The 72,089-nt window shown below is 39.9% G+C and overlaps 2 pseudogenes; one reads left to right on the top strand and one right to left on the bottom strand.

Moving 5' to 3' along the window:
* Window positions 1–21,887: 21,887 nt before the first annotated feature.
* On the bottom strand, window positions 21,888–40,335 carry LOC142426582 (EKC/KEOPS complex subunit TPRKB pseudogene; annotated as a pseudogene).
* A 14,545-nt stretch (window positions 40,336–54,880) lies between these two features.
* LOC142426581 (Y-box-binding protein 3-like) lies at window positions 54,881–55,697 on the top strand (annotated as a pseudogene).
* The last annotated feature ends 16,392 nt before the right edge of the window (window positions 55,698–72,089 follow it).

Raw genomic sequence — 72,089 nt, 5'->3', positions numbered from 1 at the left:
ATGTTAATTGGAGATTTTGCCTTACTCACATAGCAGCTGGAGCTAATGAACCAGAAAGCAGGAAGGCCACAGACTAGTTGAGGCAGAGGTGTAGTTGCAGAATTGAATGAAGCCAAGATCCGTAGGCAATATGAAAGACCTATGGTTGACCAGGGTTGGCGAGTCTATGAGTCAGAGGCAAGATTTGGGTCAGCAGGAAGTAGTGAGCTAGCTTCCCCATGGTGTCAGCTTACATCGGCGTAGGCCATAACCTTGATGAAACTCCCTTTCGATTGTATCAAGCCTGTGGCACGATTAATAGGATAGCACACCACTCGATTCTTTCTACAACTGATTGGTGACTCACAGAAGATCCCATCATAGAATTAATTGCACTATATTAGATAGTATCACAAGAGAATCTTGACCCAGCCAAGTAGACACAACCTAACTTTCACAGTTCACCCCTAGTCAAATAGACACTTGTACACAGCTCTTTAAACCATATATAATCTCCCCAAAAAGGAGACAATAATAGTCATCTGTGCACCTAACATGACACAAATACCATGCATACAACTGAAAATGCACAAACATTATTTACATCCCATGTTTAAAAGTGTACAAAACAAAAATACTAGGTGTATACACAAAGAGGAAACAATGGTTACTCTCCTTGTTTCTGCAACTGGTCACTGAAGAGCACAGTGTCTCAGGGACAGGAAACAAAAATGCTGCAGGTGAGACCTTACAAGTAATAGTGAATGATGTTACTCCCATTTCCATACCTGGGTTCCTGGACCTGTGAATCTTGGCTCTTGGAGAAACAAAACCAAATATTGGACACTGGTTTACACCATATTAAGATTCCTGGAGAACATTTATCCAACCATAATTAGGTTTTTGGATGCCCATTTCATCCTTATAGCAAACCGTCTGCCTCAGGATGATGGGAAACATGGTAAAACCAATGGATTTCATGAGCATGGCCCTACTGTGCCATACTGTTTTTTCCTATGAAATGAGTCCCTTATTTGAGGTGATTCTGTACAAGATAACATGCTGTTGGATAAGACATTCTGTAAGACCATGGATGGTAGTTTTGACAGGAGCACTATGTGCAGCGACATGGTATGCATGACCACAAATCTGAAGGAACTCATTTAAATGGTCTCGAAGTCCCATTCTTCACACTGCTATCCAGAATTTGTTGTGATTCACACAGTTAACTACCTAAGCAAAGCTGCTAAGCACAGGTTAACATCTTTCTGGTATTCTCTGCTTTAAGTTATGGGGTATTTTACATTAGCTATAATATTCCTTATTCTGTGTCCTCTTCAGAATCTGTCCTGAATGTATGGCACAACTGATCTGTCAGTTTGTCATACCGTGGTGTCTTGTGTGCTGTTGTGATACTTTAAGCTGTGTCACTGGAATTTCAAATGATGTCAGCATCACTCAAAGTGAACAGGTTTCCGCGGAGCTTCCAGACTAAGAAGAGACAGTGAAAAACGACGTGTCTCCCCATTTCAGAGAAAGGAGTCATTGAAAATCTTGTGCAGAGCTTTAAAACGCTGCCAGATACGTAATGACTAATGAATGGAAGAACATTGTCAGAGATAGAAGGTGAGCCCTTCAGGTCAGTGAGCATTCAAAATCTGAATGAGGAGGAGGTGATTACTCAGGGGATGGGGGATGGGGAGTGGGGTTGGTGGAGACCTGAGTCAGATAAAGCTTGTAGAAATGAAACCATCAGGGTCTTCATTTACTGATGGGTCACAGCTCAAGGTCAGGAGAAACAGTGGCAAAAATCTGCTAATGATTAGGACATGGAATGTGCAAAGTGCAAATCTATGAAAATGAAAAGTCATCAAAAATGAAATGGGACACATAAAAAATAGATAGTCTAGGCCAGTGAACTGAAATAGACTACATCACTGGCTATTTTGAATCATAAAATCATGATTTAATATGCTGAGAATAACATAATCAAGAGAAATGGCATGGCACTATTGTCAAAAAGGACACTAGAAAATCTGTCATGAAGTACAATGCTGTCTGTGATGCGATTACATCTCTCTGCTTTTAAGGAAATCAGTCAATAGAGCCATTATTCAAATTTAGGCACCAACCACAAAAACTCAAGATTAAAAAATTGAAGAATTCAATGTATTGATATTATTGGTGATGGGAATGAAAAAGTTGGAAACGAAGAAGGAAGAGTGGTTGGGAAATGTGGACTTGGTGATAAGAAATGAACCGGAGATCACATGATAGAATTTTGAAAAACCAACAACTTGTTCATAGCAAATACCCTTTTCAAGAACACAAACTGACTATATACATGGATTCTGCAGATGGAATATAAAATTCTATAATTTTATAAATTCTATAAAATTGATCAAATCTGTGGGAAGAGATGACGTAGAAGGTCAAGATCAGCAGTTAAAGCCAGGTCAAGGGCTAACTGTAGAACAGACCCTCAATTACTCACATGTAAGTTTAAGATAAAGCCCAAGAAAATGAAAAGGAAAAAAGTCCATGAGAGCCAAAACACAGCCTTGGGTCTATCCCAACTAAATTTCAAGAATAGATTTGACTCATTAAACACTAATGACAGGAGATCTGATAGTTTCTGACATCACAAACATCGTTCATAAGAAATAAAAGGTCTTTAAAAAGATAGGGAAGAAAGGAAAGATCAAAGGGTGCCTTAGAAGAAACTCTGAAACTGGTTTTTAATTGTAGAGAACCCAAAGCAAGTGGAAGAAATTATATGGCCCAAGAGCTAACCAGAATATTTCAAAGGGCAGCTCAAGAAGGCAAAGTCAACTACGCTAATGAACTGTGCAGGAACCTAACGCTAGAGAACAAATAGGGAAGAATATGCTCAGTATATCTTAAACTAAAGGAACTCAAGAAAAACATTCAAACCTCAAGTTGCAATGTTGAAAGATTAAATGGGCGAAACGTTGAAGGATGCAGGAAGCATCAAACGAAGATTTAAAGAACACACAGTCACGGTACCAGAATGAACCGGTGGCACTTCACGATTTCTCACGCACGGCCATCTAGTCAAGGCTGACCAAAGCGACCTCCTCTGGGTTTCTGAGACCATAACTGCTTATGGGAGTAGAAAGCCTAGTCTTTCTCTTGTGGAACTTCTGGTGGTTTCAAACTACTGACCATGTGGATTTCAGCTCAACCCATAACCATTATACAACCAGGGTTCCTATCCACCACTTCAGGAGGTAACACATGACCAGGAACCAATGGTACTGAAGGAAGAAATTGAAGCTTCACTGAAAGTATTAGCCATCAATTCCTGGAATACCACTGAAATGCTTCAGCAAGTTGATGAAGCACTGGAAGCACCCACACGGCTATGACAGTAAATTTGGAAAACACTGACGTAACAAACTAACTGGAAGAGATCCATATTTGTACCCATTCCAAAGAAAGGTGGCCCAACAGATCATTAAAGAATGTCAAATTATATTAAATTAAACTATGCTCAAGTTATAGAACAGTAGCACTGATAACACATGCCAGGAAACTTTTGCTGATGTTCATCCGAAAATGATTACAGCAATATATTGACAAGGAGCTGCCAGAGATTAAGGCTGGATTCAGAAGAGAACATAGAACAAGAGACATCATGCCCGATGTCAGATGAACCTTGGCTGAAAGCTGAGAATACCAGAAAGATATCTATTTGTGTTTTATTGAACTGCTTAAGGGACAAACAGATCTGTCTTAGGAGTACATCCAGAGTGCCCTTATTGGCAATGATGACCAGACTTTGTCTTACTTATTTTGGACACGTTGTTAGGAGAGACCCGTCCCCGCAGAAGGACATCGCGTTGATCAAACAGAGGGACGGAGAAAGGGAGGAAATCCCTCAAGGATACAGAATGATGTCGTGGTTGCACCAGTGGTCTCAAGCAGAGTAATAATTGTGAGGCTGGTGCAGGACTCAGCAATGTTTCATTCTGATGCGCATAAGGTCTTTATGGCACAGATAACTTGGTGGTACCTAACAACATGAACAAGTTGACATATAGCTGCAACGTTTTTTCTAAAAATTATCTACAGCACAATTTTGATCCTGCGTGATATTATTGTTATTATTCGATTATTTCTGCAATCTTTTGAATCGTCACTCTTGGAAGTAGTCACAAGTGTAAATCTTTTTCATTTGGTTGGCCAGGTAGCTGAATATCTTAGTTCTATCGCAGACAAGTTAGTGCTTCCAGAGTTTTGTTGGTATTTGGTCATTTCCTGGAGCTTAGTTTATTGGAAATACCTTCAGTGAAGTATTGGACTTATTCTTTCATTTCTTCATCTTACCCTACCTCCTAAAAGGGTTGAATATTGTCCAGGGGATTTTTTGTACAGTGACTGTGTGTTCCTTGCATCTTAATTTGATGCTTCTGTGTCATTCAACATTTTGCCTGTAGAATCCTTCAAAATGGCAAGTTAAAGTTTGATTTTTTTCTCCGGTTCTTATAACTTAAAAAAATGGGGAGTGTATTCTTCCCTTTTGGATTTATTACCTGAGTCTTTTGACATTTCATGATAGTGTTTTACTTTGTATTCTCAAGCCTGCCTTTAAAATCTTCAGGTTGGTTGTTTTCCTTCATAGATCATCAGGCCCTCCTTACTAGTCTGTTCTGTTCAAGAAATTCCACTGACATCTGTCCATTATACACAAATCTGGTGGCATTTGAAATATGAGTGGCATAGCTTCTTGTATCAGAGAAATCTGCAAGCCACCAAAGTATGACAAAATGACAAACAAGTAGTGGCTAGCTAGGCATAAATAAAAAAATTAAAATATGACTGCACTTGAGATAAATAACAATTAACTCAGGTCTTAATGGTATAGAAACTGCTTTGTAGAGGAAGTTATATCTGAAATGAGTCCTTTAAGGCAAATAAGAGTTAAAATGGTGAAATGCATTGAGGGAGTTGTTGAGTAGAGGCCCAATGTGCATCTGCTATCTTAATACTAAACCTATACATATATGGATATGGATCTATTTCCACATTCTCATATATAAATATATTTACATCTGTACATACCTTTATTTAGACCTCTATATTTTCCCTTTGCCTCCTTGCTCTTTCCTCTATTTCCTTTGACTTTCCCCTTGTCCCATATCATGTTCAGCCTTCATTTGGGTTTCAGTAATTTCGCTCAATTACATAACCCTTTGTCATGCCCTACCGGTCTCCTACACCCTCCTCACCACCAATTTGGATCACTTGTTGTTCCCTTGTCCCTGGGTTTGTTAACACCACTTCCTTTCCCCCCACCTTCCCCTCTCCCATGTCCTCCGGAATTGTCAGTCCCATTGTTTTCTCCTTCAGATTGTTCATCCACACTATCTTATTTAGGCAGACCTGTGGTGACAATAACATGCACAAAAACAAGACAGAACAAAACCAAGCAACAAAAGAAAACAAAACAGCAACACCAACAAGCCAATGACAAAAAAAACACAACAAAAAAGAAAAGCTTGTAGTTATTTCAGGGACTGTTTGTTGGCCTTTAGGAGTGTTTTCTGGTCAAGTCTGATGGGGTGCCAAGCCCTGTCCCCAAAGTCTATTTTTGGTATTCCCCGGGGACTTTGTTGCTCTGTTCCCCTTCCTGTTCTGTTCCACGCCCTTAGTGTTTTGCCTCAGTGTTTTGGGATCAAATTGGCCTCCACTCAATACTCCCTCAATGCAAGAATACTTTGTTCGATTAAACTGGCATTCCATGATGCTCACCTTCCCAACACAATCACTGAAGACAAAGTGGGTGCATAGGCAAATTTGGTGAAGAAAGCTGATGGTGGCCAACTGAGGGGACCAGTCCTGCCACGTGACGTCAAAGACAGAGTCCAATGATGCCTGGCCTGGCTTCAAAGATGCTGGACAGTGGGAGTTGGCTGCCCAAACCTGCTCTCGACATGTATTTGGACTTGTTTGATAGGCCTTGCCATAATTATTTGAAGTGCTTTTGTGCAAGATTCTAAAAAAGTTTATCATCCTCTTCCCACAGTTTTTCCTTTTCCTTATCTTGGTTACCGCATAGGGGGCAGAATACAGCATCCCCTTCCAGGAAATAACCCAAAGAGAAATAGAGTTCCTGGCCCTGATTTACCTTATATGAGGGCTTACAATGAAAATGGCATAAGAATAGTTAACAAAGAAAGGTGTACAAGTTCCTTTTAGTAGTTTAAGTTTTATGGAACGGTTAGCAAGAAGAGGGCTTCCATGATGTTTGAAGTCCACTGAAGCAAAGCTACCTATTGTGAGGCAAGTTGAAGTCCACTGAAGCAAAGCTACCTATTGTGAGGCAACTCATTCCTTGGTACAGAAAGACTTTTGGGAGTTTAATTTATGGGAACTTAGTTGGAAAGTAAGAACAGGAAATGAAAGTCCTAGAGGAACAGCCTAAGAAAGAACAGAAAGAACAGCCAAAGCCTGTCAAGTAATTTTTGATAATGAAATGTATTAATGCTTTATTGATTTCATAGAACAATGCACCCTAGTTGGGTAAGGTGTGCTCAGTTATTGTTAGAAGGTTTATGTCTATCACCCTTGTAGGTGAGAAACTTTTAGTTTCAAGATGTACTAATTTTTAACCAAGAATCATGATGTGATTGATGTAACTTGTTACGGTCTTGTGGCCTGAGAATTTCCTAATGTATGATCTCAGGCCATAAGCTTTAAGCCAAGAAAAAGAATATATAAGTTGAAGCTTTGCATGAATAAAATTGGAACAGTCACCGCAACCTTTGAGTCATGTGGTTTCTGTCTCCCACTCGTCGACGCCTTACCCACCTAGCTGGGGACCCAAACCCGCTGCGGCTGGACCGCAGCAGCCAACTATCAAAAGATATAGCATATGGGGTCTTAAAGGCCTGAAGGTAAACAAGCAGCTATCTAGCTCAGAAGTAAAAAAGCCCACATGGAAGAAGCACACCAGCCAGTATCATCAGGAAGTGCCAAAGGGATCAGTTATCAGGCATCAAAGAACAAAAACTCACATCATTGTGTGCTCATCTCTCCTATACCATCACTGAAGTAAATGGTTGCATAAGCAAATGTGATGAAGAAAGCTGATGGTGCCTGGCTATTAAAAACATAGTGTCTGGGATCTTAAAGGCTTGAAGGTAAACAAGCAGCCATCTAGCTCAGAAATAACAAAGCTCACAAGGAAGAAGCACACCAGCCTGTGTGATCACAAGGTGTTAGGACAAAAATCATATCATTGTGAATGAAGGGTAGTGCAGAGTGGAGACCCAAAGCCCTTCTGTAGGCAATTGTACATACCCTGGCCTAATGGAAGGGTCACAGGGAAGAGACAAGCCAATCAGGGTACAGTGTAGCAATGATTAAACATACAACTTTCCTCTAGTTCCTAAATGCTTCCTCCCCACCACTACTATGATCCCAAGTCTACCTTACAAATCTGGCTAGACCAGAAGATGTACATGGTACAGATAGGAACTGGAAACACAGGGGATCCAGGGTAGATGATCTCTTCAGGACCAGTGGTGAGAGTGGTGATACCAGGATGGTGGAGGGAGGGTGGGGTGGAAAGGGGGAACTGATTATAAGGATCTACATATAACCTCGTCCGTGGGGGACGGACAAAAGAAGAGTGGGTGAAGGGAGATGTCAGACAGTGTAAGATATGACAAAATAATAATTATAAATTATCAAGGGTTCATGAGGGAGGGGGAAGCGGGGAGGGAGGGAATGAGGAGCTGATGCCAGGGGTTTAATTGGAGAGCAAATGTTTTTGAGGATGATGAGGGCAATGAATGTACGAATGGCTTTTCACAATTGATGCTTGTGTAGATTGTGATAAGAGTTGAATGAGCCCCTAACAAAATGATTTTTTTTAAAAAGGGAAATGCAAAGGGAAAACAATAGGAAATATCTATTGGCTCTAGTCTACAGACCAGAGAGAGTGTTGCTACAAGAACATTCTGAGGAGTTTGTAATAGTTATATTTTATGTCAACTTGAACCTATCTATGTGAAAGTAGGTGAGCCCTACTCAATTAAATTGGTCCTTCCAGTTTTATGTGATATATTATAATCCATAATTAGATAAGCCTGGGGTCTTCATCCAATATTGGAGAGTATTATCTACTAATAAACAGGAATAAGATGAGATTAATAGATGACTTTAACAGATGGCATGTATGGGATCACACTCCTTAATGGTTATCTTGGTTGAATTTTCCTTATAAGGATGTAAGGAACGACATGCTACAGCTGAGAGGAGAAAAGCTCCTTTGGAGTGTCATAGGAAGAAGCATTGATGATTAAGATTAGTAGGTGGTCAATATCTACTGGAAACATCCTCTGGAGGACCCAGGTGATATGTGCATAAATAAGAAACAGTCTAGGGGTGGCGAATATATTATTATATTATGGTGAAGGGTTATATGTTCATTTGATTACACCACTGATACTCAATGCCACTCCCACCTAATAACTTTTCCCTTCGGGTCTGATAAGAAGGTGCGTAAAGATACTTCTAAGATTTTCCTGTGATGAGCAGGATTCCCTGCAATCCCACTGTGCTGCAAGTAACATGAGCCCTCTGAGTAGTAAGGGGAATATTTGCTGCCTGACCTTCAGATTTTGGACTAAACAACACCCACTTCCCAGTGAGACATTTCTTCAAACTTTCATGTGTTTCTGTGGGACCTACTGCAGCAATTGAAGAACCCAGAATATGTAGGAATATAAGAGGGAGCAGTTGGGGCCGGGTGGCGGGGAATAGAGTTGGCTAGCATCTTATAAAAGTTGGACATCTGGGACATCTCCACCTCCTTGGGACTAGTTTGGTATTAATCCTTCCAAAAGAACTTATTACCACAGTAGGGGTGGATGCCTCCTTGGGGTTAAGACCTTTGTCCTTCATGTCCTTCTTGCTTGGATTCTGTGTCCGCCTCCAGGGGAAGCTTCTTGTGGGCTGCCAGTCCTGGGAGGGAGGTGTTGACACCCTGCCATGTTCCCCCTACCTTGGATGTACTCATTCTGCAGGCAGCCTGGGAACTCCTCGCTTCCCACTTCTGCTTCCTATTTCATTGTCTACAGCTATTTGAGCCTCAAGAGGGCTCCAGCTAGTATCAGATCCATGGACTTGAGTTGGATTGGGCTAGAATGGGTCCTTCATATATTTTTTGATATAAAGTTGTTTCTTATTCATATAGGAGTTTCACTGGTTTTATTTCTCTAGACACCCCAGCCTAACAGAGTTAAAAATGAGGGAAAATTTGTAAAGAGAAAATTCTAAGGAAGAAAGCAGGGGCAGGTTAAAAAATGGCTTTATACTCCGTGTTACACATTTTGAAGTTCATCCTAAGAGTAAATATTAAATCATTGAGAAGTGCTACATAATCAGGATGGAGCTGTACAAAAAGCTTTTTTTCTTACTTTTCTTAGCTTCTTTACTTTAAGTCACTAGAGAGATGAGAAAAAGCTGTTAAATATCATCATGACCATTTCTACTCACTTGAAAGTGGTTATGAAATAGAATATATAATTTTTCACTCACAAACATGCATGCTAGGAAAAGTTAAGTGGAGACGTATGGTCCCCTAATTTACATCCTTTCACCACTTTAACAGGTGTATCCTCCTTAACCTGTATCCAACCCACCAGATTTTTTGAGCCTATTTAAAATGCAAAAGTAAAAGCCAGACTTTAAAAATAATCAGCAAGTATGTGTTCACTGTTAAGGCTACCAGATTATAATTCTCTTCTTAATTAAATTTCTCTGCTTTGCTTTTAGATATAACCCTGTATTACTGGTTCATTTATAGTTTGTATTTTGTAACAATCCCTAAATATTTTTTGTGCTATACTTAGGTTTAGAAAGGCTTAAGTTACTTTGGGGTTATTCTGCCTCAGAGCATTTCCTACCATAATCTTGGTTTCAATGGATCATTTCTCTAATGCATAGAGATCACATTCAATGATGCCCATCTTTGAGTTGTTAGGCACAGAATTATCAACTATCAGGTCATAGAAGACAGGAACCTAGACATAGTAAGTTACATATCTAAGAACTTTCTAGATGGCAGAATTAAATTATGCTATTTATATTGTTATTTCTCTCAATTCTGAAATGATACTGTTACCACAACATATCTAAGAAGAAAATGAGAAAATGGAACTTAGCCAAATATCAGAAATATTTATTTGTCCTCAAAGGTTGGTTCATTATCAGTAATTAGATGAAGCTGATAATTGAAATTATTATTTCTGTTTTCTTAATATGAAATACTATTGTTAAAATATATTCACAATTGTTAAAAATTCATTTAAAACACTAAGTCGAAAACCCAATTTTCCTCTTCCTCGCTTCCTTCCTTCCTTCCTACCTTCCTTCCTTCCTTCCTTCCTCCCTTCAATGACGGGACAGAGCTGAACAGACTTTCATACATTTACTGGCCCCTCTACAAATGTTATCTTCCCATTTCCTGCTGGTATCATCCGTTTGGTTTTCATTTTTCTTATTCATTGTCTTTATTTGACTGTTGTTGCTGGACACCATCAAGCAGTTCCAACGCATAGAAACCTCATGTCCAACTCTACTCAGCACATACTAAGCCTACAAGGAGGTTCCCAAACATTCGTGAGCGAAATGAAATTCAAAGAGAATGGACTTTTTTCCATAAAAATTTTAAAGCACCATAGTAGCTACATAATCTGGGGTCAACCCAAGGCCATTAAGAGTGAAGGGGCGGAGCTCAGCCTCTCAATGAGGTTCCGTCTTGATGACCGGGAGGCACAACTGGAGGCCAGACCCAGACTCTCTGTTCCATCTTCCCGCTGACAAGACACATGGAGCTACACTGATGGAGCTAGAGCCCTGGAGCTGGAGGAGCTGCACAGAGACCCCTGCCAGCCAGCACTGAGATGCCTCCACTGCCACCAGATCCACAAGACCCTCCACCCACCAGTCTGCAATCCTCCTGCACTCGGCACCACTGCACGTTTTGCATGAATCTGAAAAGGAACCCACAGCCTGACACTGGAAAAATGGGCCAACATCAAACCTATGGACCTGATCTGGAACGTTCTCCCAATATACAATTCCTCTTGATACCACGGGCTCAAGTAGGAAGAAATGTTTTAAGAATGATAATGGCAACAAATGCACAAATGTATTTGACACAATGGATGTATGTATAGATTGTGATAAGAGTTGTACGAACCCCCAATAAAAAGATTTAAAACAAACAAATATATATGCAATTACTCTTTATATAAAGCTCTTTCTTATACACATGAGTTTCCATGAATTTGTTTCTCTAGTCAACCCAGACTAACACAAGCACACTCACACAATGGTGAATTAGACAAAGCTCCTCTGTGAAGTAGCCTGTAGTCTAGTTCTGGAGACAGAAAATGACCAAACAAAGTAAAGATCAACTAATTCCATGTCCTGACAAGAAGAAACCCAAGAGGATGTAGAACACAAGAGTAAACCACAGTAGGGAGAAGGGGGTGAGGACCTGTCTTGGAATGTGGTGGAAGGTGCATTTGAGGAAATAAAATATAAAGCATAGGCCATGCTTCAGGCAGAAGGAGCCACCACATACAAGAACTCGAAGCCGGTCAAGAGTTCAGCCTCCTCCAGAGAGGAGGTCCTTGTGGCTAGAGCATCCTGGGGAGAGAAAGAGAGCCACTGGGGGATATTGACGAGGTAAGCAGATGCCACACAAATAACTTTTGTATTGGGAATTGGGTGAAGGTTTACAGAGCTGATCATCAGTTTGATACTCTTCAGTTCATGCGTATTTTGTTGAAATTCATCCACCGCAGTCCCCTGAATAGACTGTGGTCAATCCCACTGTGTTAGACCGGGGTGACTACAGAAACAAATCCAAGGACACTCAAATGTGCATAAGAGAGAGCTTTATATACAAGAGCAATTGAATATTGAGAAAACACCCCAGCCCAGTCCAGACCAAGTTCACAAGTCCGATACCAGCCCAAATATCCGATACTCTGTAAAGCCCTCTTCAGACTCATGAAACACATGCAATGACACTGAATGCAGGAAGAACACAGGCCAGTGGGTGGGAAGTCCTGCAGACCCAGTGGCTTTGTAAGCATCCCAGCACTGATAGAGGTCTCCATGTGGCTCCTCCAGCTCCAAGGTTCCAGCATAGCTCCATGTGTCTTGTCAGCAGGAACACCAAGCAGAGAGCCTGTGTGTCCCACCTGCAGTGATCTATTTATTTCCAAAGCATCTCCATATGAGGTCATCAAGCAGCGACCTGATTGACAGGCTAAACTCTACCCCTTCCCTCCCTACAGTCTCAAGTTGACACCAGATTTTGCAACTGCCCCACCCTCTTTCTCCCTCTGCTTCCTGCTCCTGTTACTCCTTTTTGTCCTAACCCTCTGAACTTTGTCCTTGAGTAAATGCCACCTTTGATCTTAAGTGGTTGGCTATTCTAACACAGGGGTGTGTTCAGTTCCAGAACTGATGGGTGAGGAAAAGCCATAGTCTTGAGGCTCAGGGGCCCCATCTGTATCTACCTGAATAGTACCTTTTGCCTTTGAGTTCTGTTCCATATTTTTCTCTCATTCTATTCAGGACCTTCTACTTTGATCCTTTTTAGAGATGTTGGTAGTGGTAGTCGGGCACCATCTAGTTCTACCTCAGGCTGTGGGGTCCATTTGTGTGATTCATTTGTCTATTGGACTAATTGTGTCTGCTTGACCTTTGATCTTCATCATTCTTCTTCACACCAGACCTATAGAGACCACTGGTTACAACTTGACTGTCCATAAGCTTTTCAGATCCAGTCCCAACTCAACCAAGCAGGATGTAGAACATTGTCTTGACCAACTATGTGGTGCCAATAGGCCTTGGTATCCCTCGAGCTGTGGGTCTGATCCCCCAGGTCCAGTAACTCATTCCCTCAAGGAGTTAGGTTATGTCTGAGAAAAAGGCATGACTTTGCCTCCTGTGTCTGCACTGCTCTCATGGGTGTACTTGCAACAAAGGTAAACATACAACATACATGTACCCTCACGTCAAATCTCTACCTATATATTTGTAGATATACTCCCAAGGAGTATGATTTTTAATAAGTGAATGATAGATTTTAAACCAGTCCTCTACGGAGAACAGATAGGAAAAAGGTGACCAAGGGAGACTCATGTAGGAATCTGGGAAAGTAGCAACAGCTTGGATGTGAGTGGAGGCTCAGAAGACCACTGAGTGGGAAGAGATTTCTATTTCGGGTGGTAGGACAGGTCAGACTTGCTCATGGAGGCCCATGAGGTTTCGCAAATGACTTCTGGATCTTTGACTTCTCCCACTGAAGGCACAGAGCATTCCTAATGGTGGGAACGACCATGGTAGAGGAGCAGGTTTGGGAGGTGTCGTGGGAGATGAAAAGTTCAGGTTTGGGCTTGTTAATCTAACCATGGTGGGAAGACAGCCAATGGAAACAGCAAGCAGGCATTGGACATGTGAATGAGTCAGGTGCCCGGAGAAGGGGACTGACAATATAAATTTTAGGCGTAATAGTCCTGGTGTTTTAAACATTATGCCCAAGAGTAATTAAGTTTAATGACAGCAACACTTAAAGTTCTGCCATCTAAATTGATCTTGTAATGAATCGCCCTTGCAATTATTTTGAGATGTCCTCTCCTAAACCCATGCCCATCACTGAACCAGAATGGCTGATGCAAATGAGGATGCATTCAGCAGAAAAGAAACAGAGCACGGAAGAGCTGCTCCACTGCGGAAGGGAATGTGGCTGGAGGTCTTTCCCCCCAGAGGTAGCTAATCTTCTCTCGAAGGACAGGATCACTGGCCTGTTTACCCAAACAACAAGATGACATCATTCACATCCATAGCATCTGGAGAGGGGACCTCTCCCTTCCTGGGCTCCATAGTTATCTTTTCTAAATTAATGTCTGGGGGCAGGGATGCTAACATGGGAAGTGTGTAGCACCCTGCCTGGCACACTATAAGTACTCAACTTGCTGCTCTTATTATCACTGGGTGAAAGGGCCCAAACCCGATGGTCAGAGATTCTGGGTTTATTTCTTGGTCGCCAACAACAGAAAAGCAATTCTAATGATGTAAGAAAAGAGCCAAAATAAAATTTGTAAGAGCCCCCCAATAAAATGATTTTTTAAAAGAGCCACAAAACAAACAAATAAAACAAAAACCAAACTCACTGCCACTGAGCCGATACCAACTCATCATCACGACCCTACAGGACAGGGCAGAGCTGCCCCGGTGCGTTTCTGAGACCAGAACTCTTTACAGGAGCAGAACGCCCATCCCATCTTTCTCCCGTGTACAGGCAGGTGGTTTTGGACTGTTGACCTGTCAGCAGCCTCACATGTTACCATTACCCCTAGGCCCCCAGGTAATCCATCAGGTCCCCCAGATGGGCTATAGAATTCAAGGAAGCGCTGCCGGAAGCAGACCTCGGGGAGTAGCAACTGAGAACTTCCGCTTCCGTTTGTCTCTTCTTTCCTTGCTGGTCCGACAGAAAATATGACTCTCCCTTCTCAGCAAAAGAGGAATCCTGGTGGCATAGTGCTTACGTGTTAGGCTCTGAGCCGCAGGGTCCACAGTTCAAAACCACCAGCAGCTACTTGGGAGAAAGTCCAGGCTTTGGACTCATAAACCTTGGGCTGGATGGCAGTGAGTTGGGTTTTTAAAAACTTGCTTAGTGAGAGTACTGTTCCCCTCCCCAAGTCTGTAAATTTCTAATGATAAAAACCTGCTTTTGAATTCAAATATTACATTTATCCTGAAATGGAAGTTAGGTCAACAGATTGGAACTCTGTTGTGACAAAATTTGGATAGTAGATCATAACCATGTGTAATGCCTTCTCGGCTTACATATATGTATCCCTTTAAAAAGGAATCTTAGATTATTTTTGATAAGTTTGTTGGATTCTATTTCACAAGTGAGTCTACATATGATACGTCTACTTCTAAGTACAGATGATACGTTCTACTTCTAAGTAATAAATACGGTGACCTATTATTAGAAACATTTACATTTAACCCCATAGATTTTTTAAAAATAATTAAAATATTCTAAAAACGGTTCCTCTGGTACTGAGCAGGATTACCATGGCAACATCACATCATCAGTAGGGTAAAACTAACCTCTCTCACGACAGTCTAAACCCAGCTCACATTCCCTATTAGTGGGTGAACAATCCAACGCTTGGTGAATTCTGCTTCACGATGATAGGAAGAGCCGACATCGAAGGATCAAAAAGCGACGTCGCTATGAATGCTTGGCCGCCACAAGCCAGTTATCCCTCTGGTAACTATTCTGACACCACCTGCTTAAAACCCAAAAGGTCAGAAGGTTCGTGAGGCCTGGCTTTCACGATCTGTATTCCGACTGAAAATCAAGATCAAGCGAGCTTTTGCCCTTCTGCTCCAGGGGAGGTTTCTGTCACCCCTGAGCTTGCGTTGGGACACCTGCGTTACCTTTGAATGGGTGTACTGCCCCAAACTCCCCCCCCTCAAATGTCCCCCGGAGTGAGTTGAACCCCAGAAGCAAGAGCCCCTCGGGGCTCGCTTCCCGCTCCCCCTCACCGGGTCAGTGCAAACAATGATCAGAGTAGTGGTATTTCACCAGCGGCCCACAAGGCCTGCGGACCACGCCCCACCCACGCCGTGGGAAAATGGACGGGTGTCGGTAACCCCATACATTTAATAGCATAGTGATTAAGTACTCAGATTTTTGGAGGTAGTTGCCTGGGTTCAAACCCAGACTATTTTGTTGTTAGGTGGCGCTGAGTTGGCTCCTGATTTTCTTTATAATTGAGTTGCAATCCCCACTGAAGGCTACAGTCCTTGAACTTCATCAGCAAGTGCTTGATTTACTCACAACTTTCAGCAAACAAGGGAGTGTTATCTACACGTCCCAGGTTATTAATAAGCCTTCCTCTGATGGTGGTCCTAGGCAAAACAGAGAGAAACACTGCTAGCACCAGCCTCACAATTGTTCCCAAGCCTCAGCCCATCGATACAGCCACTGTGTCAATACATGTCATCGAGGGCCGCCTTCTTTTTTGCTGCCCTTCCACTTGACCAAACATGATCTTCTTCTCCAGGGACTGGTTTCTTCTGACAATATATCAAAGTATGAAAGATGAAATCTTGCCGTCCTTGCTTCTAAGGTGAATCTTGGTTGCACTACAAGACAGTTTTGCTTTTCCTTTTAGTAATTCATGATAATTTCAATATTCTTCTCCAGCACCACCATTTAAATTACTGCATTCATTTTTCTCCAGTCTTCCTTATTTGATATTCAACTTCCACATGCATATGAGGCAACTGAAAATAGCACGGCTTGGGTCAGGTACACCTTAGTCCTTAAAGAAACAACCTAGTTCTTCAACACTCTAAAGAGTTTTTGTGTATAGATTTACCTATTGCAATGCATCTTTTGATTACTTTACTACAGTGTCCATGACAATTGCTTGTGGAGACAAGCAAGACACAGTCTTTGAAAATTTCAACTTTTTCTTCACTTATCGTGTTACCCATTGTTGTGAGGATTTGGGTCTTTTTTGCATTGAGTGGTAATCCATACAGGAGGCTATAATTTTTTTATCTTCATCAGCAAGAGTTTCAAGTCCTCCAGACTCTCAGCAAGCAAGGTTGAATCACCTGCATATTGCAGGTTGTTCACAAGCCTTCCTCCAATCCTGATGCTGCATTCTTCTTCATATATTCCAAAATCTCTGATGATTTTGATTTTCGCAACATACAGATTGAACAAGTATGGTGAAAAGATAGATCCCTGATGCACACCTTTCATGATTTTAAGCAACTATTTCCTTGTTCTGTTCACACAACTACCTCTTGATTCATGTACAAGTTCTGAAAGAGCACAATGAAATGTTCTGGAATTCTCATTCTTCTCAATGTTATCCAGACTTTATTATGGTCCACACAGTCGAATGCCTTTGCAGAGTCAATGAAACACAAGCAAACATCTTTCTGGGATCCTCTGCTTTGAGCCAAGATCCTTCTGATATCAGTATGATATCCCTTGTTTCATGCCCTCTTCTGAATCCAGCCTGAATTGCTGGAGTTCCCTGTAAAGGTACTGCTGCAACCACGGTTGGATGATCTTAAACAAAGTTTACTCGCGTGTGACATCAGGGATATTGATCTATAGTTTGAACATTCTGTGGGGTCACCTTTCTTTAGAATGGGAACAAGTATGGATCTCTTCCAGTCACCTGGCCACATAGCAGTTTTCCCAATTTCCTGGCATAGATGAGCGAATGTGTCCCATGCTTCCTCGGCTTGTTGAAACATTTCCATCTGCATTTCATCAATTCCTGAAGTCTTGTTTTTGTCTAAAGCAGTGGTTCTCCACCTGTGGGTTGTCACCCCTTTGGAGTTCAAACAACCTTTTCACAGGGGTCACCAAATTCATAGCAGTAGCAAAATGACAGTTATGAAGTACCAATGAAAATAATTTTATGGTTGGGGATCACCATAACATGAGGAATGTATTAAAGGGACACAGTGGCATCACAAAGGTTGAAAACCACTGGTCTAAAGCATTCCATCCAGTTTGACTTTCTTCTTTCAGCACCATTCGTTCTTGCTCATATGCTACCTCCTGAAATGCTGGACTATCTACCAGTTCTTTCTGCTGCAGTGACTCTGTGCAGTCTTTCCATCTTCTCTTGGTGCTTCCTGCATCATTCAATATTTTACCCATAGAACCTTTCAAGATTGCAACTTGAAGCTTGATTTTCTTTTTCTTGAATTCTTTCGGTTCTGATATGCTGAATATGTTCTGCCCTTTAAGCTATCTAATTCTAGGTTTTGGCACATGTCATTATAATATTTGGCTTTATCTTCTCCAGCTGCCCTTTAAATATTTTCTATTCGGCTGTTCAACTTCATCTTCTTTTTTCCCTCTTGCTTTACCTACCCTATGAATGAGACCAAGTTGCAGAATCTCTTCAGAAATATCCAGAACTGTTACTATTATTAGCTGTGTGATCATATTATAAGTCATGATGGGAATAAAATACTTCCAAAATTATTTCCAATTAAAAATATTACTTAAATGACAAATTAATACATTTAAAAAAACCAAATGCACTGTCATTACATTGATTTCAATTCATAGTGAGGTAGTTTATTGTACCAAACTGGCTGGTAAACACGTGGGGTTAATTGAAGGGTGGAGAGATAAATGGCTCGGTGAGCCTCGCTTTTCTAGTTCTTGGGTCTCTTGCTTTCTGATGCTCAGACCAGGGTGCAGATGCCTTAGCCAGTTCCCTGCTTCAGCTGGCAAGGCTCACTTCCTGCAAGACATCCTCAAGAAGAAGCCACATGGACCTGTTCAGATGCACGGCTGTTCAGATGCAGCCCTGGGTGCTGGAGCAGCCGTGTGGCGACCCCTGCCAGTGCAGAAATGCTTACATTCTGAACATTCACTGATTCGGTTTCCCTCCTGCAGTCAGCATCATTATGTGTGTTTTGTGAGATGGAAGAGGACTTTGTTGATTGGTGTGGACATATGGGTTAATGTTGGAATTGTGGACTTGGGAAGCACTGGGTTAGAATGTTTTCTTGAGGTGCACTTACCCCGTATATAAAACTCTCTCTTATACATGAGTTTCTGTGGATTTGTTTCTCTAAAATACCCAGACTAACACAAATTATTACAAATAACAAATTAATATGTTTTTAAAAACAAATGCATTGTCATTACATTATTGCCACTCACTGCAACCCTATAGAAGGTTTCTAAGATGTAACCTTTTCATAGAGCCAAAAACTTAACTTTTTCCCAAGGAGTGCCTGGTGGATTTGAATCATTGACCTTGTGGTTATCAGTCCAATGCTTACCCTACAGTGTCACTGTGGATCCTCAACATAGCTAATATTAATTATTGCTTATTGGTCTTCAAATAGAATCATCTATGATTGTGTGTATGGTGTGTGTGTGTGTGTGTGTGTGTCTTTCCTATGAGTGTGTATGTGTTTCTTACTAAACTCCTGGATTCTGACAAATAGTTGGATTAGATTGCATTTAAGATTCATTCACGAGAAATATCCTTCACCTTGGTTTATGTGCACAAAGCATATCTAACTATGTATAATAAACTTTGGTTTGTATTGTCACTATTCTCATTTCCATTTAAAGGCATGACATGCTGTCTCTCCACTTCCTTGAAAAATGTAATGACTTCCACTCTACCACACCTCATCTGTCCACCCCTAGGGCTACAAACTGTAGGGTGGGCTGCACTGTTCCTGAAATAATGACTGCAGGCAGTCTTCTCTCTCGCTCGTATCTTCTCCCTCCAGCTTTCTCACTGAGCTCCTTGTCAAAATCAGCAAATCACTATCACCGAGTCTTTATGACTCATGGTGACTTTACGGGACAGGGAGGACCTGCCCCTGTGGGTTTCTGAGACTGTCACTCTTTACGAGAGTGGGGAAACTCATCTTTCTCCTACAGAACAGCTAGTCATTTCAAACTGCTGAGCTTGTGTTTAGCAGGCTGAAATGTAACCGACCAGCAGGACCCCTAGTTATTTTTAATGATGTGCTCATTACTCAGGCTTATAAACACCTCTGTTTAATGCTTTACCACTCGATGATGATTTATCATTAGTATTATTTCTTGCCTTTTATGTGTGTGGGTGTAACCTGTATCTCAAATCAATTTTTTTATTGGCTAAATGTTGTAGTCAGAGTTAAAAGAACAGTCCCATTGGCAGAAAGTATGGCTCTCTCTCCTCCAGCCTAGCTTAAGACCAACACAGGAAAGTAGCAGATCATCTCATTGACAGGACGTGAAATTGGACACTTATTACACTAGTCCCTTGGTGCTGCAGAACAATAGTATGAAATCTTCTCAAAGGAGATAGATATGACCACCCAGAAAAAGAACCTGATATATTCCTTAAAAGCTATAGGTGGCTAAGGAGACTCCCCTGCGTGCCAACCTGCCACATCCCCACTGCAAGTAGATGCTACAGACTGGATTCTGGGCGGCCATTAGAAAATGGATGTCATCTCAAGTTCAAGTGTCAACGGTGGGCTGCCATTAACCCGGAGGCCTGAGCTCATATTATGTCCAAGGTGAGTATGAGGCCTCCTAAACCAGCATCTCAATAGCTATGTGGTACCCTAAGCCAGCATCATTCCATAAAAGAAATATAGCACGAGCCAGCAGAAGAGCTCCTCTCACCAAGCTGTGCCCTGAGAAGCAGTCGAGCCACAGAGTTCCTGAATAACTCTTTAAGCACGAACTATGGAGCTCTTCTAAGCACCTGGTATCTCTGCATGTGAAGGAAGAGCAGAGAAATAGTGACTGAGTCCACACAGGACCTAATCCAGCCGATCGTGTCTCCCCAGAAAGCATTGTAAGCCACAGCCAGACTCAAAAATCTGTACGTACTCTCCGTTGTACTTGCAGTATTTTACTACAATTGCCTATTTCCTTGTTAATATTCTCCACCAGATGGTGAAATATTTAAATAAATTAGCACTAAAACTTGTGCCCTTTCCTCTATGCTAAGTCTGACAAACAAAGCGGTTATTTTGAAAAAATGAAGAAAAAAAACCCCCTGAAAACCAAGAAAGGTATCAATAAACAAATTCTATGCATTGATAGACAATTAACCGCATTTAGTAAATCACCAGAAAATACATATCAAAATATTTTTTGCTATCTATATTATAAATTTTTATGAAAAAAATAGAACTTTGGTGGAAAACTGTCAAATTAATCAAATAACTATTCAGCACATGGCCTCAAAACTCTTTAATATGTTAAACCCCACCAGGCTAAGTTCAAGAAAACGCAAGAAGAAGAACACAGAAATGAACTCTTGGCGCGGGGCAGGATGCTATTACTTCCAAATGCCCACAAGGGATGTGAGGGCAACTGAGCATAAGGAATTAAGCCTCTTCAATAACAAAGGTGAGATGAATAGCTTCAGTCTGTTCATCTATTCACATTCCAGTCTGATCCTGCCCAGGATGTCTGGAAGTTTTCACCCTCAAAAAAAGCACCCTGCTTTATAAGTCTGCCATTTCTTTTGCTAATCTTCAGATGCTGAAAACCATTTTAAATCCATTCCTGTCGTTTGGGATTTGCATAAGTGTCTTGAAAGAAAAGTATAAAAAGGCATAGGCTGATTTGGTATGAATGAACATGCCACAAAACATTTCAAACTTTACATCATTCATGTAAATCTTTCATGGTTTAAACATTTTCCACTTGCCAATAACACACATTCTAGTGTCGGGCTGGATGCAGTAGCCAAGGTGAGAGGCACTTTCACAAAAGTCCTCTCTCCGATGGCACTTAAACCTTGGGGGGACGGAGGCAAAAAATCACCTTCCTTTCTGAATGGCATTTGCAGTCTACTAGTTGATATACCAGTTGAGAGAAGAAGAAAATTCCTCAGGACTTCATTAAAATACCAAGGACAATTGGAGTATTCACTGAGGAGATGGGGGATGTTTTTTTTTAATATTCAAATATGTCTATATACAAATGAGGTTGGGGAAATGTCTAATTTAATCAAGTCATTATAAAATCACATCTATTTCAAATGTATTTTTATTGAATCAGTCTGTTTTTTCAATGTGAGCTTTTCTGTAGATATTCACTCAAATGGTTTTTTTTTTTTTTTTTTTGGTAAAAGAGGCATTGGACAAATCTCTGGATGGAGTGTCAACAGATTGCACAAACCCATTCTCTCTGCTCCAGCTCCCCATTTGCATCCAACACAAGTCTGCTCTTGGTGACTTAGAGGAGCCCTGGCCACCGAGGGTTCTTCATCCGGCTATGAAGCACAAGGTGGGGGTTCGAAAACACCAGCTGCTCCTCAGGAGGGGGCCGATATTTTCTCCTCGGAAACAGAGTTCCGGGCCAGTTCTCCTCTGGCTGACAGGGTTGCTAAGCTGCATGATCCACTTGGGGGCCGTGAGCTTGGCTGGGGGTCTGGGTTCGTGGCTACCTTCAACGCAGACCACACTGCAGTCCTTGCTGCAACGTATGCAACAATGATAAAATAGAGAAAAATCTCGATGAAAAAGTTCTCTTTAAAGTGGTGAAGAACAAGGATGTCACTTTAGGACCAACCCTGATTCTCCTCGAGGCGAGGATGGTGAGACTTGCATCCCAGGACTTCAGACATTCTGCGTGAATAGTCCATGGGTCTGAGCAGCCTTGCTCACACAGAGAGCGCTGCATGGTCAAATATGGCAGCTGGAGGGGGGTTAAAGTATCGTATCATTTGATCTCCCTTTTGGCCCACTTTAAAGTTGTTTCAGTTTTTAATGTTTCCCTTTTATTGTTATTTATCTTTTAAAAGAAAATGAAACTAAAAAGTTGGCTCACCAAAATTTGACAGAAAAAAGAAGTAAAGTCTAAAATAGTAAATATTAAAACTATTCTTAAATTTCTCCAAAAAATAATGATCGCAGAGGATAGAGAGTGAGACTTTCATTTTGAATTCTAATCTATACCTCAGAGCCTGTGCTGATAAAAGCGGGTTCCACTTAGTGCGGAGAGCGCTTGCTCTCTTAGATCTAGCTATCCAGAGTGTTGTTAGTACTTGACAGACTGAGACTTTGAAGTTCTCTCTTCACCTCTGTAGGTACAAGGCGCAGTTTCCTGTCTAGTGTATTAAGCATTGCCTGAGAACATTTTCCAATTTTTTTTTCACCTGAAACTAAAATTCTACCATTAAAGTTGTGTTTAGAGTGGATTTTTTTCTAATGTATTTTTCTATGTGATAGCTATACATAAAAACACAAAATGTTGCACTCATAAACACAAAGATACTATTCCTATGCCACCAGTTTGAGCCCCACTGTGAATAATTTTCCCGTGAAGTTCATGACTGTTAGCATTCAGACACGATACCACACAGTCTCTGACGCGCGCGCGTCAGACGCCTCAGTATGTCCAATGCTCTTCACTCATTTCTGTTGTTACTCTTTCAAAACTAAGTTTCCAATAGTTCTTGCCTCAAACCTTGTATTTTCTTTCCTAAAACATCCCTAACCAACATTAGCCTCTTATTTTCACCAAATGATTTCAAGTTAGGCCATACAAAAAGAAAGATAATTTAATATCAGTTCTTCAAGCTCCTTCTCACCAGATCAAACATGACCGTTTCATAATAAAGTCTTTTTTATCACGTCCTACTAAAGACATTTAAAGAACCTGTGACATGGTTGCAGTCACACTTCTCCCCAGCATTACACTCATTACTCAGAAAATTTTAAATTTACAAACAGAAACGGCAGCCACGGATCATGATACCATACTAGCTCAATCGAAAGTGTACGCCCTGTTACATCACTGACATAAATCTTCATAATACTTTTCTCAACTCTCCCTGACCATATTAATCTAGATTTGAAATGTGGTGAGTGAAATTAATTAGTTTGCCACTTCAAGGCATAGTCTTTGCAACTCATACCAAATAACTAGGTGGAAGGATGCAAACAAGGTTTGAAGACTAAGCTATTGGTGGGTTTTACCATGCTGCTACTTGTAAGCGTGAGCCATCTCAGACAGCGGAACAGAGGACCTGATGCCAGGGCCTTAGATGGAGAGCAAATGTTTTTTTGAGAATGATGAGGGAAATGAATGTACACATGTGCTTTATACAATATATGTATGTATGGATTGTAATAAGAGTTGTATGAGCCCCTAATAAAATGATTCATAAAAGGTAAAAATAAATAAATAGATGAAATAAGTTTTTTAAGAGACAAACAAGAAAGAAAAGCTACCAGCATGGCACACACATAATTCCTGTCTGAGGTAGAGCCACCGCAAAATCTCCAAGACTGAAAAGAGCCCTTGGCTTTCTGACCTACAATATAAATAAAACTCAGTATCTTCAAGCTGGATTTCCAACTAAGGAACCATTTGAACACTTATGAGTGCTGAAGGAGCTTTATTATACTGATTGAATACAGAAATTCAGTAGACTGATTTCAGTTCTACTGAAAGCCAAGGAACCAGGTGGTTTAGGTTGAAGACCAGAGAGTCATACCTGGTTTCATAGCTGAAAAGAGATACTGCTGCAGACACGAGCAATGATATACCTATGTCCTCTTCTCAATCAGGCCTGAACTTCTGACAGTTTCCTGTCAATGAACTACTGCACCAATTGTTGCATGATGTTAAGAACAATTTTACTTGTGCATGATATAAATGATATAATTCTATACTTTGAGCATCCTTTTGGTTCACCTTTCTTTGAAATTGGACAAAAATTTGAATATCTTCCAATCATTTGGCCTGGAGCCTGGGTTTGGGCTAATGCTCTCAGTGAAGTTTGAACTTCTTCCATCAGCACCACTGATTCTTGTTGATAGAAAAGCAAAATAGAGAACATTAATTAAAACAGCACACTGAAAGCCTGTCCAAAGTACATGAGACAAAAATCTCACCATCCTGGCTTCTAAGGGGCATTCCGACTATACTTCTTTCAATGCATATCTGTTTGTTCTTTTGACAGTCCACTGTACTTTCAAAATTCTTTACCAGTGTGATAAGCCAGATGTATCAATTATTCATTATTTTTATTTATTCAATGCCCAACTTTCAAGCTGCATATGAAGTAATTTAAAATGCCATGGCTTGGTTCAGGTGCACCCCAATCCTCAAAATGACACCCTGGTTCTTCAACACTTTAAAAAAATTATGTGCAGCTGATTACGATGCATCAATTGACATCTGCCTACTGTTTCCATGAGTACTGATTGTGGATCCAACCAAGATGAAATAGTTGAAACTTCAATCTTTTTTCCATTACCTATTGTTTCTGTTGAGAGAATTTTTATTTTCTTTACATTGAGTTGTAATCCATACTCAAGACTGCAATCCCTGATCTTCATCAGTGGTGATTCAAGCCCTCCTCCCTTTTAGCAAACAATACTGAACAATATCTGCACATTGTAGGTTGTTAATAAGCCTTCCTTCCATCTTGATGCCTTGTTCTTTGTCATATGATCCCACTTCTCTGATTGTTTGCTCAGCGGACACATTAAGTATGGTGAAATATAAAACTGTGATGCACACCTCTGCTGATTTTAAACCATTCAGCAACCTCTTTTTCTGTTCAAATAACTTCCTCTTGATCTATGTACGGGATCTACATAGATCTATCTTGATCTATCTACAGGTTCTACATAAATGCAATTACGTATTCTGAAATTCCCATTCTTCTCGGTGCTATCCAGAAGTGTTTATGATGTGCACAGACGGTGAATAGTAATGAAAACAAGTGAACATTTTTCTCGAACTCCCTACAGCCAAGCTCGATCTGACATCAGCTATGCTATCCCATGTTCCAAGCCTTCTTGTGAACTAGGACTGAATCTCTGGCATCTCCCTGTCAAGGTATGGCTGCAATCATGGTTGGATGACCTTCAGCAAAATGTACTTGCATGTGATATTGATATTGTTTGCTGACATGCTATAAATAAAACCACCTTACAATGCCCCGATAGCTTATACATCTTCCAGGATTCTGCAATATTTGTTATTTCAGGAAGATTTTTCCAGAGAGACTTGACGACCTTCTACTTGGGATATTAGGTTTTCCTGATTTACTTGCTTTTTACCTTCTTGAAGGACAACAATTAGAACTGAAGTGGCATTTGCTGAGATACAACATTGTCTCAGTCTCTGAACTATTCTTTGGAGAAAGGTTGAACATAATCTCAGTCTATAAGGTTCTTGTCTTCATTTTTCTCAGTTTATAAGGTGACTTTCTTTGTTTGCTGCTACAAATACCTGAAAAGGATCGACAATCATTGTTGGACTTATTAACGAGCTACTGATGGTGCCTTCTGTGGCTTCTTTCTCGAGTCTCCAGCATGTCTCACATCTTTAAATAAGGCAAGGGCCACCCTGGATTCAGGGAACAGGTCTAATTGATGTACAGACTGCATTTCGCAGATTAGCAGGATTTGCCCTGCATTCAGTTCCAATCGGAAGATCCATAATCTTTTAATGTTGTGACTTGAGAGACTTGAATTTTTTTCTTCAGTTCTTTCAACTTGATATATACTGAGAGTGTTCTTGTTTGGTTTTGTTTTTTCTCTTTTTAAATAATTTTTGGGGGCTCTTACAACCCCCATCACAATCCATACATCCATCCATTGTGTCAAACACCCTTGTACATACGCCTCCCTCATCATTCTCAAAACACCCGCTTTCCACCTGAACCCTTGGTATAAGCTCCTCATTATCCCCTCACTCCCCTCTCCCTCCTCCCCCATGAACCCCAGATAATCCATAAATTATCACTATTTGTCATATCCCACACCGTCCGACATCTCTCCTCATCCACTTCTCTGCTGTCCATCCTCCAGGGAAGAGGTTATATGTAGCTCCTTATAATCCATTTCCCCGTTTTCCCTCACCTACCCTCCACTCTTCCGGTATTGCCACTCTCATTTTATATCCCGGTATTTGCCCATTCCATTATAATCCTGACTTGTAGTAACCTGTTAAATATCCTAATGAACACTCATATTTGTGAGAATTGTATTTGAGTTCTGTGTGAACATTACAACAGATTACTGAATCCAGCAGAAAACTAGAATGCTCTAGATGGAAGAGTTGGTGCCAGAATAGAGTAAAGAAGGATGGACAGTGGAGGAATGTCTGACTTTGGCTTCATAGGAATCACCTTTGGGAAGTTAGGTTCTCAGTTGCCCTATGGTAGCCGGAGGAGGTCAAATGAGACCCTCACACCACTCCTCAGGAAGGTAGAAACAGTTGATCACCTTATAGATGTGGCTTGAATTTTTAGGGGGTACAAGTTTTTCTTACTGGTTCCATGACAGAAATTTCTTCCCTAGTTCTTTTTATTATTATTATTGTTGGGGACCTTTGCTTCTTACACATTATTAGTATTTTTGTCTATATATTATAGTTTTTACCCTTACTATCTTAGTGTGTTTTTTTCCTGTTGGCTCTCCCAGTTGTGATGTACAAGTGGAGTTGAGGCAAAATGATAATAACTGATATAAGGAGATACAGGGAATACAGGGGTGCGGTGGGACAATAGGGAGGGAAATGGGATTTCGGGAGTAACTAATGAAGACCAGAATGGGAAGGAGCCTAAAACAGATTGTGATTCCATAAATCATCTTAGAGGTGACTGGGGAGTGCTCTAAAATTGATGTGGAGGGGGATTGTACAATTCTCTGTGTTAAGATTGAATGATTGAACTGTTAAATTATATGATATATAAATTACTTGCCAATAAAACTGTTTGGATAAAAAAGAATAAATAGGGAAAAATCAATATACAATGATAGGTAACTAGATCTGTGTACCTATATGTATGTGTTTAGTATTAAGATAGCAAACGGACATTGGGCCTTTACTCAAGTACTTCCTCAACTCAAGAATACTTTATTCTAATCTCCCAGCATTCTGCGATACGAACTTTCCCAACACAATCGCTAAAGACAAAATGGGTGCATAGCAAATGTGGTGAAGAAAGCTAGTGGTTCCCAGCTATCAAAAGATACAGTGTCTGGAGTCTTAAAGGCTTGAAGATAAACAAGCGGCCATCTAGTTGAGAAGCAACAAAGCCCACATGGAAGAAGCATATCAGCCTGTGTGATCAGGAGGTGTCAATGGGATCAGTTATCAGACATCAAAGACCAAGAACAAAAAATCATATCGATGTGAATTGGGGGGGGGGGACAGAATGGAGACCCAAAGTCCAGCTGTAGACAATTGGACATCCCCTTACAGAAGGGTCACAAGAAAGAGACAAGCCAGTTAAGGTGCAGTATAGCACCGATAAAACACACAACTTTCCTCTAGTTCTTTAATGCTTCCTCCGCCCACTATCATGATCCCAATTCTACCTTACAAATCCAGCTAGACCAAAGCATGTACATTGGTACAGATAAGAGCTGGAAACACAGAGAATCCAGGACAGATAACACCAGAGTAGGGATAACAGGAGGGGAAGAGGAAGGTCAGGGGAGAAAGGAGCAACCACTCACAATGACCTACATATAACCCCCTCCCAGGAGGGTGGACAACAAATAAGTGGATGAAGAAGGACAGCAGTTGGTGTAAGACATGGAAAAAAATCATAAATTATTAAGGGTTCAAGAGAGAGGGAGGGTGAGGGGGAAATGAGCTGATATTAAGGACTCAAGTAGAAAGAATATGTTTTGAAAATGATGATGGAAACATATGTACAAATATGCTTGACACATTGGATGTATGTATGGATTATGATAAGAGCTATAAGAGCTCCCAATAAAATGACTTTTTTTAAGAAAAGGACATAAAAAGAAAAAAATCAACAAATGTCAAAACAAATGGAAATCCTTGAAGTAGCCATACTTTGCCTTCCATTATGTGCCAGAACCCGTATCAAAAAGCTTCTAAGGAAATAGCTGATCAATTGAGCTGTCCAACCTGCTGAACCCGCAGCTCCATTGGTCTCTCTCCTTTCCTGGCTCCATTATGATTCAGCCACCTAGTGGTGCCAGTTTTCATTCACACTGTATTCTTATTATCACTGTTATTATCAAACACAACAGCCAAATATGTCACATAGCTACAGGAAGATTTTTGAATGGCGATTAAGGAAAGCAACAAAGAAGAATTTGAGATATATAGCTTTCTAAGCTCATCAACCAACATTGGAATCGCAGAATTTCAAACTTATAGTATAGAGGTATTTTCAGAAGACTTAGGTAAGATACTTCCATATGCTAATACTGATTTGAAAGCAGAAAGATAGATGGGGTAGGAACCAAGGAAAATGGCAGAAAAGTTTCTACCAAAATTCTCTTCAAATTATTTCTTCCATAAAAGTAACAAGAAAGCTGTCCAAAAAATCCCATCAGATACAATTTTCCAAAATAGCCACATATTATTATTTAAAATTTTCAATTTAAAAAATCCTAGGGCATGAAGATACACACAAAAAATAGACATCCATTGAAGGAGGGTGAGAAGGAAGCAATCAATATAAAGTGTACATAAGGATGTTCTGATACTGGGATTAGTAGACAAAAACATTAAATTGGCTATTTTAAATATGTTCAAAGAACTATAAAACACTATACCTACAAAATAAAGGAATATGGAAATAATTTATCACCAAAATGATTATTAATAAGGAATTTTAATTACCAAAAACACACCACCAAATAGAAATGTTAATGTTTAAGAGTACAAAAACTGAAATGATAAATTCAATATATTGGACCCAAAGCAGATTTGAGTAGAGGAATGGGATATAAGTCCATAGAGATTAATCGCTTTGAGTAACAGAAATAAAAAGAATGAAAAAATAAATCAATAAACAGAACTTCAGGTGGGGGTAGTGAGGCATCATCAAACACACCTTTTATCAAAATAGGAATCCAGAAAAGTAGGGAAAGAATGAGGCCAGAGAGAATGCTTGAATTATTAACTTTTTAAATATTCCTCTAAATGATTTTTAAAAACATAATATAGTCTACAAATTCAAGAAGTTCAACAGACACCAAGGAGCTAAACATCATGATCAGACCATCAAAAGCCAGTCAGTCAGAGAAAATATTGAAAATAGTGACAGAAATTATCACCACAAGTCATCCTCAATATGTTTAATAGCTGATTCCTCATCATAAAACCATATCTTACAGAAGACAGTGGAATTATATATTTCAAGTGCTATTTTTATTTCTTTAAGAGAAAGTCTGCCAACCAAGAATTGTGCTATGAATTGAATTGTGATCCTCCAAAACATATGTTAAAGTCCTAACTCTGTATGTGTAAATATAATGCTATTTATAAATAGGGTGTTGTGTGTGTGTGTGTGTTAATGAGGAAATACCAGAGTAGAATGAATCCTGTTAATCTGTTCCTGATCATTTATTAGGTATTCGATGATCAGAATACACACAGAGATGTACACAATTAAAAGGGGAAGACAGAGACAGATGCATCTATAAGCCCAGGGAAGTCAACAGTCTCTGGCATCTACTAGTTTTGAAACAGACAAAGAAGGAGTATCTCGCAAGGAAGGACCATCCACTGAATTCAGACTTCTAACCTCTTAAACTTTGAGAAAATGAACTTCTCTTTTTGAAGTCACCAACTTGTAATTTTCCTGTTATAGAAGCATTAGGAAAGACAATACTCAAGACACTTGAAAGAATATCTTCATTGAAAATGTTATACATAAAACTACATGACTGTATTATTCACAACAGCTCAAAAAGGTACTATTATTTGTATATAAAAAGGAATGGAACTCTCATATACATTACATTGTTATTCCTTTATTGATATTGACAAATCAATAAAGGAATAGCAATATCATGAAAGAATAGGAAGACTCAGAGAAGTAACAGGGGTTACAGAAAACAAATAAAATATCATTACCCATAAATCTTACACCCAGAAAACATGGATAAACATTATGCTAAGTGAGAGAAGCAGGCACAAAAGACCAGAGATGTGTTAAATGCCCAACACAGCCAAAGCACAGATACAGAAATGTGTGTGTGGCGGTCAGAGCTGGACCGAGGGAAATGAAGAAAGAGTACCTGCTCATAGGAACAGGATTTTGGTGTCGAGTATTTAAAATATTCTGGACTTAGGCAATCAATATGCTAAATATTCTAGAAACCACTGAGTTGTACACTCTAGAAACTGTATTTTATGATACATAAATTATATATAGAAAAGAGAGAGTAGTAAACCTAAGATTTAGAACCAAATAATGATTCTTCAGGAAGCAAGAAAATATTTTAAGCATACCCCTCATGGCCCCTATGTCTTTTATATAATAGATCTGATGTGCCCCATCAGTCTGGATTTTATCAAGCAACAAAAGTCATTCTGATATAGTAAACTCCATGAAATCTTTAGAAAATATTTTTTTGCAAGAGTGGAAAAAGATGCTCAAGTAAAATATTGGAGTTGAAAGAGGGAAAAGAAGGTATGACGGTATTCTATAAAGCACCACTCTCTTCTTAAAAAGAAAAATTAACCTGTGCTTATGAGTTAAAGGCTTTCACTATCTTGATGTTAATGTTGATATTAAAATATGAGCTTTGAAAATATTAATTTAATTCATAATAAGTGATGTTAATAGTTAAATTTTAGACCTCAACTCAGGCTAATGGGTCCTGCACCTGGCTGGTCATTGTCTGACCTGGTTCCTTGTCTTGGGCCTGGCTTTTCCTCTATTGCCTGTTGATCTTAGAATTCATTAGTCTTCCCAGCATGTGAGCCAACAGCCTCCTGTCTAACCTGTTGGTCTTGAAGTCCTCAACCCCGTTAGCTAACTATGTCAGTCTTGAAAAGCCTTCTCCCTGATATCTGACCCAAAGACTTGGAATTTACCACCCTCTAAAACTGTATAAGCCATTTCCTTCAGATAAGTCTCTCTCTTTCTTCAGATGTGCACACGCACGCACGCACGCACACACACAGAATCCAAACCACTGCCTTTGAGTTAATTCCAACTTATAAGGACTCTGTAGGATAGGATAGAGCAGAGCTGACCCTTTGGGTTTCTGAAACCAGGGAATCAGTCATATCTTTCTTCTGTCCCCCCACCCCAATCTATCCAATGTCTAATTTAGAGTGTCAGTGTGGCTCTTATACCTTTTTTTTCTAACTGTACTTTACAGTTTTGCTTCTTTAAAGAACCCAGACCGAGGAAGTCACTAGGAGTAAGAATCAACATTATAGCCAGGGTTAAAAAAAATAGCTCATTTCAAGTAAGCCAGTGTAAAATTTTATTTACAAAAACCTTTTATTTATGTATATTGAGTTCATTTCATTGGAATAACTATTTGGAAATTTTGGAGAACAAATAATAATTCAATAGCTAATAAGAGTAAATTCTACTCAACAAGTAACCAGGGCAGGAGCCTCATGACAACAGTCCTGTCAAAAGTCAGTGTTCATTCATCCGCTAGTCTGAAACTCAGTGAGCTACTGCCATGCACTCCCAGGACGGGCTGAGCACTGGGATACAGCTGTGAAGAAGCAGTCACAGTCCGGCCTTCTTATACCTTCTATGGAAGGAGGAGCTGATAAGCAAGTAAACAAGATAATTTGAGCCTGTAATCGATATCATAAGGGAAAACTACTGCTGATATTAATCAGAGTGGTTGAGTAGAGATGTATGGAATTATTTTAGGAAAAACCTCTCTCAAGAAGTGAAATTTACACTAAGAGCTAAGTGATGAGAAAAGAACCCGGCATAATGGACCAGGGTAGAAGCATTTCAGATGCTTCCATCTAAGGGTCACTCCATGTGCATCATAGACCCGTCCCCTGTACAGCTTTCAATGGCTGATTGGGTTGATTTAGATAGCTCACCAGGTCTTCCTTCCAAAGTACCTGTAGGCAGATTTAAACAGTCAATCATTAACTATTGAGTTGAGCACATTATCCATTTTATAACCCAGGGACACAATTTCGCACACAGCTGTCCACCCCTTTGAGTGGATTCCAACTCATCGTGACCTCATACAAGGTCTGGAGCTGCCAGGGTCATCTTTCTCCCACCGAGAGGCTGGTGGGTTCAAACTGCCAACCTCGTGGTTAACCATCCAATGCATACCCGCCAGTGCCACGTGGAGAAGCCAATGCAAAAACTCTGTAGAATGAATTTGGCATGGTCGAGATATTCATTTCAAGCCTCTGTCATGGTACAGGGGTGGATAGGGATGGGTGGAAACGGAGTGAGCAAGATGGTACTAGGTTGTGGCAGGGGCTCCTCTCTGAAGTCTGAGACCTCAGCAAATATCAACTTATGTAGGATCTTATGGGCAAGCAATACTTCAGCTTTATCTCCTCTACCCACAACAAACTCAACAAAACAAAACTCACTGCCACCACACCCATTTGGACTCAGCGACCCTATAGGACAAAGAGAATGGCCCCTTTGAGTTTCAGAGACTTGTTGTCGTTGTTGTTGTTGTTGTTGCAGACAGCCTCTTGTTCCTGCCCTGACGCCGCTGGTGGGTTTGCGCTGGGAACCTTGTGGTTAGTACCATGGCTCAATATGCCACTCCTCCAATCCACACAGCTGGTGAGTGGCAGAGCCCACTTCTAAAGCAGGCTCGTCTAATTCAACCTATTTCAATAGACCTAGAAAAAATTATTCTGATTTTATTTTGAGTATCAAGTTCAAAATAAGTTAGAAAGGATAAGCTGCAAAGAAGTAAAACCACCAAGCATGCTACTTATTTTTGTACTGAACAACATAACTGTTGTAGCATGTTCTCATAGTAACTTCAACCTACAAATAGAAAAGGTAGTTCTTCATATTTCTGAAACAGCAAGAGATTGTGGCTAAAAAGGCCAATGTATATTCCAAAATAAACAAGAAAGTTTTCAAATGCAGAATATGATTATGTAGCTCGAAACACAGCTCAATTAAATTTTCTGTGATTCAAGTTAAGAAGTTATATTAAAATCATGATGTATCACCAATGTCATGAGACTTACTTTTAGTTAACCTGTTGGAATCTGTAGTCTCTAAATGCATTCACTTGTAAATTTCAACACTGTATCTGAATTAGATGATTACACTGAGAAAAACTGTAATTGCTAAATTTTCAAGCCAAGCAACATAGCAGAGGATGGATTGGAACAGGACGAATATAGAATAAAAAGATATGAGGTAGGAAATTAGAGGGTATTAAGCAATTGAAACTCATCTGAGTACAAGCTAAAGCAATTTTAGTGCAGCGTGAACCATTAAGTCAGCACTGAATGTCCCTGGTTACTATAGGAACTTGGGTAATGGAAAATGAAAACAGCTGAATTTATGACTCCCATAAATGTGTTAAACAGCTGCCTACACATTGCCAATGAGCACTATTGAGATGGGTAGATAGTGAGCACTTTATGCACAAGTATATATGATGGACAATCAACACGTGGGCAAACTTTTAGATGCTATGTCATGGGTTAAACAGTTTTAAGTTCTTTTATTTCTGGTCATTGCTTAATAAGTACTAACTACATCTGAGTGACTCTCTCCACTGACTAAAGGAAATCTAAAATGGTAACTATAAATCATATTAAAAATTGACAATTAAACAATGCTATATAATTATTCTTAAAAAGCAAAGTCACAAATTCTAATAACAATGAACTATAGCATGTTAATGTAGTGTAATAATTAGCACTGGAGTGTTTATATCAAGGCTGTTTCTCTTTTCATCTCCACTTTTCTACATTTCCTTGACCCGAGAGCAGGGATAGTTCAGTGGACTAATTCTCCCCTGCATGCAAGACACAGAGTTCAGTTCCCTGACGGAGCTTTGTTTGGGACAGTTGGCGTGCTGCTGTGAAGTGAATAAGGTACAATGGAGATTCCTGACTAAGATAAACAAGAAAGCAAGGCCCAGAGACTGACTTCCAAAAGTGAAGCCAAGCAAGCCCAATGGATCACAGTCCTCAGCAGATGATGGGATGGCCTCAGGGTTGAGTGTATTTTGTTCCACTGTAAATAGGATCATCAGGAAACAAGATCAACTCAATGGCTGCTGACAACAATCTCATGAGCGCTGTCTAAATGAAGGCTTTTATTCCTGGCAAATGGCAATAGCAACCTAAATTTTTATCTTTAAGAGTTTTCCCCAAACTATCTTTCTAAAACATAAGGCTAACCATGGTTCTCGCTGCTGAAATACCAAAGTTTCCAAAACCTGTAGAACACACTGTAAACTCCTTTACTTGAAAATGCATAGCTCTGTAACCTGGATCCAACATATATTTAGTTCCATTCTTTAAAAGTATGGTGGTTAGGTAATTGTAATTAAATTACAGGATATTTTTGAAAGTGAAAAAGGAAACTGTTAATAATTACTGTTGAACAAATAGGTTAAACTAAATGCTTAAGGCCGCACCAGAGAGTAGGATTATACTCTCTGATAGAACTTGGAATGTCCATTACTACGCAATTTAGGGAAATTTTATCATGAATATTTCGCCCATAAGACTAATATATCAAGAAGCTAAATATCATGCCTTATACAGCCTTGTGTCCTGAGTATCAATCATAGCAGCAGATACCTAAGTGTATTTAGTAAATATTTCTTGGTGGTAAATTATTATTGAGGCAGAGAACTGACAGACTAATAGAAGCAGTAAAGATTAGAGAGAGAGAGGATACCTCGATAAAGCTATAAACTAATGTTGTCTGGGGACTAGATACGTGCCTTCCTCCAAAGGAGATGGGAATCCTGTGAAGGATCACTACTATCTAGCATTTTCTTCATAAACGTTCCAGGAATAATGTCCTTTACCTTTACATGTTAGAAATAAATCTTAACATTTCCTGCATTTCAATATAATCCATTTGCAATAACCTTTGTATGCCTCTAAATAGTATGATACAAGGATAAACTCTCAAAGCTGCGGTTAAAAAGGCATCGCAATGTGTTAAATCATATTTATTATGATTCCCAATCACACCAGGATTCTAGCATTTCTTCTCAAATTCTTACTAAAGTATCAGATGGCAATTGTTCTGCTCAACTGCAGACAGTTCCTACCTTACTCCTTACCAACGTTTCTCTGCTATGTGATGTTTCTAACACAGCTGATTCTGTGTAATCACAGCAGAAATAAGCGAACAAACTTATATCTCTGATGAAAACACCTCTTTCCCCACATTGCGCATCACCAGGATCTGATAAAAAGCAATCAGTTCTTCAGGTCTATTTTCCTTTTTTTTGTAAAATTTTATATTTAATTTTTAAAACATTTGCTTTAGAATGGTATCATAGAAAACATGTTAACGTGACAACATATATACATGGACAAGTCTTAATACTATTATTTTTAGTAACTTTAACAAGTATATGAAGCATATAGTTTTTGCCAATAAACTATTAGGGAAGGACCCTTCTCCAAACTTCCATAGACCCCCAACCGACAGAGAATCTTAGTCATTTTTACTGAAACTTTCAAGACATCCTTCGTCTGCTCTCTGACACCCAGTCACATATTACCTGAGAGTCTCAGTCAGTTTTTCAAACACTAATTTTATCCAACATATGAAGCAAACTATTTCAAATCCAGCTTTCCCCAACATTCCATAGATCCTTACTGTTCTGCACTTTCCCTTATTTTCTTCTATAGGTTTTCTTTTAATAAGTTTTATTATTATTATAAAACAGTAGATATTTATTACAGACCATTTAGAAAATAGAGAAAAGTAGAAATAATAATATTAAAATCAGAGACCCTCTCTGGGTCCATATACTGTATAAGGCATATACTCTCTGCCTCATCTATTCCAGCATCCCTGGTAATTCCCTGCCCACGGTTCCAATCCAGCGGGCCCACTTGGGGGTACTGCTTTTCTAGACAGCTTTTTACGCCTTATGACACCTTGTCTTTGTGGGACTCAGTTCTTGATCAGTCAAAATCCAATTGCATTCTTGCTATACTCTGTCTCAAAAGATTGAACTAATTCCCAAGAAGCTTGACAACGTTAATGGCAGTTGCCTGTGATGCTGGTATATGTCATAAGTAGAGAAGGTGGGTATGTGGAAGAATTTGAGGAGGCCGAAAATGCATAGAAACTAGAAGTAAGATAACCAGGCATTTCTTGAGAGGCAGAGACAATAAGATAGCAACTCTTACTAGCTTACCGTTCATGGTATCTTCACCTCTATCCTCCATAACTTCACCAAGTGACTTTCTAATCGCAGTTATCGATTGCTTCCTGATCTCACATACACGTGTAACATTTTACTATAAAAATGGTGCTATAGTATGCTACTTTGCGACCAACATTTCCAGTGACTAAATCGAGTATTTTTGGTGTCATTAAACATCCTATATTTTCATGACTATATAATTAATATTATGTGGCTACATTGTAGTTCATATAACTATTGCTTCCCTGTGGTCAGTCTTTCCCATTATATTATCTAGAATCCCTTTTCTGTTTTAATAAGTCTCTGTATGTACTTTCTACAACTTTCTCAAAGAATCCCGCCCCCCCCACACACACACTTTTGTGCTTGGAGTGCCATTCAAAAAGATGGAAAGTGAAAGGCTCACTACAATTTTATAACCTAGTCATGTAAGGATGAGTGCTATCTTAAATTATTTTAACTGGCCTAATATTTTTCAAGAACCACGTTCATCCCCACCGCCATAATTCATTTATACCATCCATTATGGTAATTAACAAGCCATTAAGTCTGCCAATGAAAAACCCATGCTAATTGGCTAATCTTTAGTGCTAGGCATAGAGAACGCATTTGCATTTGGAGCAGTGTCTCTGGAGGGTGGCCTTGCTAACTAAATGCTGGTTGGCCATGCTGGATTGTGAATTCTGGATTAGGACAACTGGCTGCCTTTAGGGTGAAGATTAAAGCTAACTAATGCATATTTACATCACACGGTTGGTATTTACGTGTTATAAAGCTGATTATAGACATCATAACTCATACTATCAAACATGCATACAAACCTCCCTCAACTCTCTTTGAGCTCTTCCACAGAATCAGGAAACTGTAGCCATATATTTATTTTCCATATGCACTTTGCAAATGTGGCATCTAGGAAGAATCCTTAGAGGAGAGGAAGGAAACACACTTGATCTCCTTGTCCAAATGAGCAGCAGAGGAAAATGTTTCCTCATGTCTTTATTATTATGTCATCTGTTTATGACCTGACGCATAAAGATAAACTTCTCCAAGGTGCTTGTTTTTATTAACAAGTGAGAACATAAATAAGAACTTCCAACATTCTAAGATACAGTGCTTCCTTTTTTAATATCATCATATTAATCTTTACCTCTGCAGCAGCAATGAAAAACAGGTAGTGCGGTTGTTGTTTAGACATGAATAAGACAGATTAGCAAAGTCAATTCAAAGGAGATGATGAACTGTATCATGCACTTGAAATATGCAGTATTAATAAAATTCTCAAACCTGTCGGGTAAAGATATCATTTTATTTTCAAAGCCAAACATTATAGATCAACACATGGTACAGTTTACTGAAATACATTTGATATATTTCCTTTCCGTTTATCTTAGGTATGAAAACCAGTCAGTTGCATATCTCAGATATGATTTTCTATGCCATGTGCTTGAACTACTACAGATGACAAGAAAAGATTCTTGAATGTTAACTACCAAATCTCTGCTCAATTCTTACAAAAGAAAGGGACAACAAAATGGACCCTAAACAACAAGAGTAAATGTTGAGATGGTAGTTTTATTATGCAGCAGAGTATAGTAGTAGATAACAAACACACACAAGCGCAAGTACATAAACAAAGTAAATTTTACTCATATTTCCACTTTCCTACAATAACAAATGAGACAAACAGACTCGCTGCCATGGGGTCCATTCCAGCCCCTGGCCACCCTAGAGGACAAGGAAGCACTGACGGCCCCTGGGCGTTCATAGATGGTAACCCTTTGCAAGAGTAGAAAGCTTTGTCTTTCTCCTGGCTCTATACATTATCTTTATTGAAATAAAAATTATGATGGGAGAAGTCAATCTGTGTATAACTGAGCTTAAATTCTGAGCACCGGGTTTGCAAAAATCTATGGTTTACAATGGGAGCCCTAAAATCCTTTAGAATCTTCTTTCTGACAAGTGAATAACAATGTAAAAGTCCTGGTCCTCAGGCAAGAGTGTGTTGAAAAGCAAGGATGTTGCTTGGAGGACTAATGAGCACCTCACCCGAACCATGGTATTTTTAAATCACTTCATATGCATGTGAAAGTTAGAAAGTAAATAAGGAAGACTGAAGAAGAATTGGTGAAATTGAACTATGGTGCTAATGAAGAAATATTGAAATCACCATGGTCTGTCCTAACAACCAACAAATCTATCTTGGAAGAAGGACAGCCAGAATGCTCCTTAAAAGCAAAGATGGAGAGATGAATCTTGAGTAATTTGGGTCTGTTATTAAGAGACCAGTCGCTGGTAAAGGCCACTGTGCTAGGCAAAGCAATGGGACAGAAAACATTGCCAGGATGGATTGACATGGTGGCTACCACAAGGGGCTGAAGCAGAACCACCATGTTGAAGAATGTGAGGAACTGGCAGTGTTTGTTCAGTTGTACGTGGGGTTTCTTTGAGTCAGAACCTCAGAACAATCTCCCCTAAAACAGCAGTAACCCTAAGCTATTGTATAAAAAAGGCTAGATTTGTTTCACAAACTTCAGGATGCATCCTATGCTCTACTGCTTCATCCCTACATTTTTACATGCAGCCAATGGACTCAAGGTTCTCACCAGCAATTGTTTCTGGTTCCTGGATTTACCAATGCACCATCAATGACAATGCCAAGCCTTCTTAAAGGAGCTGTGGTGACGTATTGGGCTATGTATTGGACTTGCAAGATCAACTGTTCAAAACCACCACTGTGGGAGAAAGAGGAAACTGCTCCAATAAAAATACACAGCCTTGGAAACCCACTGGGGCAGTTCTACTCGGTCCTATAAGGCCTCTACAAATCAGAATCAACTCAATTGAAGTGAATATGTTGCTCATGAGAGTTAATACAAGATGATGGCTTAATAGAAATATCCATCAGAAGCTATTTAATATAAATTGTTCATTGTTCAACATCTTCATTTAATGTCTCTAATGTGCACTAAGCCCTGTTCTGGTTCATGCTGCTGGGAGATTCTGATCTGTAAATTTTATATTTTTCTTGGCTTTGTTTGGTTGTATTATTTTAAAGTGTGCCCAACATTGTTCTAGCATCTAGGTACATTATTTAAAATCCTTAGGATCCTTTGAAACTTCCTTTTAAATATTTCTAGGATGACTCCAGAGAAGTTTTTAAAAATATACCTAATTAAGTTCACTTTGAGGAACCGTGGTGACATAATAGTTACGAGTTGGGCTGCAAACCACGAAGTTGGCCATTCAAACCACCAGCTACTCCACAGGAGAAGGCTGTTTATGCCTGTCAAGAGTTCCAGGCTCAGGAACCCACACTTGCAATTCTACCCTCTCCTATGGGTCACCATGAGTCAGAGTTGACTAGGTGTGAGTTCTTGCTATTGTTCGTTTGTATTTTGGGTATTTTGTTTTTGTTTTGAGAATCCCACTATCAAGGGGATCCTGTTCACAGAAACTTACCCAATACCTTTTGCGTTTCAAGGTATTCTCACCTGCTTTGTGTGACAATGAACTGTCACTATCTTATAGTAGGCTTTGCCTACACTTTCTCATGGCTATGTCCTTGTTCATAGGGAGTTTCTTCTCAATCATCCGCAAATTGATCATCAAAGACTCCCTAGAGTTCTCTCTCATGGTTCGCCCCTCTCCGGGATTCCAGGTGAAATTTTCTAGCTGCCTTGGTCTCTTCAAACTCGACTCTCTTGTCTTTTCAACGTAGCGAGATTTATGGACATTGACTTCGCTCTCCTTCCTTGTGTAGTTGGCTAGAAACGGTCTTCAGGCAGTTTCTGAAATAATCATAGAACTCCCCTAGATTGCTTCCTTCTGGAATTGGAATAAATAAATACTACTATTTTACTAACACTATCATCTATTTTTCTTTATTGTAGAAAGTAAATGTTTCTTAATTAAGGATCTTTTTGGAAAACACTAATTCGGTGCTTAGTCCTCACCTTCCCACTCTTCAACTTTCATCTATCAATCATTTGATAGATGTTTATAAAGTGTTTGAAATATGCCACTGTAATAGCCAGTGAGTTAAAGAATGTATTCATAATGTTATCTAAAAGATATTCTGAAGATTTTTCTTAAAAAAATCTGCTCTCAAACAATATTTTTCACATGAATTCCAAACTTTAACTTTATCATCTTACTCCATCTTCTTGCTATCAATTCGCCCTTTAAAGGGGAACAAGCCAAGGTGGCCACTGAATGTAAATTTCTACTATCTTTGGGAAAGGGGACATAAACTACAGAAGAATCTATTTCTACTTACGATTGTAAAATGTAGGGGGCAATGGAAAGATATATTGCCACACAGACTTATTCTGATTTCTTACCTCAGAACAAATGCTGAACGCATCGCGAGTTACATAAAGGCAGAGAAGAGAGAGCACTGGTGTGACTGAGGATGGCAGGACAATCGATCAAATCTTTAGAAGCAATTGTTTCTTTTTGGAGGTAGTAATTCAAGCTTGATGCCTTTGGGCAATTCATAGTCAGTGGAAGTAGGCTATGTAAAATACAGCTCTTTATTCCATTACATATGTCTTCATAATTCTCTTTATTAACCTAACCAATCTGCCTTGTCACTACATCCTTTTGCTCGTTAGGCATCTCACAATAGTCCATCCGTGGAAATTCACTTTTTTCTCTAGCTCTTTAAAGTTTGCCTCTTCAAACGCAGTGTTAAGATAATATCTTCCCTGGCCTTCCTGGGCAACGCTACTTGCCTTTCGTTCCCTGGACTTGAGGAACTGTGTCGAGAACGACATAGAACATATATAAGTAGATGAAATCACCAGAGAGACAATAGAGACTTTATTTATGTGTGGGCACGGGACCTTACATAGTTTGGTTACGGTTGGCAGGGTTTCTGTGATTAAATATGATGAGAGAATATGCATTTTTATTATGTCCCAGAATTGAGGATAAAATTGAAAACTACTAAATTTCTTAGCCTGTTATTTATGGTTGACCAGGATGGATTTCAAATCTTCCTGTCTTAGGCTGTGTTCACAAGAAAAATAAAACACAATGCAGCTTTTATATGTGATGCTTTAACTCCAGGAAATGGCTCATGGAGTTCTAGAGGATAGCAAGTTTGAAGAACTTGGTTCACATATCACACTGGAAACTTCTCTTCTTAGCTCAGAAAGCTACAGGGGCTGCTGAGCTTATGATAAGCTGGTTAGACTGTAGAAGACTGTGGAGGCTGACACATTCCAAGATCAACAGGCACTGTTGCAGATTGCTGCCTCAAGTCCCTAGAAACGAAGGGCACATGGTAAGAGGTATACACGGTCCTGACCATGAAGAAAGCTAGAAAGTGTAGACAGATCTATTCATACATATTGGATGCTGGTCACACCCCCAAAGAAACTTCCTTTCAACTTATTCGCTTTTTAACATCATTTGCAAATTGGACATTAAATAAGAATGACTGAAGAAAAATTGGTGATTTGAACTGTGATGCTGGAGAAGAATATTGAAAGTACCATGGACTGCTAAAAGAGCACCAATCTGTCTAGGAAGAAATACGGCCAGAATGCTCCTTCATGGCTCGGATGACGAGACTTCATTTTCCATATTTTGGACATGTTGTCAGGGGAGACCAGTCTCTGGAGAAAGACATCATGTTTGGTAAAGTTGAGGGCAGCAGAGCAGAGGAAGTCTCTCGACAACATGGGTTGACACAGTGACTAGAAGAATGGGCTCCAACTCAGAAACTCTTGTCAGGATGGTGCAGGACCACGCTGTGTTTCGCTCTGCTGTGCACAGGGTGGTTACAGGTCAGAACGAACTCAAAGGCACCCACCAAAACAACTAGGGAGGTGGGAAGGAAAAGGATTGCTATGAATTTAAGAATTATTTCTGCTATGGCAGTGTGTGGAGGTCTGCTCTCTTTCTCCCCTTTGAAACTGGTGAGACTTATTATATATATATATAATGTAAAATTATATATAGTGTAAAATTATATATGATGTAAAATTATACATATAATTTTATATATAATATAAAATTATATATAATGTAAAATTAAATTAAAAGCAGTAACTAGAGACGCATATACTAATGAAAATCTATAAAATTCTGATATAAGAAAAGTAACTTTGTTATATTTGAATGGAGACACCACTCCAGACAGCTATCGCCCACACATCGGACTTCTGTCCTCCTGGCTCCCAGTTGAAGGGCTTTCTTCCTAGCAGGAGCAGGGCGTCATATCTACTCACCTTACCCGCATCTGCCTGGGGGTAAGTCTTACTCCTGGAGAAACATATTGGGGAGACGGTGCCTCTTCCTTCCTCCTAACTGCAAGAGGTCGTACCTTGGGTATCACCTGTTGAGAATCCTGGGCCTGCACTGACCCTTGCCCCTGCTCCTGAGAGGTGACTTAGGAGAGAACCTCAATCTTTTACTTCCTCCAATTCACCAAGTGTTCAGGTCCGACAACAGGACAATTACCGAGAAGGAAGTGAGCCATAGTTCTCCTCCCCATCGTCTGAGTTCTGACTCAGCAATTTTACATAGGGGAAGTAGACCAGGAAACAAACACCGCAGTTCCTAAGCTCTTCTTAATGGAACCGACCTCATGTTCAACAGAGTCGGGAGAAATTTAAGTGTAACTCATTCACTGCAGTGAGTGGATTTCAACTCACAGGGACACTATGGGACAGAGTGGAACTAACTACTTTTGGAGATTCCTAGGCTCTCCAGCTGCACAAAAAATAACAGAAAGCGTCATCTCTCTCCCGCGGAGCGGCTGGTCATTTCTCACTGGCGACCCTTAGGTTAGCAGCCCTATTCCTTATCCATGATGTTACCAGGGCTCTGAGCAAGCTCTCACCTGCCAGATTTTCATTCTAAACTCTAGTTTGTAGTTCCATTAGATTCCCGCTCAATTTTTTCACAGTATCTTGTACTGTTTTTCAGAGCTCATTAGGCTTTCGGATGTGTTCTGCTTTCAGCCAAGATCCATATGACATCAGCATGGATGTTCTTTGTTCCATGTTCTCTTCTGAATCATGCGTGAATTTCTGGCAGCTCCCTGTCATTGTGCTTCTGCAACCATTTTTGAATTGTGTTCAGCACATTTAAATCGTGTGGGACTTTAATGATTGTGCCTTGTGCTGGGTCACCTTTCTTTGAAATGGGAAGAGCAGGACTTCTCTGAAATGGACAAATGGATCTCTTCCAGCTAGTTGGTCAAGCAGCTAGCTGTCTTCCAAAATTTTTGTCATTGTTGAGTCAGCATTTCTAAAGTTGCATCAGCTTGCTGCGATCTTTCAGCTGATACTATGTCAATTCCTAGAACTTTGTTTAGTGCCATGTTGGCTTTTTCCTTGAATACCTTGTTTCTTGGCTTCTTCCTTAAACATTGTTGGATACCATATGTTACCTATTGAAATGGTTGAATGTCACCAATTATTATGGCACAGTGACGTGTATATTCCTTCCATCTCCTTTCTATGCTTTATTCATCAGTCTTTGTTTTCCCAAATACTCCTTCAATATTTCAGCTTGAGCCTTGTATTTTTCTTATTTTTTTCCAGCTTGATATATGCCGAGTATGTTCTTTTATATTTCCATACAGGCTCCCCTTTGAAATTTTCTGTTAAGCACTTTGACATCATCATCTCTACCTTTTTTTAAAACTTCTCTACTTTCAAGAGCAAATTTGCAGTCCCTTCTGACATACACTTTAGACTTTACCTTTTCTCTCTATTTTAATGACTTTCTGCTTTCTTCATGTAGGATGGTCTTGATATCATTCCACAACTTATTTGGTCATTGTTCAGGGCATCAAATTTGTTCTTCAATTGTTCTGTAAATTCAGATGGGATATGTGCATGTTGCATTTTGCCTCTCATGGACTTATTTCAATTATATTTAGCTTCAACTTTCACATACATATCAACAAGTAGTAGTTGTTCCAGAATTACTTTCTAGTCTTGTTTTGGCTGATAACAGTTAGCTTTTCCATTATGTTTACATATATATGTATATTCTCAATTTTATTCCTATTTATTTTGTTTGGCAAGTATAATTGGTCTATCAAAATATTATCCTATCATTTCCCACTTAATTTCTTTCACCAAGGCCACATTTCATATTTGACATTAATTATCAATTCATCTTTATATCATGATTGAATTTCAAACTGAAGATATTGGTAGAATTCTTAAATATCTTCATTACTAGACTAAGTGGTTGGTGTGTAAATATGAATAGTAGTTGGATTACCTGGCTTCTTTATATGTGTATGGTTATTATCCTATCACAGACAACATTGTACTTGAAGATAAATACTAAAATGTTACTTTGGGAGATGAATTGGAGCAATAAATGAATGTGATGGAAAACAAATGTATTTATATCGAAATAATTTCTGATGGACATTTCATAGTAAATCAATGACTATAAAATACAAAATCAAACCCTAAAAACCTCACTGCCATTGACTCAACTCTGACTCCAGCAATGCTCAAGGTGATGGTAGAACTGCCCTGTGGGTTTCCAGGCTGCAGTTCTGTAAGGAGGAAAAAGCGTTATCTTTCTGCCTCAGAGTGGCTGGTGGTTTGGAACTGCTGACCTTGTAGTTAGCAGCCCAACACTACACCTCCATTATTCCTGAACCTGACAATACTAAGCCCAAAATATCAGCAATTGTCCTGAATCCCACCTCAGCAGACAATGAAACGTCTAGCTAGTTTCTATTTCCTAAACATGCCTGTCCTTCCCAGGAGTTGAAACTTGTCCCAGAACTAGCTAATGAAGACATGCCAGCTTATATTTACTTAGTTTAAAAATTTTCTTTAATCACGAACAATAAAAAGATGACCATCAGCCTATCAGGAATTTTCCCTTGTTTATCACCTTCTTTTTTGCCTTCTTTATTCCTGTGCACTATGCTTACAAAAATCACTGTGCTCTGTACTACTTTGGAGTGCTCTTGTTTGACTTCAGACCAGTGAACCCCCACCTCATGCAAAAATTATTTAAAAGTTTATTCATTTGTATTCTAATTTTGTGGAAAATTTTTAATGAGTCTTTCAAGTTTTTGGTAATTAACTGCTATATTACCCCCCACCCCTTACTCAGTTCTAATTCTGTGCCCCTAAGCAATAATTATCTTAGAATATACTCTGTAACTTGTGTATTTTGTTTCTTGTTTATCCTGTCTCTCTCCTTGCTGGAAATAAATAAGCTTCAGGAGAGTTTGGATCTTTATTTGCTTTCTTCACTAATAAACAGGGGTACCTGCACCACCCCCCCCAAAAAAATGGAAAAATACTCCACTTGGTGGAGCTTTCATAGTGCACATTTTTTCCCCCGCGAGGTGAACATCCAGCAACCTGCTCTGAGTTAGTGCATTCAGTGTCAGCACCTAGGAAGGTTCTTTCTAGTCACAGTGAATTTTTCAAGAAAAGCAATTTCACTCAACTTGTTACTTGTTTCGGTTGATTTAAGAGAACAGCTAGTGACTGTGAAATTTTGTCTCCTGCTCAGGGAAATTGCCACAGAAACTGTTGTGATGCTGAACACAGCTTACAAGGGCAGCATTATACAGGAAAAAAACTAAGTGTAAGAGTTGTTTTCTTGCTTCAAAATAGGTGAAATGTTGATTGATGACAAACCTCTTTTTGAACATCCATTAACTTCTCAAAGAGATGAATATGTAGACTCATAATGCATTTGGAGTTCATTCTACCAGGTCAAACTGTCGACCAACCCTTCTATTTAGAGGTTCTGAAAAGATTGTGTGATGTGGGACAAAAAAGCTTGATTTGTGGTCAATGGGGAACTGATTTTGCCACAACAACAATGCACCTGCTCACACAGACATCTCAGTGTGAGTAGGTGTTGGCAAAACACAGCGTGCCTCTCTTGCTCCGTGCATCTGACTCACCTGATCTCACTCTGGGCAACTTCTTTATGTTTCTGAGAATGAAGAGGGACATGAAAGGACCGCGATTTGACAACTTAGAAGAGATGAAGAAGAAAACAATGGAGGTGCTGTCAGCCATCCAAACAGATAAGTTTGAAAATGTTTCCAATAATGGAATCACAGATTTGACAAGTGTATTAAGTGTAATGGAGAGTACTTTAAAGACGATAAAAAAAAATTTGTAAAAATATTTAAATACATAGCTTTGAAAAAAATTTCAGGTTTTTTGGGATACCCCCTCATATGTAAACTAAATGGGAAATATACTCCACACTTTAGAAAAATATCAATCAGAATCCTACAAAATTATGAAATAAAAAATAGAACTAACAATTGAGTACATTAAAATAATTATTATAAATATTCTCCATAATTTGAAGAAGAGAAAACCCTAAACAGGCTGAGAAAAGTGAACAATATAAAAAGTCAAAATGAACTCTATAGAACGCTATAACTGAAAGATTGCTAATGGGAATTATCAGGAAAATAAACATTACAAAACAAAAGATTACTTAATGAAGACAGAAAGAGACAATATAAAATACATGGTAAAAAATGAAGAGCACATTTGAAACTTGGAGTAATATCAAGTACTCTCATACATGCAGGGGCTTCAAAAAATCATGGAAATTTCCCATTATCTTTTCATTGTATTTTCCAAGAACTTTTCGAAGCCCTCACACATCGATTGTAGTTTAAGACAGAGAGAAGAGAGGGAAGGAAACAGGATAAATATTGTTTGGGAAAAATGTTAGCAAAACCTCAAAACCTGTTTATAAGCCTCAAATTCAAGAGTTTCAGCAAACCACAAGTAAAAGAATGCTCGGGAAAGTAAACACTGCTTAAGAAATTACACAATGGCACAGCACAATAAAATCATTGACTTCCAGAAGAGGAATGCCTTAACAGCAGCCTGAAGAAAAGGGCACCTTATGATGACCATGTACACTGGTAAATGTTTAACAACTTGCTTTTGGAGGGGGCGGACGGGGATGACACTCACTTGAATAGTTTTCAAACGCTAGTCTAGTTTAATCGAGTGTTCCTGGAAATGGAGGCATCGCGACCAACTTCCACAAGGTGTTACAAAATGGACACAGCAAGCCACAGTGAGTAGAGGAAAGCAGTGCTCAGAAGCAAGCAGACAAAATCAGGGACTTAAAAATAGTGGAGGAGACACATGAAACAAAAGAAACACTTGGAATTCTTTAGCAAGCAAAATATTTACGGAGATGACTATAATATAACTATTATTTTACTTAAAGCAAAAGCTGAAAGAATTCAGCCCCCAGCAGATCTCCTCTACAGGAAATAGTAGGGCATAGTTTTAAGGGAAAAGTAAAATGACATCAGATGGAAATTTGGATCTATGTACAAGAATGAATAATGGTAGAATGGTAAACACTTTAGTGTTCATATTTAAGAATATAAAAGATATTTGTCATTTTATAACATGTTAAATGGTAATGGGCTACTAAAAGCAGGAAAATAACAAGATATTTGGTCATTTATAACACACGAAGAAGTAACATTCATGGTAATATGCAGGGTAGGAAGGGGACATGGAAATACCATGTTTCTCACATTAATCCACTCATACACATAGCAGTTTGAAAGAAAATGGACAGTGAGCACATTATTTGTGTGAACATGTGATACACCCATTTAAAATTCTTACACTCTAGATGTAGTGGCATAACATTACCATATGCATATGGTAAACATTGATTTTATAAAACTAAGAGCAATAACTAAAATAAAGATGTGCAGATTCTAAGCCAAGGTAGTCATGGAAATAAAATTAAAATAGTAGATTAATAATGAATATGACTAGAGCATTTTATGCTTCATAAAATAAGTCAATCTCAAAAGGACAAGTAGTATATGATCAAGGATTCCAGGAAGATGGTGACAGAGTGACACATACCAGAGGGACTCCACAGAAATCATCCCAGGAGAGTTGCTTAGAGAGAAATTTAATGCTGCTGGATTGCAGGAGGAGCATCATAAAGATAAGTAGGCACTGACCTACATGGTTTTGAGGGGCTGGGGGCTTTGGGCTTTCTTCAGTGGATACCAGCTGGGGCTTGACCTTGGCCCTGCCACTGTCTCTTCCAGAATCCATTTGGAGCCCTTCGGGAGGCTTGGTCTCGACACAGCCATAGTTTGCCGCCACCTGCCTTGGGGCAGGGACTGGACTCTTGTGGCTCCACGGGCATGGTTCGCAGTTTAGCTAAATTATTGCTTTTGTTTCCATCTTTCTCTCTATCCCCCATGTTCTTGGAGGGCTGAACAAGGGCTTTTTCTCAACACAACCACAGCTTGCCACAGCCGCCTCGGGGCAGGGACTAAATCCTTACAGTTCCATGGGTGTGGATCCGGACTCAACTACATCGTTGCTTTTGATTCCCTCTTTACTACATGCCACACACACTCAGCATGCTTACTTTTTAATTTTATTTTCTCCTCTTTGTCTCTTTACTGTTGTCTCACACTCCACTGCTGACCTCCAAACTACTCCCCTTAGCCTAGGGCATTTACACTTGTGCCATACCCAGCTAGGTGAGCTACACCCTGTGTAGATAGCCCAGGTCTGAGGAAATCCCTGCTAACCTCCACCAGAGGATACTCTGCTCAACTTCTTACCTGGGCATTCCTGCCTGTGTGCCTGGGGCCCTAAGGCAGCTCAGCCAAAACTCGTCACCATTACAAGCTGCTGAAGGAACCTCTGCCCAACCTCAATAACACCAAACCAGGCAACCCACAAACCTTCTGGGGCACTACCCTGAGAGGGAAGACACAGGAGGATAAAGTGGTATGTAAATTCCATAGTGAAATTAGTTGTAGGCAGTTCAAAGAAGCATTCCTACAAGTCTCCCAGAGAGAGCCAGTGCTATTCTCCTCTAAAACAATGCAACACAAAGAACCATCAGCCCCAATGACCTCAACGTAAAAACAGGAGAAACAAAAGGCAATGGCAGAAGATGTCCCGAACATAATGACATGCATAGAAGAAGCAGACATTGAGCTGCCACAGAAATAAATTTTAAGAATGCTGCTTGGAGTCATATAGGATATGAAGGAAACAATGCAGAAAAAGGATGAAATGATAGAGGAGATAAAGGCTATATATCAAAGGGAAATATAGGAGCTTAGGGAGGAGATAATAAAAACCAGTAGCAGAATCACAGACCTCAATAATCAACGGGAGGAAGCAGAGAACCACATCAGTGACTTGGAGGACAGCCAAGCAGACTCTAACAAACACGAACAAAAATCTAATAAGATCATCAGAGAAGCTGAAGAAAACTTAAGAACCATGTCTGATTCTATGAAGTGGAACATTAGAATTATTGGCTTACCAGAGGAAGACACAACAAAGAAGTCATCTGCAACAACAGTGAGAGCATTCTTGGAGGAAAACTTCCACAGATTAAAACCAGGCAAACATTCAGAAGTCTGAAAGAACACCAGCTAGACTAAATCCCAAGAAGACACCATCAAAGCACATAATAGTCAAACTATCCACTTTGAGTTAAAGGAGAAAATCATGAGAGCAGCTAGGGAAAAACAAGCAATCACGTATAATGGTTCCCAAATAAGAATATGCTCAGACCTATCAGTAGAAACGATGAAGAAGAGGAGAGAGTGGGCTAACATACTCCAAAAATTGAAGGAAAACAACACAAACCCAAGAATACTCTACCCAGCCAAATTATTGTTCAAGATAGATGGAGAAGTAAGAGTCTTACCAGACAAGGAAAAACTCAAAGAATGCATTAGAAGAAAGCCAGCCCTACAAAAGATCCTTGCCGACCCAGTATGGGCAGAAGAACAATAATCACCAAGCATAAATAAAAGTCTGCCACAAAGAACAAACTCACCCAGTGGAAACAAAGAGAAAACAGACCCCAAGATAGCATTGGCTTAAGGATGGAAAGAAGTCAAGAATGACACACACACACACATGCACAACACACTAATGAGAAAGAAATGTAGGAAAACACCCAACACAAAAGGCATAAGATGACATCACAGAGCCCGCAGATGAAGATAATAACCCTGAATATCAATGGCCTGAACTCAGGCATTAAAAGACTGGGACTAGCAGACTGGCTTTGAAAACACAACCCAACAATCTGCTGACTACAGGAGACATATCTCAAGGCTACAGACAAAAATAGGCTGAGAAACAAAGGCTGGAGAAACGTATATCAAGCAAATAACAATTCAAAATAAGCAGGGTTGCAATCCTAATCTTGGTTAAAATTGACCTCAAAGTTCAAACCATAAAAAAGAGATATGGAGAGACGCTATATAATGCTCAAGGTATTGGTAGACAAAGAACCACTAAGTATTGTAAACATATATTCCCCTAATGAGGGACCCGCTGAATATGTCACCAAACACTCTAAAAGATGAAAAATGAAATCACAGCGTCAACAATTATCATGGGTGACTTTAATACACTGCTCTCTGAGAAAGAAAGATCACAGGAAAAAGAAACTCAACAAGGAGGCTACATATCTAAACATTACAATTACACAGTTTGCCATGATAGACATTTACATAGGTTTTCATCCAAATATAATATATTAACTTTCTTCTCAAGCCCCCATGACACTTATTCAAAGATAGACCACATGCTGAGGCATAAATTTAAGCACATTGGTATCATACAGACCTCTCTCTATGACCATTGTGACATAACGCTGAAAAATCAATAAAAGGAAGATGAATGAACCAAGAGCAAACAGTTGGAGGATGAATAAGTCTCTATTGCAAAAGGAGTGTGTACTGGCACAGATCAGAGATGAAATTAGGAAATTTCTAGAAACCAACTAGAATAAGCACATGATGTACCATAACTTATGGGACACAGCAAAGGCAGCTATCAGAGGAAGTTTCATAGAAATTCATGCACACCTGAGAAAGGAAGAGAGACTCATGGTTGATATGCTGCCACAAAATATACAACAACTAGAGCAGAGTCAGCAGGACAATCCTACTAATTGCAAAAGAAAAGAAATTATAAAAATCAGGGCTGAGATTCAGGAGAGGGAAAATAAGAAGACTATGGAAGAAAATAATGCTGCCAAAAAAATGGTTCTTTGAAAGGATAAACAGAATTGACTGACATCTGGAAAACCAAACCAGAAAAAAGGAGGGAACAAATCTCAATAGCAAGAATAAGGGATGAAAGAGGGGACATTACAACAAACCCTAATGAAAGCAAAAGGATAGTTACACAGTACTAAGAAGGATTGTACTCCAATGAATTCAACAATTTGGAAGACATGCACAAATTCTTCGAAAAACAACCTCTCTCTAGATTATCCTTGATGGATGTTAAGAATCTCAACAGATCCATAGCAATAGAAGAAATAGACAAGGTTTTCAGGAATTGCCAACAAAAACATCCCCTGGACCAGATGGCTACACTGGAGAATTCTACCAAGCATTTAGGGAAGAACTAACACCAATCATACACAAAATCTTCCAGAACATAGAAAAAGATGGCAAACTCCCGAACTCCTTCAATGAAGCTAGTATAACGCTGATACCAAAACCAGGCAAGGATCCCACAAGAATCGAGAACTACAGACCAGTATCCCCAATGAACATTGATTCAAAAATCCTTAACAAAATACTAGCCAACAGAATACAAAACATATAAAACAAATAATTCACCATGACCAAGTGGGATTCATACCAGAGATGGCTCAACATACACAACACCATTAATATTATTCAACGCATTGACATGAAAAACTATAAAAACCACATGAAAATATTGATAGATGCAGAAAAAGCATTCTACAACATCCAACACCAATTCCTGTTTAAGACACCTGAAAATGTAGGAATGGAAGGAAAGTTCCTCAAGACAGTACAAGTTATATATGAAAAACCAACAGGCAATGTGGTAGTCAAGAGAAAAGACTAACACAATCCACTGAAAAAGGGAACCGGACAAGGATGCCCCTTGTCCCCACTCTTATTTAATATCATGCTGGAGGTTTTAGCTAACAACTTAAGGCAAAGAAAAGATATCAAAGGTATTTGTCTGGGAAAGGAAGAGGTGAAACTATCGTTATTTGCAGATGATATGATTTCACATATGGAAAATCCCAAAAGCTCCATAGGGGAGTACTGGAAGCAATAGAGGAGTTTGGCAGAGTGGCAGGACACAAAATCAACAAACAGAAGTCTATTGGACTGTTATACACATCAGGTAATGCCACAGATGAGGAGATCAAAAAGGTGGTACCCTTCACAATAGCCAAGCACAAATTGAAATATCTAGGGATACACCTGACTAAAAGAACAAAAGATCTATGCAGGGAAAACTACAGAACACTATTGCAAGAAACCAAGAGTGACCTCAACAAATAGAAGAATATCCCATGCTCATAGATTGCAAGATTCAATACAGTCAAGATCAGTTCTGCTAAAGGCACTATATAAATTTATGCAATTCTGATACAATTACCCTCATCTTTCTTCAAGGAAATGGAAAAACTGATTACCAACTTCATATGGAGAGGGAAGAAGCCCAGAATTAGCAGAGAAATCCTCAAGAAGAAGGACACCGTGGGAGGGCTTGCTTTACCTGACTTTGGCACATACTATACAGCCACAGTTGTCAAAACTTCATGGTATTGGTACAATGACATATACTCAGACCAATGGAAAAGAACTGAAAACCCAGAAATAAAATCTTCAGCATACAGACAATTGATCTTTGATAAGGGCCCCAAAATATCAAATGGGAAGCAGATGCCCTCTTTAACAAGTGGTGCTGGAAGAAATGGATATTTACCTGCAGAAAAATGAAGCAAGACCCTTATCTCACTCCATGCACAAGAATAAATTCAAGGTGGATCACAGACTTTGAAGTTAAACCCCAAACTATTAGGGCCATCAATGAGGGAATTGGGACCAACTTGAGAACTTTGGCACAGGGAATACATGGGCTAACAGAAATAGGGAAGGACACAAACAGAGGAAGCACAAACTGACAAGTAGATATACTGACGATAAAACACCTGTGTATATCAAAATAATTCATGAAAAGAGTAATAAGAGAGTCCAAAGACTGGAAAAAACATCTTTAGCAATGCAAGGGCCTTATTACTAAAATCTACAATACTCTGCTAGCTTCCAAAAAGAAAAAAATCCTAATTGCCCTCTGAGGAGGTGGGCTAAGGACCTGAACAGAAGTTTCACGGGGGGGGGGGGGGGGGGTGTGGTCAGAAATCTGAATGCCCAACAAACATATGAGAAAATGTTCCTGATCTTTAGCTATAAGAGAAATGCAAATTAAAACAACAATGAGTACCACCTAACACTCTCAAAGGTAGCCCAATTAAAAATATAGAAAGAAACAAGTGTTGGAGGGACTGTGGGGAGCCAGGAACTCTCATCCACTGCTGGTGGACCTGAAAGTATGTACAGCCACTATGGAAATCGATCTGGCGATATCTAAAACAGATGAAAAATGAGTTACCATATGACCCAGCAATCCCCCTACTGGGCATATACCCAGAAGAGGCAAGAAACAAACCAAGGCCAGACGTCTGTGCTCCAATGTTCATTGCGGCACAGTTCACAATTACAAGTATTTGGAAACAACCCAAATTTCCATCAACTGATGATTGGATTAAAAAGCTGTGATATATACATACAATGGAGTACGATGCATTGCTAAAAAGCAGTGATGAATGTATGAAGCACATCGCTGCATGGGAAGAACTGGAGGAATCATGCTAAGCGAAGTAAGCCAAGCACAAAAGGACAACTACAACATGAATCTGCTGAGATAAGCTTTTTTAAAAAAATGCAAAAAGGCATAGGGAAAAAGTTACTGTTACAAACATTCCTGGGGTGAGGACCAGGTAATATGGCAGGGACCAGACAAAATACAGCGATACACATGGTAGACAAATAAAAAAGGAGGTGGAGAAAGGAAAAAAATAATAATAAAAATGAAATGGGTAGCTGGGGCATAGAGCACTAACCCACTGAATGGGAGGGTATTGTTTATATCTCCACAGGGAAAGAGGGACCAGATTTCATCCCAGTGATCCAAGATGTGAATGCAATATACCGGCGTGGATTAGGGAACCAGTGGAGAGGTCAGGGTGGCCAGTCCCTATCCCAACTACTAAATGGACACCTGCCTCTCCCACTAGAAGAATTTATTTCAAATGACAGCATTGAATCTGCAACTCCAAAGAAGATGTGTTTGTTCATCAGACTGCCATCAAGAAGAATAAACCACGGAAATATCTGCGCAGCGTGGCCGATGGAGAAACTGTGGAGTTCGAAGTGGTTGAAGGAGAGAAGGGTGCAGAAGCAGCCAATGTGAATGGCCCAGAAGGAGTTCCCATAGAAGGGAGCCACTGTGCCGCAGACCGCCACCGGTACAGATGTGGCTACTATGGCAGACGCCCTGGGCCTCCCCGTAATTAGGCTGGGGAGGAGGAGGAGGAAGGGAGCGGCAGCAGTGAAGGATTTGACCCCCCTGCCACTGATGGGCAGTTCTTTGGGGCGTGGAGTCAGCTGCGCTGCCCCCAGTGTCGCCCTCAGTACCGGCAGCGGCGGTTCCCGCCTTACCACGTGGGACAGACTTTTGACCGGCGCTCGGGTCTTTCCCCGTCCCAACAGAATGCAGGCTGGTGAGATTGGATAGTTGAAGGATGGGGTCCCGGAGGGAGCACAACTTCAGGGTCCGATTCATCGAAATCCAACTTACCGCCCACGGTACCGTAGGGGACCTCTTCGCCCTCGAGCTCCTCCGGCTGTTGGAGAGGCTGAAGATAAAGACAATCAACAAGCAGCCAATGGTCCAAACCAGCCATCGGCTCGCCGTGGTTACCGGCTCCCGTACAACTACCGGCGCCGCCCCCGTCAACCCAATGCTCCTTCACAAGATGGCAAAGAGACCAAGGCAGGTGACGTCCCAACTGAGAACCCTGCTCCAGCCACACGAGGCAAAACACTAAGTGGGAGCAACAGAACAAGGGAATGGAGTGGTTAGGTGCCAGTGAATGCTGAAGGTGGACTTTGGGGCCAAAGCATGGTGCCCCAACGATTTGGACTGGAAAAAACTCCTAAAGGTCAACAAACAACCCTTGAACTAACTACAATCTTTTCTTTCTTGTGTTTTGGGTTGTTGTTGTTTTTTGTCATTGGTTTGTTGTTGTTCTGCTGTATGTTATTACTTGGTTTTGCTCTGTCTTGTTTTTGTGCCTGTTATTATCTCTGCAGGTCTGTCTAAATAAGATAGGCTGGATGAATAATCTGGAGGAGAAAACAATGGGACCAACAGTCCTGGGAGGACATGGTAGAGGGGGAAGTGAGGGTTAAAGTAGTAGTGTTAATAAACCCAGGGACAAGGGAAAAACGAGTGACCCAAATTGGTGGTGAGGAGGGTGTGGGAAACCTGGTAGGGCATGATCAAGGGTCATGTAACCAAGAGGAATTGCTGAAACCCTGGTGGGGACTGAGCATGATAATGGGACAGGAGGAAAATCAAAGGAAATAGAGGAAAGAGCTGGGAGGCAAAGGGCATTTATAGAGGTCTAGATAAAGACATGTACACATGTAAATATATTTATATAATGGGGAAATAGATCTATGTGCATATATTTATAGGTTTAGTATTAAGGTAGCAGAAGGACATTGGTCCTCCACTCAAGTTCTCCCTCAAATGCAAGAATACTTTCTTCTATTAAATTGGGATTCTATGATGCACACCTTCCAGACACAACAGCTGAAGACAAAACAGGTGCATAAGCATATGTGGTGAAGAAAGCTGATGGTGCCCGGCTATCAAAGAGATAGCATCTGGGGTCTTAAAGGCTTGAAGGTAAACAAGTGGTCATTTAGCTCAGAAGCCACAAAGCCCACATGGACGAAGCATACAGCCTGTGTGATCACGAGGTGCCGAAGGGATCAGTTATCAGGCATCAAAGAACAAAAACTCATATCATTGGGTGCTCACCTCCATTATATTATCCTTGAAGACAAATGGGTGCATAAGCAAATGTGACAAAGAAAGCTGATGGCGCCAGGCTATCAAAAGATATAGTGTCTGGGGTATTAAAAGCTTGAAGGTAAACAAGCGGTCATCTAGCTCAGAAGCAACAAAGCCCTCATGGAAGGAGCACACCAGCCAGTGCAATCACGAGGTTTCTAAGGGATCAGGGATCAGGCATCAACAGAACAAAAAATCTTACCATAGTGAAAACGGGAGGGAGTGCGGAGTGGAGACCCAAAGCCCATTTGTAGGCCACTGGACAACCCCTTACAGAAGGGTCTCGGGGAAAGAGATGAGCCAGTCAGGGTGCGATATAGCAACGATGAAAAATACAACTTTCCTCTAGTTCTTAAATGCTTCTGACCCCCGACCCCCATTTTCATGATCCGAATTCTACCTTACAAATCTGGCTAGACCAGAGGATGTACACTGGTACAGAGAGGAACTGGAAACACAGGGAATCCAGGGCAGATAATCCCTTCAGGACCAGTGGTGTGAGTGGCGATACTGGGAGGGCTGAGGGAGGGTAGGTTAGAAAGGGGAAACTGATTACAAGGATCTGCATTTGACCTCCTCCCTGGGTGACGGACAACAGAAAAGTGGGTGAAGGGAGACGTTGGACAGGGCAAAATATGACAAAATAATAATTTATAAATTATGAAGGTCTCATGAGGGAGAGGAGAGTGGGGAGGGATGGGAAAAAATGAGGACTTAAGTGGACTTAAGTGGAGATCGGATGTTTTGAGAATGATGAGGACAACGAATGTACAAATGTGCTTTATACAATTGATGCATGTACAGACTGTGATAAGAGTTCTATGAGAACCAAAAAAAGTATTATATGATCATGCTTTTATAAGAAGACGAAAATAAATATATCTATAAAAATCATTGTTCATTGGTGATATCTAGCGATGAGGAAGAAAGGAGAGAAACTCACTCTCTAGTTAGTAGACACTTGATGTTTGAGGATGGGAACGGCAATGCCAAATGTAGTACAGAATTTGACCAAAATAAATAATGACACAAAGAGTTGCGCAAGATTAAGAAATGTTTTCTTGGAAAATGCTATACCATATACAATTTTGCAACCACAACAATAACAACCCCAAATCATGGATGTTGTTTTATTGATTGATGTGCATGCATATGCTTATAATGGAGGCATGTGTATTTTCCAGAGTGTAGTTTCTCCTGACAATAAGTCCAAGTACATAGGCAAATTCTCACCATTCTCATTTCTAAGGAGCATTCTGGCTAGTGCTTCTTCCAAAGCAGATTTTTGTGTTCTTTGGCAGGTATTGATACTGTCAGTATTCTTCTACCATACCGTCATTCAAATGCATCCATTCAACAAAATTCATAATCTTTTAAGGTCACTTTTTGCCTTGAATTTAAGTGGCCCAGGCGCCTCAGGGGCCACTCTTTCAATTGGAGGTTTAAAAAGGAACCCTAAGGAGAATAAGACAAGTGTACTACTGAGGTAATTGTGTGCATCCAGCCACCTACTGTTCACAGTTACATGGAATAAGCCTGTGCATGTGTGAACGAAAGCCCTAGTAGTCATACTTTTTTATTTATCCCTGTATTGTATTACGGGCTTGTATAACAACTTCTAACTAATCACTTATCTCATTATCCAACATTTCACACTAATAATAGTTAAAAAACAGAAACAAAAACTATCCATTAATGACACACATCTGGTACTTACAAATACTCAGGTGCCAGATAAGAGTAATATTGGTTATGTGAAATCTTAGCTGGGTCATCATTCTTAGTGGTTTGTAAAGTATATAATGATAAAATATGGCAGCTATATATTGACACCACCATTCTTCATTTTGCAACCTGGTGTGGTCCTCCTCCATTTTCACGGGATACCAGTGTTTGTATAACCACCCAATGTCTGGAGTCTAACCACATCAATAAGTGAGGAGTGGGTATATTAAAAAAGATTGAATTGTGGATGGCTATAATATCTGCAAGAGCCCCCAATAAAATGATAAATAAAATAGAGTTACTTTTATGTGTAAAAAAAGGAGTGTCAAATGAATATTCTAAGTTTATCCCTCAATCATGAAAAGTCAGCCGTAGCAAGAAAATTATAATAAGCAAATAGAAATGCATGACATGATTAATGAGATAAGAAAATGAATGAGGTTTTGTTAAGCTAGCAGGCTATGATACTTTCAGTTTTCTAGAGAAACAAAACCAGAACCAGGCACACAGCTGCAGAGCAGGCAAATCCAATCAAACTGTAGTCCATGTGTCAGATGCTAGCTGTGGACCCTTCTCGACTCATACAGCTGCCGATGAATGGACCAGGACAATTAAGCAGGAGGCTGTAAGACTTCAGGCCAGCAGAGACACCATTGAGTGTTTTGTTGTTTGTTTTGCTCTGTCTTGTGTTTGTGCTTCTTATTGTCTCTGCATGTCTACCTAGATAAAAGAGGCAAGGCAAACAATCTGGAGGAGAAAACAACGGGACCCGTGGTGGGGGTGGTGGTAAAGGGGGAGGTGAGGAAAAGGAAGTGATTGTTAACAAACCCAAGAATAAGGGGAAAACAAGTGATCTACAATTGATGGTGATGAGGGCATAGGATGCCTGGGAGGGCTTGATCAAGGGCAATGTAACCAGGAGGAATTAATGAAACCCAAATGAAAGCTGAACATGATAGTGGGACAAGAGGAAAGTAAAAGAAAATAGAGGAAAGAACTAAGAGGCAAAGGGCATTTATAGAGGCCTAAATACAGGCATGTACATATATTTATATATAATGATAGGCAAATAGATCTATGACATATATTTATAGGCTTAGTATTAATGTACCAGATGGACATTGGGCCTCCACTCAAGTTGGACATTCGGCCTTAATGCAAAAATATTTTGTTCTGATAACCTGGCATACTGTAATGCTCAGTTTCCCAACATGAATGCTGAAGACAAAATGGGTGCTTAAGCAAATGTAGTGAAGAAATCTGATGGTGCCCATTATCAAAAGATATATTGTTTGGGGTCTTAATGGCTTGAAGATAAACAAGCAGTCATCTAGTTGAGAAGCATCAAGGTCCACATGGAAGAAGCACACCAACCTGTATGATCATGAGGTGTTATTGGGATCAGGTATCAAGCATCAAAGACCCAGAACAAAAAAATTATATCATTGTGAATGAGGGAGGAATGTGGATTGTAGACCCAAAGTCCATCTGTACACAATTGGAGATGGGAACACAGGGAATCCAGGACAGATAAGCCCTTTAGGACCAATATTGAGAGTACTGATACCAGGAGGGGAAGGGGAAGTTGGGGGGAACTGAACATTATGATCTATATATAACCACCTCCTAGGGGGACAGACAACAGAAAAGTGGGTGAAGGGAGACATTGGTCAGTGTAAGACATGAAAAAATAATAATTTATAAATTATCAAAGACTCATGAGGAATGGAGGGGGGGAAGGAGGGGAAAATTGAGGAGCTGGTATCAAACACTCAAGTAGAAAGAGAATGTTGTTGGCAACAAAGTTACAAATGTGCTTGACACAATGGATGGATGGATGGATTCTAATAAGATCTGCATGAGCCCCCAATAAAATGATTTTTTAAAGAAAAGAAAAAACTAGCATTTTTATGCAAAATTCTCCAGAAAAAAAATTATACTGAAGGCCAAAGCAGGCAAGACCATTTTAAAAGTATTAACTATATCCTCATGAACATTCATGAACATAAATCTCTTAGTTTAATTTTAGCAAATTATATCCAGCCAAAAAAATACCATGATAGATACATAGAACAGAAATGTGGTTTAACCCCAAATGTAAATTTGCTTTAAAATTAATTCATATATTTCATCATATTAAAAGATTTTAAACGAACGCCAAGCTGTATAAGTATTTATAGAGAAAAGCATTTGTAGGTACAGCAAAGAATTTTGCAAAATTCTATATCCATTCACAATCTTTTTTTTCAATCAGCTAAATAGCCATGAAAGATAAAATCCTCAACTTTACAAAGGATACCTTTCAAAAACTGCAGTTTATATTACATGTTTTGGTGAATACTGATGTATTTATGAAGTCTATATGAAAAGAAGACTTGAGTGGCTTCATTTTCCCTTTCTTTATCAGAATGAACGAAGTTTGACTCATTGGAAAGCAGTTGTTGGAAATACGGAATTATGTGTTTGAGATTTGGTTGAGGCTATTGATTGGCTGGATGCTGTAGATTATGATTAGTTGTTGACAATTTGATTATAACACATAGTGACCACACATGTGCAGAGGAGAACTGGTCCATCAAGGCTAGCATGTTTGGAAGCAGCTTACCAGACTCGTAGATTGGTAGTGGAGCACTGAACTGCACCAATGTGCCCATGAAATAGATAGTAAACCAAAAACTCACTGCCATAGAACAGATGCCAACTCATAGTGACCCTGTAGGGCTGGGTAGAACTTCCCCTGTGCGTTTCTGAGACTGTAGTTCTTTATGGGAGTAGAAAACCTCATCGTTCTTCCATGGAGCAGCTGGAGGTTTTGAACTGCTGACTTTGGGGGTAGCAGGCTAACCAGTAACCACATGCTAACAAGGCTCCTATGATATAGAGAGTAATCATTAAATCCCTAAGTACAAACTGAGAAACGTCTGAAAGTGAACAAAACAAAAACTGGTTGCTAACCAGTTGATCCTGATTCAAGGTGACCCATGTGTTACAGAGTACAACGGTGTTCTAGGATTTTGACTGTAATCTTTAAGGAAGCCAATCATCAATCTTCTCTTTCTCCCAGGTGCTTCTAGGGGGACTCAAATTTCCAACCATTAGATTATTTATGAGTGGGAGTCATTTGTACTATCAAGGTTGTATTTGAAAGTGAAGAGGTGTCATTAATAATTACACCACCAGAACAACAGGAATAACTAAACACATATACAACACTCATACATATTCATTCACATTCACACACATACATGAATTCTTACATATACACACTTGTACACAGGATTTTTAACATTTAGAAGCTCTCCATTTTCTGCCACTCAGTAAATATCAACACATCTCATGTCCAAAAGAAGACCCTAACTAGCTTTGCGCATCTTACCTGCATAAAAAGAGTTAAATGACTTAACTGTTTAATTTCATTCTCCATATTTTGATTCATCCTTCGAAAAATTAGATTCTGTCTACTTAATTCAGATACCTTAAAACTATAGTTCCGGTATTTGAGAACCAATTTAAGAGGTGTACCAATTTTAATAAATTCTCAGATATCAAAATTATAAACTTTTACTAAGAGGTATCCCTTTACTCCCTAATTTTGACTGGCCAAATATTGGGATTTCATATTAGCCTCATACCTTTCACCAGAATAATAATGTAAGTAAAATCATACCCTTTGTCTTGTTTTTTTACATAAATTTATGTAAAACCCTGTCTAATTTATAACACTTTTCTCAATGCTCCCATCATCTCTCCAATTGTCATAAAAACCTATACCTCTTAAAGGTGAACAGGCAGCAATCAGAGAGACTTGACAACTATACTCTGGATACTTAGGGCAGTTAAAACATAAGGCAAGTAAGTAGACAAAACAAACCTGAGTTATTCCCCTTCAACCCTTGTACATCTTTCTGTGATAAAAACTTAAAAGTTCTGCCTGGTGTTTTTGCTTGTTTGTTTGTTGGAGAATTTCACACATGTACCATGAATAAATGATGTTAAATAGCATTTAGCATCTTTAACCCTAAACCCCAGATTATTAATTTTTCACTTAAGAGCCTGTGCCTACTCCAAAGTCCAAAATTGGAACACAGCAGTTTTCAAACTATCTACCACTGTATTAAAAATCCACCATCAGTGCCCGGCTATCAAAAGATATAGTGTCAGGGGTCTTAAAAGCTTGAAGTTAAATAAGCAGCCATCTAGCCAGGAAACAAATAAGAAGCACACCAGCCTGGGTGATAAGGAGGTGTCAACGGTATCAGGTATCATAAGATCCAAATCAAATAATTATATGGATTTGAATGAGATAATTATATGGATTTGAATTGGAGTGGAGCCCTAAAACCCATCTGTAGGCAATTGGACATCCCCCCACAGAAGGGTTACAAGGAAGGAACAATTCAACCAAGGTGCAGTATAGCACTGATTAAACACACATCATTCTTCTAGTTGCTGAATGCTTCCTCCCCCACCCTCTACCCACTATGAACCAGTCCTACCTTACAAATCTGGCTGGACTGGATTACACACATTGGTACAGATAAGAGCTCTCAGAACATGGAATTCAGGAAAGATAAAATCCTCAGAATAGTAGTGGGAGTAGCGATATCGTGAAGGGAGTGGGAGGGGGACAGGGGAGAGTGGGAAAGGGGAAAAGGGAGGAACCCATCACAGGTTGGTTATGTAGCCCACCCCAGGAGGATGAATAACAGACATGTGGGTGAAGGGAGACAAGGACCATGTAAGACACGAAATAACAACAATAATACATAATTGGTCAAGGATTCACAAGGGTGGGAGGGGAAGGGAGAGGAGGGAGAGGAAAAGAGAGGAGCTGATACCAAGGACTCAAGCAGAAAGAAATGTTTTGGAAATGCTGATGGCAACATATGCACAAGTGTGCTTAACACAATTAACTGATGGATTTCATAAGATTTGTAAGAGCCCCTCAATAAAAAGATTTTTTTTAAAATCTACCATCCTTTGTCAGTTTGCTATATGATAGTGGCTTGCAAGTTTTAGTTCTGGAAGCGATGCCACCAGTATTTCAAATACCACCAAGGTCATCCGTGGTGGAGAGCTTTCAGCAGAACTTCCATATTAAGACAGACTACACAGAAAAGCTTGGCGATCTACTTTCTGCAAGTTCACCATAAAAACCACGTGTATAACAACAGATCATTGTCTCTCTCGCTTGCTTTAGACACATCATGAGAAGAAGCAGTCACTAGGTGGTCATTATGTTTGGTGAAGTAGAGGCCACCATGGATGAGAGAGAGTAGCACACAATCCACAATGAAGGACTTGAGCATGTCAACAATCGTATGGATGATGCAGGACCAGGTAATATTTTGTTCTGTTCTACATAAGATTGACATGGTTTGGAATGAACTCATTGGCACCTATCTATCTATCATCTATCTATCTATCTATCTATCTATCTATCTATCTATCTATCTATCTATCTATCTATTATCTATCTCCTATTTATCCTTTTATCTATTTAACTATCTTTCTTAAAAAACAGTGATATAGAGCCTCAGTTAAGATGATCCATTATTTAGCAGAATCATTGAAGTAACCCACCTTCCCTTGACCTTGTGAAAGCCGGTAACTAAAGGAAGCATTATTAGAAGAACAGGTCATAATCCTCAACTGTGCTGGACAAGTAAAAGAAATTGATAATATTACAATAGATATTCATCTACTATATTATTTTATAGATCTTGTGATTGCTTAAACCAGGGTTTCTCAATCTATGGGCTGCGACCCCTTTGGGGGTCAAATGACCCTTTCACAGGGGCCACCGGATTCATAACAGTAGCCAAATGACAGTTCTGAAGCAGCAATGAAAACAGTTATATGGTTTGGGGTCACCACAACATGAGGAACTGTATGAAAGGGTCGCAACATTAGGAAGGTTGAGAACCACTGGGTTAAACCATGTGTTTTTTAAAAAGATAAATTTCCAAAGAGTGTACAACTCATGAAGCCATTTTTTATAATAAAAGCCTGAAAGCATAAACATCAATGATCTTGAAATGTTTATCTCACTTGACCAGCATTCTATGAATATTTGTGTAGCTGCCAAGTTTTTGCTCTCAAAATACAGGTAACAAAATTAGAAATTAATTTTTAAAGCTGTTTTGAGTTTCATATAACAAATGTGCTCAGATATGTATAGCATTTAGAAATAGCACAGGGTACAGAATAAACTATATGGGTGTTAGTCATTACTACTTTTTGTTGTTATAGATGAATTATTTTTATTATAATTCTAAAAAAGTTGATGTTGAAATATTAAAATTTTAGTAATATTTTATTCTGTTAGTTTAATAACAGAAGGATAACAAAATGAGTAAAGAATTTCTATCCAAACCATAAAATATTTATTCAAAAATATAAAATAAAATAAGACACAATCTGAGTCATGGAATTTCCCCAAAACACAACACTAACAGCAGAGCACAAATGATAGCGCAAGGCATGCCCACACCTGGTGCTGTCTTCAGAGCTGTTACCCCTTTCCCTGAGCTGCTGGGCTTCCCTACTCCCTTTAGCGTTAACCCACGATAAACCTGCGTCCTCCGTGTCTGGTTCCTTTTAGCTGTGACTCATTTCATTTCAGTCCTGGGGCCTGGCTAATTTGTTTGGTTATATATAACAGAGCATAATGGCACAACTCTCTATTAGGATCTTCTGGAAATGCCAGGCTTCCTCTGTGCACAGATCAGCAGAATTCAGTTCTACCAGGACCGGTTTTCCTTTCTTTTGTTCTCCAAGCTGTTCCGTCCCAATACCCCTCCAGCACTGCATGTGCTCCTTATTAATTGCGACTCGGAATGTGAGGATTTGTCAGTGGTGTGAAGCGTGTCTTCTCAGTAGTTCCCCCTTCAATGCATGTAAAGGCATCGACTCCTGAAATCTAGCTCTTTACCAGTAAAGGTGTTGAGTACAGTCATCTGGATCATCCACTCCAGTTGTTAGACAACAACCTCAGTTTTATCATTAAATTTCATGACGACTCAGCAAGTCACTAACTTGCATGTTTTGCTTACCAGTGGAAAATGATATGTCATCAGGTCTGATGCTTTCACATTTGGGGGGACTTAATATCTTATTCAGACCTTTTTAGTGACTAATCCGGACCACATTTGCATTAATAGCCTTAACCCCAGTCACAAGTTTAATTTGTTTGAAACTATATCTGCGCCTTTGAGAGCCTCTATAATGAATTTCATTAAACAGAAAGATTATATAATGTACTCTTTTATGATTAATTAACTCTGTATGAAGATGGTAATTAGAATTAAACTCATAATTTGACTCGTGTGTCATTATCATACTAATTGATCAAGTCATTTTACTCCACAAGCATTGAAAAACTGCAATGCATGTAAAACAAAAACAATCCTAAATCATCCAAATACTGCAGTTCCAACAAATATTTCACAATATCTAACACTCCTTTCCAGACCTTTTGGCTAACAGAGCCTTCTCTAACTATAACCATTTCTTTCTTCCCTCAAAAAACCCTTTTTATTATTCCAAGATGACACTGCACTTGTCTACACCACCCTCATTTCAGGTGTGAGTGTCTGTGTAGCTTAGGCATATAGGATGATTTTCTAATATGTAAGATGTGCGGCTCCCCACCCCGCTTTTCCACTTGGTTTGCAGAGCCTTTGGCCCCCGTGTGAAATAAATGGGCAAGTTTATTCAGAAGCTCCATAAAACATTTTCAGAACGATGGTCTGTGGCATCTTCCCCTTCAGGGAAGGCAGTGGCACTGGACATTCCCATTTCAAAATGAGAAGGAAGACCCATGGGGTGCTGGCTGCTCGCAGGAGTCCAGAAAATCCACACAAATGCCCACCAGTAATTATAATCAACTCCCAAGACTGCAACACCCAGGCTTTCAAAGGCTTTGCCCTTAAAACACCACCGCTCTCCATGGTGCATTCCAGTACCTGGAGGAGGATGCAGGACCAGTTGGGAGGAAATGCTGCAGGCAAAACAAACAGCAGCATCGTTACCGCTATTTTTAGGCTGCAGGATGGAGTCAGCCCAGGGCTGCTGGCTTCTCCCCCCTCCCCGCTGCACTAAGGAGTCAGCATTCCACAGCACACCGGAGCAAGACCATTCCAGTAATGATGCTGCATCCTTCAGGAAAATCCTGACTGAGCGGCCTCGTGAAATTGCCATCCTCAGACAGAAATCTTAGAGGAAACAATGGCAATGGTGGGACTTTGGGGATGAAAACCCTTCCATTACAAAAGCATGTCTGGGGATGAAGAAATGCACACAGGAACATTGTGGGCTTATTTAATTGCTCTTTCGTTCTTCTGTGTTCGACTCTTTAAGGCTACAACCAATCACTTAATACACACATATCCTTTTTAAGTTACCTTGGAGTTCTTTTTTAATAGAGGTGAGGTACAAATACATAAATAATAGCAACCAAGTTACCTTTCAACTCTTTTAGTATAATTAATAGAGCACAGTCTCTAGTGAGTGGGTTAAAGAAAATAATCTACCTTGCTAACCCAATGCTTGATTCCTCTCTCCAGGCCCCTGTCTTGCCGTCACAGGGCCTCCTGCGATTTCCTGGCACACATTGATGCATCAGCCGTCAATTCCTGTACTTTGGCATACGCTATTCCCTCTGCCTAAAATAGCCTTCCCTCTTTTTGCTTTTTTCATTTTCAACATATAGTGAGACTTTTTTCTTGCATACTCTGGACCTGTCATCAGTAAGAGCAAATCCACAGAGAGGCGGGTCCTGTTTGGTAGAGAGTAACAGAAGAGGGAAATGTCAATGAAACACATCGAAACGGCCGCCTCGACAAAGGGCTTAATTATGTCAGAGATCTAGGGACAGCACAAGCCCTAGCAACATTTCTTTCTGTTTTCCATGAAGCCATCAGTGTCACAAGGTCCTAATCTTTGAAAATTCAGCTTAAACCTTGTCCTCTGCATTGCTTCTAAGATCCTTTGAAGCAGGAAGTCATCTTTCATTCATATTTGTAGCCTCATATGGTACTTCATAAAAGTATTTATTGAATGAATGAATGGATCAATGAATGCATGTTCTTTCTAGCAAAGCAGTTACAAATAAAGCAAAAGATAATTGGTTCTGGTGGAGTTAGGAAGATTTTGGAAAATTCAGAGAAACTGGGTAGACTGGCTCTAGGCAACAGTGCTGGGAGGCACATTATTAATAAAAAGAAAAGATAATATTACAATGTTTGTTAATTATTTTTCCTAGGCCTGTCTCAGAGCTACACATAGTAAATTAAATGTGACAAATTTGGACTTTTTAGAATAAACAAGCAGAATAACATGACATTAATCAAGAATAACATGGTGTGTTAGTCTGGATACATTAGAGAAACAAATCCACAGAAGCTCGTGTGTATATGAGAGAGTTTTATATAAAGGGTAAGTGCACATCAAGAAAACATCCCAACCCAGTGCTGCCCAAAGCCCACAAGTCCAACATTAGCCCATATGTCCAACATCAATCCACAAAGTCCTCCTCCATTTCACAAAAAACACACTATGACACCAACTGCAGGAGGAAAGCCAAATCAGTGAACGTGTAAGCATCTCAGCACTGACAGGTGTCTCCGCACGGCTGCTCCAGCACCCAGGGCTACATCGGGTATATCTATGTGGCGTCTCCTCAGGATTGTCTTGCAGTAAGTGAGCCTTGCCAGCTGAAAGAGAGATCTGGCTAGGGCAACTGCATCCTGGTCTGACCATCAGAAAGCAAGAGACCTTACAACTAGAAAGGGTAGGCTCACTGAGTCATTTATCCCTCTGCCCTTCAATTAACCCCACATGTGTTTATCTGCCAGGTTGGCACAATAAACCAACTACCTCAATCTACTCCTGGCCAACTTGGCATATGTATATAATCTTTTAGCCTCAAAAATGCAATTAAGTAAGACCTACACCTTAATCCTATAATCCTGTTAATATGTTCCCCCTCATATGACAGTTTGTAAGCCAACCACTTCATGCCTTGATCCCCCCAATTTTGGGTATCCAATTTATATACTGCCCACTTACATCAACCCAGTGATCTGAGGAGAAAATCATATTTTTCGACATGAAGAGTCTTCATCCCAGTCGGAACCTTGTGAAGTCTGCATCCATAAGCAAAGTCAAATGCGGACAGGCCATCCATAAAGTTAGCAAAAATATGCACCAGCTAACAGGCTCAAAAATCCCTTCAACTGGTTGGGTCTTGGTCAACTCAATGTGTGTTGCCTCACTCAGCCTCCTCAAGGTGCCCATTGGTCGCCTTGCCTTTAGACCATGGGCTCACACAGATACTCAACAAGCCTAGCCCCCTCGGGCTAGGTCATGAACCTTAGACCAGTCAACCCACCCTCTTCTTCTCCTCTTTTTCCTGTAAACCAAGTCCACAGGTGTCAGTGACCAAACTCAACCTCTTTATTGCAGCATTTCTCCCACTTCCACTCAACAAGTAGATCCAGGTGGTCACCTAGCAAGCATTTTAGCCTGCTCTCAGGCTGCCTTTGACATTCAGTCCTAGAGGGGAGTTTTCTTCATGGTTCCAGATGCTTTCCAGCTCTGACAAAGACCCTTGGCTCCTGAGTACTTCATAACACTGGGTGGGGGATATCTTTTCAAAGCTTTCTTTGCAGGCATGGCCTAAACCCATCTAAAGATCAGATTTTAATGGGTGAAAGCAAGTGGGCTTACAAACTTTCTATTTTCCTACTTCCCATATTTCCCCCAGAAAACAACCGAGTAAAGTGTGGCTTTATCTGACCTCTGGCTAGACAAAGAAGAAAAACTACCATGAGGGAGAGGTCAAACAAACATTCTTTCTCCATCTTATGATTTGTTTCTCCAGTACCTCACTCCCAAGGTACCAAATGTGTCAGTCTGGGTACTTCAGAGAAACAAATCAACAGAAACTCATGTATAAGAGAGAGTTTTATATAAACCTAAGTGCACATCAAGAAAACATCCCAACCCAGTGCTGCCCAAGTCCTCAAGTCCAACAATAACCCATCTGTCTGACACCAATTCACAAAGTCCTCCTTCATCTCACAAAACAGACACTATTACGCCGACTACAGGAGGAAAGATGGATCACTGAGAGTATAAGCATCTCAGTGCTGGCAGGGGTCTCCGCACAGCTGTTCCAGCACCCAGAGCTGCATCGGGGTAGGTCCATGTGGCTTCTCCTCAGAGATGTCTCACAGGAAGTGATCCTTGCCAGCTGAAGCAGGGATCTGGTTAAGGCAGCTGTACCCTGGTCCAACCATCAGAAAGCAGGAGACCCAAGAACTAGAAAGGGGAGGCTCACTGAGCCATTTATCCCTCTGCCCTTCAATTAAACCCAGATGTGTTTATCAGCCAGGTTGGCACAATAAACTACCTACCTCACATGCCATTAACCAAATGTCTCCTACACATTAGAGAAGCTTCAGGAAGACATTTAAAAGACACCAGGGCTTACGGTTCCCATTGATTCCATGATTCTTCAATGTCCTTGTTGCGGCATTATGGCTCCATCTTGGGGATATTTCAGAAATATGTGACTTTTCTGATCTTCTAATGCAATTGTGCCTGAGCCTTTATATTCTGAAATATGCACTATTCTATAGCTTGTCTTCCTTACATATTTCCCTTGTATTAAGTTCAGTTCCTGCTTTAAAAATTAGTGTACATAAATCTTCTGATCTAGAACTTATTTCAAGATTATTACACAACCTTTGCCATGAGTTAGAACCAACTTGATAGCAACTAGCAGCAATAACAATCTGCTATACCAATATCTCCCTCATCTGAAGCAATCCCAGAAAATAGGGAACGAATCATTGCTCTACCAGTTTGGCCTTCTTTCATTCTTCAGTGTAACATTCCCTCCAGCTGCAAGCACCGCTGACTCTGGAAGTTCTGCCTAGAATTTTAGAGGAGGGCACTTTAGGCAGATGCAGAGAGTGGCAGGCACAGAATCTCCTGCCAGTGGAGGCCCACTATGGTAATCAGGGACACTTCAGAAAAGGGAGCACACTTCAAATGATCTCTGAAAGAAAGGTAGGCAGGGGGCTGGCGCAAGAGAGTGGGGCATCTCCTGTTCTCGCTTATTGCTCTCTTTCCTTTTACATGGGAACATAGGATTAGACTATTCATAATAATAAATCTCCCATCATTATTGGTCCGTTCGTAAGGACACCAAGTTCCTTTAACAAAATGTGTTAACATCAAAGAAAAATCGTATTCCAGGGTTAGATCGCAAAATCAATGCACAACGAATAAATCACATAACACTGGTTACCCTGGAAGTTTTCTTAGATCAAGCATAAAATACAGTGTGCATGATGTGGATCATCAGCCATGAATTGTACAATATTATGCATATTAAATTTTTTTATTTACCATATTAATGAAAGAATTTTTAAAAAGTTGATGCAGGGTTCTGATAATTCAAGCTCTCTCTCTCTCTCTCTCTCTCTCTCTATCTATATATATATATATATATACCATATATATATATGATTATGACTCTTAGTCATCCTATATAGCAGTGGTTCTCAGCCTTCCTAATGCCAAGACCTTTCAATCCAGTTCCTCATGTTGTGGTGACTGCCACCCCACCATAAAATTATTTTTGTTGCTAGTTCATAACTGTAATTTTGCTACTGTTATGAATTGGGCGCCCCCTTGAAAGGGTCACACAACCCCAAAGGGTTCGTGACCCACAGGTTGAGAACTGCTGCTCTATAGGATTTCAGAGAGCTGGGTAGGTTTGACCAGCTGACCTCGTGGTTGGCAGTTCTATATATACCTAACTGTTCCATGGAGAGTCCAATCATTAGTACGATACATTTGTCACAATTCCTGAACCAATATTGACATGTCTCCCTGCTGTTAGATTTATATCCAGGGCGCTTCAAAGCAACAATATATCCGACAGAACTAAGCCTGCCTGGTTACGTGAGACAAAAGTACGTGAGACAAAGTCTTGACATCATTTCTTCCACGAGCATTCTGGCTGTCCTTGTTTGCCACCCCGGCCGGACTAAGCCTGCGTGGTTACGTGAGACAGCCTTGGCATCGTTTCTTCCACGAGAGTTCTGGCTGTCCTTGTTTGCCGCCCCGGCCGGCCGAGCTGCTTCGTCTTCTCCACCAGCACTGCCATTCAGGCTTCCCTCCTCATTGTTCAAATGTGACATGCAAAATAACACCTTTGCTCTTCAACAATTGTTACTAATTAAGGCTTATCATTTATGGATATCTTTATTTTTTACTTAATGTCCTTTCTTTATCATGGATCCTATCTTTTAAACTTTTTTTTTGCTGTGGTAACAAATGTCCCTTGTTTTTTATGGCCTTGACCGGGTTAAGGAATATTGGACACATTTTGAGTAGAATGTCTCTCAATTGGGATTTGTCTAATGCTTGTCTCGTGTTCAAATTGGTTTGATAGCATTCCGGGGAGGAAAATTACTGAGGGAGCCTGCCATTCTCCTCAGAGCTTATCAAGGGACGATGTGAATGACTTACCACTGCTGACGCTAACCTTGATCACCGGCTGAGATTGGTTTGGCAGCCCTTTCCACTGTCTTGTTGCTCTCTACACGGCAATCTTACTCACTACTCTCTCCACTCCCCACTTGCTATGTA

Source organism: Tenrec ecaudatus, chromosome 14, assembly GCF_050624435.1.
Source record: "Tenrec ecaudatus isolate mTenEca1 chromosome 14, mTenEca1.hap1, whole genome shotgun sequence".
In the NCBI taxonomy this organism is placed as follows: domain Eukaryota; kingdom Metazoa; phylum Chordata; class Mammalia; order Afrosoricida; family Tenrecidae; genus Tenrec; species Tenrec ecaudatus.
This window is presented reverse-complemented; position numbering and strand designations above follow the sequence as displayed.